Here is a 62,565-nt window from a genome sequence, read left to right as displayed (position 1 = left end):
TGAAGCAGACATCAGCCCACAGCCTGGACTCATGGCAGGAGGAGCTCCTTGTTTCTCATGGGATCCTAAAGGCTCAGTATGTGTTCAGCATGGTGCTGGGACTGTACATTCAGATGCAGGAATGGAACATCAGCGAAGTTAAAGAACTCTCCTGAGTGCATAGAAACGAGAAAGTGATGGAGCAGAGACAGGAACCCCTATCTCTCTGACTCACAGCCCATGCTTTTGAACCACATACCAAAGTTTAACAGATATGATGGTGCTTTGTTTGTACCCTTTGAGCATTTACTGTTCTAGCACATGCTTGGGAGCTTTGTCTCAGCCCTTCCAGGGGCAGGTTGGAAGGGCCAGGGTGTTCATTTTCCTGGGAGCAGCCCTTAGCCAATGAGGGATTAGAGCTGGAGAATAAATACCCTGGCTCCCTCGCCCCACAGTGGTATAACTCTGAGATACATCTTCTACACAGTTTCCTGGAGGCCCACAGTGGGACTGAGCCCTAGTTGTCCAGAATGGTAACCTGCTTAATAACATATCCTTCCCTTTCCATGCTGACTTCCCCACTCTGCCTGGTGCTTTCTGGGTTCCTTTTATAAACTAGCTGTACTCAGATCCTTGTCACAGAGTCTGCCTCTGGAAAACCCAACCTAAGACACAAAGGATGGTTTGCATACCCCAGAGACATGTAAATTGATTTTGGGTGGTACTAGCGAACACTTTTAAAATTTATTTTTGGCTGCGTTGGGTCTTTGTTGCTGCACATGGGCTTTCTCTAGTTGTGGCAAGCGGGGGCTACTCTTTGTTGCGGTGCGTGGGCTTCTCATTGCAGTGGCTTCTCTTGTTGCGGAGCACGGGCTCTAGGCACGCGGGCTTCAGTAGTTGTGGCTCGCCAGCTCAGTAGTTGTGGCACACGGGCTTAGTTGCTCCACGGCATGTGGGATCTTCCTGGACCAGGGCTCGAACCTGTGTCCCCTGCATTGACAGGCAGATTCTTAACCACTGTGCCACCAGGGAAGTCCCTGGCGAACTTTTAAAAACACACTGCTTAAATGTGAATTTAAAGAAGTGTTTAGAGGGACTCCAGGGGGTAAAGACTCTCTGCTCCCAGTGCAGGGGATGTGGGTTTGATCCCTGGTCAGGGAACTAGATCCCGCATGTATGCCACAACTAAGAGTTTGCATGCCCCAACTAAGAAGTCCGCATGCCACAACTAAGGATCCTGCATGCCACCAACTAAGACCTGGTGCAGCCAAAATAAATTTTAAAAAAGAAAAAGAGAAGTGTTTAGGAAATGATAGTACAGAGATATGACAAAAATTATGAAGATGGTATGAGAATAACAAATGAAAATGCTGTAATGTACAGTTGAAGATGAGGTCTCTGTCCTGGCGAGAATGTAGGCAGTAGTTTAATTTGTTATCCCAGCATCAGCTCAGCTGTGCTTCCCTTTTTGCCAGGACTGCTACAAAACTCAAAGAGAAATCTGCTCAGCTGCATTTTCATTCTTGAAGGATGTCTGCTTCTGACATACAATTTCTCATCTTTCCAAGTTCATATTGAACTGGCCCCTGTTATGAGTCATTAGTACTGGCTGCCTCAGAGCCTGGTTGGCAGGAGGTTGGAAATGCATTATAAATAAATAAAGGGTGTCATTAAGTATGGGAACTTTGTAATCAAATTCCAGCTCCACAACCTGAGGGACCTTGGGCACTCACATCACCTCCTGCACCCTTGGCTTCATCATCTAGAAATGTGGATGATGGAGGCCTACTTCCTAGTGAGGATTAAATGAACTGAATGCATACAAGCATCAAGCACAGAGATTGGCAGATGGTAAATGATCAATATTCATTGTTAGGATTAGTATCATTATTGGGACTTTGATTCTAATTGAGGAAAGAGGAGCAAACTTGGGGAACTCTGTATACTCCCAATATCAGGTGTAATCTTGAGTCTGGTACCCAGGCTTGACAATTAGGAATGGAAAAATCACAATCATCTAGGCTGAAGCTCTGTGAGGGCAACCACTAAATTCTTAGGACCTAGTACAGTGCCTGGCTCAGACTCAATGCTTATTGAGTGAATGAATGGAGGAACAGCTACAATGGGCCAGGGTGGGCAGTTGTTTGTGGGTGCCATGCAGCAAGGGTGTCCCGGTGCCCTTGAAGGCCTTCCTGCCGTGGGTTTCAGGGCACAGAGGCAGTCTTCTTTAATCCTCATGGCAACCCCAGAGTGGACTGTCTCCCATTTTACAGATAAGAAAATGGAGAGGCAGAGACACAAAGGACTTTGTCCAAAGTCATCCAGGTAATGAGCGGTGAAGTCCCCAGGTCAGCAGGAGACCCCTTTCTCCCCGTCCAACCCCACCTGTGCTCCTGGGCCCTGAGTCCAGTTCTTCCCAGAGAAATGATCTTATTTCAGTCTCTTCCTCACTGACCCCAAAGACTCAGTCCTGTCCTCAGAAATATTTGGAAAGTTTTATTTAAATGTTTTGTGTTCCCTTTTAACCAACATCAAAAAGAGAAAAATTTTGGGCTGTTCCAAACAGGAGAGTCACTTCAGAGAGGAGCTGGCACGTGTGTTCAGAGCTGGGAAGTGTCTGCTTTGCCAGGCTGCCCTTCCCAGCCTGGGCCACCCTGGGCTGGACGGCCAGTCCCAGGAGCTGACTTCCTGGGAGCCCCAGGCGGCCTTGGAATGAGTGAGTGAGCAAACCCCCATCCTGAGGAGGAGGACTTGGTCTCCCCTGCAGTTAGGACTGGGCTTGGGGACACGGACATGAGTCTGGTGGGCCTGGTGGGTTCCAGAGGGAAGGAGAGGGGAGTGGGAGGGATGTTCCGGAATGTTCTGTAGAAGCTCCAAGGCCTCTGGGTCTGGAGAAATATGTCTGCTAGAAAAATAAGATGCTTTGAGAAGTTCTGCAGTCTATGCTCTCTGCCTGCCCAAGAGAAACCTACCCTGTTGGCCAAAGGGGCAGCGGGTGGGGGCAGAGGCTGGAGGCCAGCAACTGGTGGAGGTTTCCAGAGGGGAGCGAGGTGGGCAGCAGGCAGACTTTGGTTTCCTGGGTCCCCTTTCTGGCAGCTGCAGAGGCTGTGGAGGCCTCTGCCTCCCGCCCCTTGAGGTGTGGGCTGCCGGGGAATGGGCAGCACTGGGAGAGGGAGGCCAGCCATCTGTCGTGGGCTGGTAGATGCCCAGGCCCTGGGCTCTCAGAACAGGATGGCCAGGGGGAGCAGGGCCAGCAGGAACAGCAGAGGACCTGGGGAGGGGCTGCCTGACAAGCTGGCAGAGGCACAGTGGTCGCGGTTGGCACCGATGCAGGCTGCATAAGCCATCACGTGGGGGATGTAGTTCTGCTCGTGGACGCCGTGCAGCAGGTGTGCCATGGGGCCCTTGGCGAAGACGGCTACGTCCTCCCCGCCATGGGTCTCGTGGCGCAGGGGCACGGCGGACTGTGCCTGGTAGTTGTTGTGAGCTGCGGGCCAGAAGAAACACTTGCTGAGAGCCTACCAGGGGCCTGGCACTATGCAGTAGCTTCCCTGTGCCCCTTCCAGGTTGGCTTGAATGCCCCTATTTTATAGAAGAGGAAACTGAGGCTCACTGGAGGGAAGTCATTTCGCACCAGGCCACAGGATTTGGGCCCGAGTCTGTTCTGACACAGAAGCCTGCACTCTCAACCCTCAGACCTCATCCGATTAGAATGAGGATTAGAAGGGAAGAGTCAACCCAGGAGAGCCTCTTACCATTGGCTGTGCCATTAGGCCCCCAGGGACCCCTGGGGACATCATGAACAAACATCCAACAATATGGAATTGGATAAGCAGACTGGGAAGACTCACACACTGGAATATTATACAGCCAGTAAAAATGACAGTGTAACATAGCAAGCACCTGCACGTGCCAGGCACCATGCTAAGCTCATCAGATCTATCTAGTCCTTTAGACAAACTTAGGAGGTAGATATGGAGGAAACGGAAGCTGAGGAAGGTGAAGTTATTTGCCCAAGGTCACAGAGCTGCTAGATTTTAGGAGGGATTTAAATTAATGTTGTTCTGACTCAAGTCCTGGCTATTCTGAGACAAACCACTCCCCCAGCCTTAACCACAGGACTACACGGTTTCCAAGCTCATCCCTAAAGGGGTGCCCTGTCCCCTCCCAGCTCTGGGCCTTGCAGTCTTACCGTAGTCCACCATGGAGACATTCTCTCGCTCACCACCCACCACCTTGTAGCCAGGCCCGTTGCCGTACAGGATGGAAGTGAAAGGCTTCTTGTCTGTGTCACTCACCATGGGAGCCAGACCTGCACAGGGAGGCACTGGTCCAGGGGTCATGTTGGAGTACAGTCCCCAGCCCCCAGCTTGGCAACCCCTGGGTCCCGTTTCAAGGAAGCCGCCTTCCAAACCCAATTTATTTCCAACCAGCCATCCTTCAGTTTTCACTGTGCCCACATCCTCCCATCTGTTGGTCTGTCTTTCCATCCTTCCATCCATCCATCCATCCTCTCCTCTCCCCTGTCCATTAATCCATTCTCCTCATTTTTCTACCCATCCATCATCCAGGTGGCCACCCATACACCCACCCAGGCATCACTTCACTCCATCCCCCATCATGTGTTCCCCCACCTGTCAGTGACTTCTCCTCCCTACCCAATTCTGAGTCTCACACGTGCCAGGCCCTGGGCTTGCCAGATCTCCCACCCCACTCCTGCTCCCAGAGGGAAGACCTTGGGAGTGCCCAGTGCCCACCCCAATGGAGGCCCACCTACCAAAAATAGAGTTGCCACGGGGGGTGTACCCGCCAAAGGTAAAGACGTGGGAGTGGTCAGCGGTGACAACGGTCAGCGTGTCTTCCACGGAGGTCATGGTGCCTGCCTGCCCGATTGCCCGGTCCATCTCCACCGCCTCGTGCAGTGCCTGCTTGGCTTTGCCCTCGTGGTGCCCGTGGTCAATCCTTCCCCCTTGGGACACCAAGGCAAAGGCCTCCAGTGAGGGGGCGGGGAAGGAGATCTGACCCCCAATTCCTAGCCCATGATGGCCAGGGGATTCCCCTGGGCCAGGCACCACACCAGGCATTTGACACAGCCATTCGACCTTCACAGTACCTCAGAAGGCGAGTTGTTGGACCCCAGGCCCACGCATGAGAGTGCAAAGCCAGGGTTTAAAGCAGATCCACCACCCCACTCTGCTCCCAGCACTGCTTCTTCAGCTGCTTGGTGGCCCTGAAGACCTCGGAGAGGTAGGGAAGGGACCCAACACGCCTGAATGGCTACCAGGTGCCAGGCATCATAAGCTGATGTCTTGTTTCCCTTTCACAACAACCGTGGGCAGAGATGGGTATGATTAGCCCCGTTTACAGATGGGAGCACCTGAGGCCGGGAGTGGGAAGTGATGTGTCCAAGGTGGGATCTGCTAGGATTTGAATTCAGGTGTGACTCACTGTAAAGCCCTGTTTTTCCATCTCCGCTTTGAATACATCCCCTCCGAGGGTAAAGCACGCTCCTAAAGGGGAAAAACCCTCCATGCCTGGGCAGAGCCCACAGCAGCCTTCCACAAAGGCCTGGGGAAGCCTGCACCTCATGCCACCTCCCCCAGATGAGCACAGGAGGCCTGGCGCTCAGCCTGGATTAAAGGTCACGGCTAAGGCTGTGTGACTTCAGAGAACACCTTCCATCTCAAACAGGAAGACGATGCCTGGTGGACACTCCCAACTCTGAGGGTCCTGAGCCTGGGCGCCTGGCCGCCATCCTTCCTGCGAGCCTGGGCCTCACCACTCTGGCCCGGCAGGCTGGCAGGGTGGGTCCCTCCTTTGTTGTGGCTCTGGGAGCAGCTGGTCTGGCAGGCCTAGTCTTGGCCCCGCTCACAAAGAGTACCGCTCCCGGGGGAGCCCGTGCTCACCACCACTGGTTCCTGGCTGGTTCTTCGGCATCAGAGGCCCGTTCAGGGCCAGGCCGAGACCGCCGTGCTTGAGTGGGAACCCCGGGGCTTGGCAAGAAAGCCGCCGAGTTGGGCTGGCGGCCGCTGGCCTCTGGAGGGTGGAGGGGCCTGAGCGTGTGCGTGTGTGCGGTGAGAGGATGTGTGCAAATACGTCCGTGTGTGTGTGTCCATTTAGAACATGGAAGACAATAGTTGTTAGAACCTTGGAAGATTCCAGAAACTATCATTTCCTTTCACTTCCTATTGTGATTGACGTCGCTACTGTGTAGTCATAATAATGATAATAACAGAAACGTCAAGGATTTATTCTCTTTTGGGCCCTGTTCCAAGTACATTATGTCTCTGAACTCAATGGATGCTAATAGCCCTTCTTGGAGAGGGGGACTATTTTTGGCCTCATTTTACAGAAAGGTACAGGTAGAGGTCACAGAGGCAGTGGGGGGCAGCATCAGGACAATGACTCCAGGCCCCCACAACAGTGCGGGGACACCCCCGGAATGTCGGCATACAGCACCACTGCCTCCTGAAGGGTCTGGCTCTCCCAACCCAGGGGACCCCAGGATATACCAGGGCCCACCCTGGGCCTTCTCCTCGCTGACCTTGTTCCCACACGGGCCCAGTAACATCAGAGGTCTGCTGTCCAGCTGCGAGGGTTCCTACAGACCGAGGACCCTGGGCCGGCGTCCTACAGAGGAGGACCCTGGGCCAGCGTCCTTGGGCCCAGCCAGGCAGCTGCTAAGAGCACGTTTGTCTACCGGGGCCTGCTGATTTGTCTTTTGGGAGGAATGAAGCTGAGGGGCCTGTGCACCCCTCCAGAGCCAGGCCTTAGGGAGGTATTTCCAAAAGGAAGAAACTTGCCTCCTCTCTCAGGAAGCCTTCCTGGACTAGTAAGCCAGATGCGCCATCTCCATGCCCAGAGGAGAGCCGCTTGTTGGGCTGGGAACTTCAGCACCGCCCCCTTTCCCCCCACTCCCTCCACAACCCATCTCCCTAAAGGAATCTCCCTGCTCATCCCCAAACTGGACAGTTCTCTCTGAGAGCTGGACCGCTCTACCCCTGAACCCATCTGGAAGCTCCCAGGGAAGTGGCCCTGCAGTCAGGCCCTGGACCCCTACCTTCCACCAGCAAGAAGAAGCCTTTGGGGTTCTTGCTCAGGATCTTGATGGCCATCTCCACCATCTCGGAGAGTGAAGGGTCAGTCACGTTGTTCCTGTTGAGCTCATACTGCATGTCCCCTGGCTCAAAGAGACCTGAGGAAGACCCGGGAGGATGTGGGTGTCTCAGGGAGCACAGGCTCCCCACACACAGCTTGGGGGTAAAGTGGGGGGATGGAAGCTCATCTGGGTGGCTCTTGCGGGCCTGACTTGTGCCAGGTGCTTTGGGCGTGCTTCCTCCTTTCATCTTAGCCACGCCATGGTGAGAGGGACTACCGCGTCCATTTCACAGAGGAGGAGACTGAGCCTCAGGTGTTTAGTACCTTGCTATTTTCAGCTGCTAAGTGGGAGACCTGGGATTGCGATCCATCAGCCCACCCTGAGCCCATAGAGCCCTGGACATGGCAGAGGACTGTGTCCTGGCCTCAACAAGGCAGCCTGGGTGTGTATTTACATGTCATTTACAGGTCAGGCTTGAAGGGCTCAGTGCCCTGTGCAGTGAAACAGAAGAAGGGTTGGGGTCACTGTCCCTTCTGTTCACCGAGCTCCGTTTTTTCCCTTGTGAAGTAAGGAGAGTGATCCATTTCTTACCCATGTCACACGATTCCACAGGTACTGGGTTGGTGTTTCCAGTTCTGGATGTCCTTCCAGAACACCTTGCCCTTCCATGAGTGCATGCAGCCAAGCAAGAGCTCCAATTAACAGAGTGCTTACTCTGTGCCACACGCTGTCCTATGTGCTTTGGAAGCACTTAGGGGCCAGTCTCTGAGATGGTGCCCAATAATCCTCCCTCCTGGAATTCATGCCCGTGTGTGCCCCTCCCTCACTGACTAGGGCTAGCCGGTGTATCCAACAGAACACTGTAGAAATGATGGTGTGTGACTTCCAGGCCAGGGCATAACACATTGTGGCCTCGGCCTTGCATACTCTTACATTTCTGGGGGAAGCCAGCTGCCACGTTGTAAGGACACTCAAGCAACTCAGTGGAGAGATTCATGTGGCAAGGAGCTGAGGCCTCCTGCCAACAGCCTGCACCAAGTTATGAGCCATATGAGTGGGCCACCTCGGAAGCCCCAGCCCCAGACAAGTCTTCAGATGACTGCAAGCTCACGAGAGACCCAGCTAAATCACTCGCAAGCTCCTGACCCAGAGGAACTGTGAAGGAATAAACTGTTCAACAATCATTATAAATAAAACAACTTTACAGTTGTTTTAAACTGTAAAGTTTTGGGATAATTTGTTATGCAGCAACAGGTAACATATATTAGCTCACTTAATCCTCATGACAACCCTGAGGTAGGCCCTACTGTTATCCCCATTTTATGGAGGATTCATTATCCTTATTTTATAGAAAACTGTGGCACAGAGAGGAGAAATCACTTGCCCAAGGTTGCACAGCTCATGGGTGGTAGGAGCTGGATTTGAACCCAGCACTCTGGCTCTAAGATCCATGAACAGAACTTTCTTGCTCCATGGGTACATGCATAACTACACAGCCAGTGTGGGGTATGGGGTGTGCGCTGTGTGACCCAGGCAAGTAGAGAGCTGTGTGTGTATCTGAGGGATCCTCCAGGTGCCCAGCTCTAAGCCCATAATTTCCAGTGACACACCCAGGACCCAGGGGCTGTGCTCCTTGAGGAAGATTTGCAGGAGGTTTTGCCACCACTTGCTTGGCCCAATAGCCAGAAGGGAAAGAGGACCCAGATGTCTGCATGGTGGCACTCAGGGTCTCATTCCACCTGGCCTGGAGCCACCCCCAGGCCCCACACCTGTTTCCCACTCCCTGGGGAAATGGGGGCACCCCCCCACCCAGTCAAGACCACTGGCGACAATCTAGCTGGCTTCTGCCTTGGCAATACAGCAGGGCTGGCTCTGGGTCCCCTTGCTCCTCAGTCTAGGATCTGTTTAAGTCCCAGCTCCAGCCAGGGTTCAAACTCACCTGGGCCCTAATTCTAACTGGCTGTGTGGCATGCCAGAAGTCGTTTCCTTTCTCTGAGCTTTGTTTCCGTTTGTGCTCAATGGAGCTATTCACCCTGCACAACCAGCAGATTTCAGGTCTAATTCTATGAACCAGAAGCCCTCCCTCACCCCTCCCAGACCCTGGAGCCTGAGGGCAAAGGTCCCTAAGTAGCGGGGGCAGCCTGGGACCACGTCCCCGGGGCACCCAGCTGGATGCCCACTCCACCCCCCTCCACTTACCCAAGAGGTAGTCCACGGTGTAGGGGTCGAGGGCCAGGAGTTCGGTGCGGTTCCAGATATAGTGAGAGTGCTGGGAAGGAGGGCGGTGTCAGCCATGCGGGGCTGGGGAAGTCGGAAGGACTGACCCCAGCTGGTCTCAGAGTCTGCGGCATGTACTGCTTCTCTTCAGTCATTTAAAATCCCTCCCCAAAGACCTACCATCCCTGCCTTCAAGAAATGGCAAATAGGGCTTCCCTGGTGGTGCAGTGGTTGAGGATCCGCCTGCCGATGCAGGGGACACGGGTTCGTGCCCCGGTCCGGGAAGATCCCACATGCTGCGGAGCGGCTGGGCCCGTGAGCCATGGCCACTGACCCTGCGCGTCCAGAGCCTGTGCTCCGCAACGGGAGAGGCCGCAACAGTGAGAGGCCCGCGTACCGCAAAAAAAAAAAAAAAAAAAAAAAAAAAGAAATGGCAAATAAATGGGAAATTTTAATGCAGGGAGATGAGAATTTGGAGACCAGAGACCACTGTGAGCCTTGAGGCAGGATCAGAGAGCTTCCTGATGCCCTAATGGGGCCTTGAAGGACAAGCAGGAATTGATCAGCCTGGGGTCAGGAAGTAGGGTTCCAAGCACGGGGAGGGATCAGGGAGCAAAGAGGGAGGCACAGACCACAGGCGGCCTGAGTGCCCGCTGAGAGGTATGGGCTCTGTGTCTTCGGAGAGCTGTGGAGAGCCAGGGAGGAAGCAAAGCCCTAGCTCTGCGCTGGGGACCCCATCCAAGGGGGAGATAAAGGAAGTGCTGTTTCCCCAGGGCAGAGAGGCCATGGGAAGGGGCTGGCCAGCCTGCCTGGTGATGGCACCATTCAGGCCTAGACTGGGGGGTCCCGAACCACCAGGAATCAGCTGTGTGTCCGTTAGAGAGCCCCTTGCCTTCTCTGGCCAATGGCATTGGGATCAGAGGTTTCTGAACCTCAGGGGCTGCTCTGGGAAGCAGGGTGGGAAGGCTAAGAAAGTGGAGCTCCCCTCCTTCACTGAGATGATTCTCCTATGTCATGTCATTTGTCCCTCACATCACCCATACAAGGTAGGTCCTGTATTCTCATTTTACGGATGAGGACACTGAGACACACAGATTAACCCACACTAAGGCATGATTTGCGAAGAATGTGTGGCTTATCTGAAACCTCAGTGATACCCTGTTCGGTCCAGTGATGTGGGCGTCTCTCTCCCTCTTGGTGTCTAGACTGAGCTCCAGGGTAAGCCCCCTGCCTGGGCAAGAAGAATTATAAGCTCTGGTCCCATGTTCCAGGTAGAGAAACTGAGGCTGGGAGTGGCAGTGTCTCTCTGACTCGGGCTGGGATGGGGCTCTGGTCCAGCCTGAGCTGACTCAGGAGTGGGAAAGGTTCAAAGCAGCTCAGTCCCACCCCTACCAGCCCCGGGGGGCTGTTCCCCAGCCCCTACCCCCCACCTCGCTCTTGGCCCAGCCCTATCCCACAAGGCCTCCCCGGGGGCCAGTGCTGGAACCCTCAGAAACCCAACCCCAGAGTGACATCAAAGTGGCTGCTAGGCTGCTTCCCACTGTCTTCAGCCCTGACCGCAGTCATTTCCAGACCCCAGCTGTCCCAGGCCCAGCGGCCGGCAGACGGATTTTAAGGGCCAGAGCTGCTCCAGGGAGCCAGCGCCCAGGTCTTCCCACGCTCCAGCAGGCCAGCACGTGCCCAGCCCGGCCCCTCCCTGCCACCTCTGCCTGCAAGACCCTCCCAATATTGCCTCCTCCCCCTCCTCCCCCTTGTCAGGGCTTCTCAGCCCCACCCTTGTGGTCTGTCCCCTCTGGGTTCCCGTAGCTCCTGGGCGTCTCCCATCCAAGCACACAGCATTCCACGTTTCCTTAACTATCTGACTAATCCTTTGGGCCTCATGCCTAGCCAGGGGCCCTGCACACAGTAGGGTACAGGTGGACTGAATGTCTTTGCCCTGCACACAGTAGGGGTACAGGTGGACTGAATGTCTTTGCCCTGCACACAGTAGGGGTGCAGGTGGACTGAATGTCTCTGCAGGTTATTCCTTGGCCCACCTTCCTCCTTACTGCCCGAAGGTATTTCACTGTGGTCTTGAAGGAAGGAATTGATGGGCACCTACTATGTGCCATTCATATATCTGTAAGGCCCTTGGAGCCCGTTGAGGTAAGAATTATGACCCCATTCTACAGAAATGAACACGGATTCAGAGAGGGCTCCCGCAGCCCTGCCCACTGCAGGCGTACCCTGCAGCCATCAGGCCCCCTGACAGGCTACCTTGTGTTTCGGTTTGAAGCTCTTCCAGATGTCGATGAGGTTCAGGCCGTCCAGCCTCGTGCCCCTGGCCTTCTCGTCCATCTCATACTCCACATCGGTTCTATTCTTGGGGAACATGTACTTCCGGCCGCCCCCCATGATCACCTAAAGGGGACACAGCCATGAGGAGCCCAGGGCGCCATGACATCCAGAGGCTCCAGAGGCCCCGCCTGGAGACCTGGGCTCCTGGAGGCCCGGCCGGTGGAGTGGAAGCTTCTCCAGCATGGCGAGTCCTGGCTCCAGTCCACCCTGCCCTCCCTGAGCCTCCACTTCTCCAGCTCGGGGGCAGGGATGAAATCACGAGGCTATTGGGACTGTGATTTGGGCTTCTGGGTGAAATATTGGAGCTAACCTCCCTTATTCCGCTTTCCAGAAGCCCGATGCATAACTTGGGCTTCTGTGAGAATAATACCATTTACAGAGTGTGTGTCAGGTACTAAGGACTTGAGATACATGATCTTATTCAACGTCATACCGAGGCTGTAAGGGAACCCGTGTCACCTGTTTTCCAAATAAAGAAATGGGTGTAGAAATGTGATTTCTTTTCCATAAGGCCACACGGCCAGTGAGGGGCAGAGCCAGGATTCAAACCCGAGGCTCCTCCAGCCCCGGCACCAGGGCCCTGCGGCGTCCATGGAGCTGAGGATGGGGACTCTGAGAGCCTCCTCCCCCCACAGCCAGGGAGGTCTTGGGGCAGCCCAGCTGGCAGCCTGGCAAACAGCGGGCCAGTACCCACGTCTGTGTAGTCACCGCCAGGCTAATTTTACCCACTGTGCTGACCCGCTTGGGCAGACGGACACGGGACTGTTTGTTTTCCTGGGGAGTCCATGTTTGAAGTCCTGGCTATTTTTAAAATGGGGGCCAAGAGCATAATAGCCGCCGCCTGCAGTGACCACCACACCGGTGTCCTCCTGTCACCGTGGGCGTCAGCCCAGGCCACTGCCCCTGGCTGACACCTTGGGAGAGCAGACCCAGTGACGGCTGGCCTCAGATCCACTGTCCTGGGACTGGCATTTCATGGGCATCTTTCTCAACCTTCCATTCCAGCTCCCTCCTCAGAACCCAGGCTCCACAGGGTGGAGGGGGAGCCAGGAGTCCAGGCCGGTGGTACAGGTGGTACAGGTGAGGGGTACACGCTGGCCCCAGGACCAGCCTGGATCCTGGGGAACCAGAAAGAGCTCTGAAGTCAGACCTGGGTTTGAATCTTGACTTTACTGCATCTTGACCAAGGGCTTGTCACTTAAGCTCTCTGCACCTCAGTTTCCTCAACTATAAAATGGAAGTAACGCCCACGCACAGGACTGTCCCAGCCACTGGACTGTCCCAGGAGGAAATGCAGTGACGCAGTGCAGTCCCGGCACCTGGGGCTGGCCTCCCGTGGAAGGTATTCTCAACGGCCAGAAGTAGTAGAGATCCAAGTAGTTCCAAGTTCCTCACTGCCAGCTCCAGCCAGGAGCTCTGGGGGCAGGGCAGGCTGTTAAAAAAGGAGAAGGGGACCCAGGGTCACGGGCCCCCCGCCCCCACAAATGGTTCCCACAGAACCTGACCCCTTGGCATTTTCAGAATGGAAAATGAAGCCCCCAATCTTCTTGCCTAGAGCCTCATCATTTCCAGCCCCAGCAGGCACTTCACACACTCATTAAACTCCCAAATAACAGACTTGCTGTTTGGCTTTGGGGTTTGGGTTTGTGTCTTTCATTTTGCTTTTTCTCTTTCTTTTTTTCTTTTTTTTTTTAGCAAAAGATATTTATTTTCAGGGCGGACACCAGGATTTTTGTTTCATGTACGGCCTGGGGGCTGGGGGGCTTTGGAGTGGTGCTGATGCAGGGGCAGAGGGGAGAGAGGAGGACGAGGACCCTGAGAGAGGAAAGGGAGGAGGGGCGGTCCTCACAGCTGCTCCACCTCCCCACTCACACCCTAGCTCATCCCCCAGTGGCCTCTGCGGCTTACCACCCCCCTAAACCCAGTTCACACCCCTCCCCCCCAGCCCCCACCCCAGAAACCTTCCTTTAAGCTCCTGTCCCCTTCTCAGACTGTTGCTGCCAAATCTCTCTCAAGAGCAGCCCCGTAATTACACCCTGTGCTTGTACAACAAATGTTCTCACGTCCATGACCTCATCTCAGCCTCCAGCGGCCCTGCGAGGGGGCAGGTGGGGCTCTCTGCCCCTGTTGCACAGGTGGGGACACTGAGGCTTGGGGAGGGGAAGCGACTTGTCCCAGGAGGTGAGTCGGGTTCAGGCAAAGTCAGAACGGTGGCTTTGCCTGAGACGGTCAATTGCTAGGAGCGATCAACGGGACTCCGTGTCCTGAGAGGGGCAACTCAGTCCACAGCTCAGAAAAATGAGGGGCTGGAAGAGGGGCCAGGTGGCACTTAGAAATTGGGGGGATGAGGGGCTTCCCTGGTGGCGCAGTGGTTGAGAGTCCGCCTGCCGATGCAGGGGACACGGGTTCGTGCCCCGGTCCAGGAAGATCCCACATGCCGCGGAGCAGCTGGGCCCGTGAGCCATGGCCGCTGAGCCTGCGCGTCCGGAGCCTGTGCTCCGCAACGGGAGAGGCCACAGCAGTGAGAGGCCCACATACTGCAAAAAAAAAAAAAAGAAAAAAAAAAAGAAATTGGGGGGATGGCATGGGGGGCAGAGGGTGGGTCTTGGAGCCAGGAAGTTTGTCTGGTGGGGTTAGAAACAGAAGTAAGGGGTAGGAGGGACCTGGGGGCTCTCTGAGCCTCACTGAACCCCCATTCTAGGCTTGGGGGCCAAAGTCCCCTCACTCCCTCACCAGCCCCTGGCAGTAGGTAACAAGAGTCTGAAAAGGGAACAAGCCAGAGGTTCTCATTTAAGAACAGAGAGTAGGGACCCATCTGAACATCAGGTGGACAATGCTGGAGTGCACATGTGCTAAGCCTGCTCTGTATGTCAAAGCTGGTGTTTCAGGGCAGGGACATGTGGCTGCTCGTGCATAAATGCTACCACTTTCTGAGCACTCACTCGGCATTGGGCCCAGGGCTAAACTCTACAGGGGTTATTTTATTTAGATCTTGCAATGGGCTTATAAGGTAGGTACATTTCACAAAAGGGTTGTAGAAGGGAAGGCTCAGAGAGGTTAAGTAACTGACCCAAGGTCACACAGCTAGCAAACAGCAGGGCAAGGATTGGAACCCAAGTTTTAAAAGTAAGAGCTCGGGCTAACCACGGCCCATACCACCTTTTCTCTGGGCATGCTGCCTGAGTGCACGGACGCGTGCCTGTCTGTGCATGTGGGAATGTACAGGGAAGGTACTCCCCTGAGATGGCACTGTGTCACCCCCACGCTCCAGTGCAGCGCCAGTTTCCAATTTACAGAATAATCCCTGGGCGCCTCGTTCTTGAGGTGTGATGGCGGCCACATCAGGATTCATCCCTCAGCACCCCCGCGGAGAAATCCTACAGTGCCTCCCTGCCCCAACCGCAAATCCCCTAATGGGCTGGGAGCCCTCCCAGGTGTGTAGGGAGCCAGGCCAAACTGCTTTTCCCGGGCCAGTCTAGGCCTGAGGCCTCGGACCCACGAGCCCCTACTCTGGCTGCACTCCCGCACTCGCCTCGATGTCCCTGACGTTGTGCATGAGCTGGTAGGCGATGTCCTTGCAGCCCTGGCTCAGGGCCTCCGGGGGCATCTCGTTGTCCGAGTACCAGTCCCGGTCAGCAGAGTGGGCGTAGGCGGCGCTGGGGGTGGCGTGGTTCACTCGCGTAGTGGTCACGATGCCCACGGATTTCCCTGGGGTGTGGGAGAGGAGGTGTTGGCTTCGTCTGGAAATGGGCGTGTCCAAGCTGTCTTCCCCCTCCCTCTCCTAGCTAAAGCCAGGTCAGTTCTGCTGCCTGCCTGGGCCCCAGTCTCCCCATCCGTACTAAAGGTGGGGTTGGTGGCTTCCAAATATCCGGGCAGCTCAGATACTCTGCCTCTGTGACCCTCCCCCATCCTGAGGGCCCTTGAGCTGTGAACACCTGGGCTGGAGCCCTCTCCTCCACCAAGGACCCTGCAGAGCCCTACCCTGCAGGAAGCCCCCCGCGCGGCTGCCCTGCAGGAACACAAGGGCCCCTCCGAAGGGCTCTCAGGTGGAGTGTGGTTCTGTCACCTATGTCAGCCGGCCTCATAGCCTGACTCCAAAGTCCCTGGGGGCACGTGCCAGGGCCTCCCAATTCCCAGGAGGAAGGGAGAAGGGGGAGACATTTACTGGACTCCCACAGGAACAGTGCTGGGCTCGTCCCTGACCTTCCTCACACTAAACCTGGGAGGGGGCTATGTTTTCATGCCCATTTCATAGTCAAAGGAATAGACTCAGGGAAATGAGCCGGGAGCAAACGCACACCTGAGTGACGCCCTAAACCACTAGCTTTCGCTGTCATGGAAAGGAATCCATGACTATTTCACAGAGGCCCAGAACCTCAGAGCGGGAAGGGCCCTGGAGAGCATCTTCTTCTACCCTCTCCCCATTGTACGGTTGGAAAGAGGCTCAGACAGGCCACAGAGCCAGGCCCATTCCCCACCAGTCGCCCCACTCACCTGCTTCCTTGGCCCAACGCAGGATGGAGGTGACCTCGTTGCCCTGAGTGGTGTTGCACTCAGTGCGCTGGGTCGCTGCGCTCACTCCCACGGTGCCCTCATTGGCCTTCACCCCGCACAAATAGGCGGTGGCGGTGCCCGCGCTGTCAGGGACCTGAGCGTTGGTGTTGTATGTCTGCAGGCGGGAAAGGAGGGTCAGGAGGTGGCCCGGCCTTGGCCCACTCTGCTGCCCTCCGACCCCCACTCACACCATGGGGCCTGGGCATGAGGGAGACAGAGGCCTCCCGCGGCCTTGGCTGAGCCCTGCTACCCACCGAGGTCCCCCCAGAGCCACAGGATCACCTAGCTGCCTGCTTCCTGCCCACGCCCTGTGCCCTGGCAGCCAGGGTAGCAGGAAGGGGCGGGAATGCAATGTTCCAATATGTGGAGACTCGTTTGGCAGAGAAATGGGGGCTGGGTCAGCTCTCTCTGGGTCTGGGGCTGCAGAAGCCAGGGAGGGGGAGGGGGAGGCAGGTGAGCCGTGGAGAAGGGAGACGGAGGGGGTTCCTGAGGGAGTGAGGGAGGCTGGGGAAGGGGAGGGAAAGTTAGGGGGAGGCAGGATCTAGGATGGGGAAATGGGGACCCCCCCCCACTATTCAGACCTCTGGTCTGAAACTATCTGCCCGTCTCCCTGCCCCACCAGCCTGAGAGCTCCTTGAAGGCCAGAAAACATTACAGTCCCTGCTATTCCCCCAGAAGGGAGCCCAGGGCCTGGCCCAGAGTGTCTAAAGGACTTTATTATGTGACACCACCGCCACCAGCAACTACAACACCGGAAACAAAGCTACCACTTTCCATCTGAGCCGCCTTGGGAGAGAACGAACGTAACAGAACCCCATGCAAAGAGTACACACTGCGTGATCCCATGTACGTCAAATACAAAAGCAGGAACAGCTAATCTATGGTGTTAGAAGTCAAGGAGCAAGGACTGGAGGTGGGCGCGGGGGGACCCCTGGCTGCTGTCATGTTCAGTTTCTCAACCTGGATGCTGGTCATACAGACACGTGCAAAGTTTGTGAAAATTCACTCTGTACACCGGTTCACTTCTCTCTATGTATGTCATGCATCAATAGATTTTTTTTTTTTTTTTTTTTTTGCTGTACGCGGGCCTCTCACTGCCGTGGCCTCTCCCGTTGCGGAGCACAGGCTCCGGACACACAGGCCCCGCGGCCATGGCTCGCGGGCCCAGCCGCTCTGCGGCATGTGGGATCCTCCGGGACCGGGGCACGAACCCGCGTCCCCTGCACCGGCAGGCGGACTCTCAACCACTGCGCCACCAGGGAGGCCCCATCAATAGATTTTGAAATCAATGAGCTGAAATCCCCAGAGTCTTGGGAAGCAGCCGCTACTGTCCTCACTTCACAGAGGGGCCACAGAGCCCCCGGGAGGGCTGACCGCATTGCCAGCAGGTTTGAGGGTTCCAGCGAATGCCATTCCCCTGCTCTTTCCTCCTGAGAGGTGGGAGGCTTGGGGCTGGAGCTCACCTTGGAGAGGGCCACGTAGGGAAACTTGTCCATCTCCAGCCTGGTCTCCTCCCCCGGGCTGTGGTGGAGCTGACCCTTGAGGATGCGGGCCGCCGTCACCGTGGAGACGCCCATCCCTGTGGCGGGGGGCGGGGGGCTGGGGTCAGGGGGGCTCAGTCTCTCGGGCTCCCAGCCTCTCCAATCAGCCCTCTTGGGCACCCAGAGCTCCCTAGAGTTAGGTGCCAAGGCAGGCTGAGCAGTGGGCACCAGAGCATGACTGGGTGGCCCCTTTCCTCCTTCCCTCCCGAGACCCTCGGGGTCCCATCCTCTTCAACATGCCCCCAGGGCCCCAGCCTCTACAACACAGCCACCTTCACCTCTGCCTGGCTCCCTGGGCCCCCATCCAGCCCCTCCCTTGGGCCCCCAGGCTTCACCGTCTCCAAGGAACATGATGACATTCTTAGCCACGTTGGTGTTGAGAGTCTGAAGCTTCAGGGCATTTTTCAGGGTCTGCTGAGCTTGGTCTCTCCAGTACTTGGGGTCTTTCTCTTTCTCTGTACCGACAGAGAGGCAGTTATTTGGGAGGGGGTGGGGCAGCTTCCCATCCCCAGCCACTACAGACGCCGACTTCTCACTGCAGAAGGCTGCCTGGACTCGGCAGAGGAAGCAGTCGTTGCCCATCTCAGACAGCCGTCGTGAGATCTGCAAAACCTATGCCAGTCCCATCCTCCAAACGAGCCTGTGGGCCCTGGGTCTTCTACCCACATCTGAGACTGGAAAAACCAAGGCTCAGAGACACCAAGCGACTTGCCCAAGAAGGCTACACGGCCCTGACAGACACTGGCAGAGCTGGGCTTCACTCCAAAGCCCAGGCTCTTTCCTTCCACCCAGCAGAGAGACACTGTGCTAAGGCAGCAAATGAATTGCGCTAGCACAATTAGGAGGGTGATGTTTAACTTATTCAAGAAAACAAACGACTTCCAACTGCAGGAGCCCCCAGATGTATCCAGCCATCAATTATAAACTCTGCTTGGCTTATTCATTAAAGTAGGCTCCGCAGGAACCTGACTTAGCAACAGCTATTTAGCTGTGCTGGAAAGCAAGACTTGCCTGTTGTTTAAGGTATCAAACTTAAAGTAGCCAAGAACAGCCTCACTCCTGTAAGGATAAATTAGCAAAGAAGACGTTCAGTGTCCCTAATCTTGAGAAAAATGGGGAACCAGGAATGCCCCCTCTCTCTCTCTCTCTCATGTCCATGAGTCTAGTCGTCAATTCTCCAGTGGAAAAAACACTCTAGTGCTCGACAGTCCTCAGTTAGAACCGCATCTGTGCCAAGCAGCAGCTGTGTGGACAAGTAAGTTCCCTGGACCTCAGTCTCCTCCCTGTCAGATTCAACTGTTTGTACCTTCCTCTCGGGGTCTTCACGAGGACGGGATTTAGATAAGGCAAGCGACACACCTGACCCACAGGACAGGATCGATGCCCCCCCACCCCAGTAAGTCCTGGAATCCCTTTTTCTTCCAAGCAGAGGCCCAGGATCCCTGTCCACGGGGGTCGGGGTCCCTGCCACCATCTGCTGGTTTGTCTTCTGTACTCGGGCCCCATCAAACCTGCCCATCGAAGTACAGAAGCCTAGAGAGGGGAGCTCCTTGGGGATTCTCTCTTTCAGTGGCCTCCACTGCATGGATGGAAGGCTGAGGCCAGCAGAGGTGGGAGGGTCCTATCCAAGGCCATGTTACACATTCATGGGCTGAAGACAAAGGCCTCATCCCTTGGCCTAGCTCAGGCCCATACTGTGCGGGTGAAGAGCACAGCTCTCCTTTCTTACACATTCACGGTACCCAGGCTCGTGCCAGGTGCCCCATACACGGCAACAGTGCCTTCCCCTCCCCACAGCCTTACAGGGCGGCTACCATTACTTCCTCCACATTGCGGAATGAGGAAACAGGATTCTGAGACTGAGCCGCAGGGGAACAGAAAACCCACACATCTCCATGGCTGTGCTCTGCCTGGGGCAGGTAGCACAGGCAAGGAGACGGAAGGAAGCAGTTCTCCACCTCAAGCCTGGGACCCATCCATGCCCCACTTCTCCCCCTAGAGGTCCCATCCCTACCCTGATCCCTTAGTCCCCCACCTTCACGCTGGCAGCCCCCAGTGCCACATCTCTCTCTGAAGCTCCCCAATTTCAGACCTCACGGGTGGAGGCCCCTGGCTGGAGCCCGGAGAGCCTTGGACCTTCCATCCAGCTGTGCGCCTTTAGGCAAGTTCTGCCACTCAAGTTTCTGCCCCAGAAAAATAGGAGGACATAGCTACTCACAGGCAGTTCTAGGATCAAGTGAGGTAAAGCCTGGGCAAGTGCCCTGAGCCACTGTATTTTTTTAAAAACTTGGGTTTGTTTTATTTCCAAATATAAGCTTTTCTTATAAATTTATTTATTTATTTTTAATTATTTATTTATTTTATTTATTTACTTTTGGGCTGCACTGGGTCTTCGTTGTTGCATGTGGGCTTTCTCTAGTTGTGGCGAGCGGGGGCTACTCTTCGTTGCAGTGTGCAGGCTTCTCATTGCAGTGGCTTCTCTTGTTGCAGAGCATGGGCTCTAGGTGCGCGGGCTTCAGTAGTTGTGGCACATGGGCTCGGTAGTTGTGGCTCACAGGCTCTAGAGCGCAGGCTCAGTAGTTGTGGTGCACGCGCTTAGTTGCTCCACGGCACGTGGGATCTTCCCGGACCAGGGCGGGAACCCATGTCCCCTGCATTGGCAGGAGGATTCTTAACCACTGTGCCACCAAGGAAGTCCTATAAATTTATTTTTTAATTGAAGTATAGTTGACTTACAGTGTTGTGTTAATTTCTGCTGTACAGCAAAGTGACTCAGTTATACACATAGATACGTTCTTTTTCATATTCTTTTCCATTATGGTTTATCCCAGGATATTGAATATAGTTCCCTGTGCTATACAGTAGGACCTTGTTGTTTCTCCATTTTACATGTAACAGTTTGCATCTGCTAACCCCAAACTCCATGGGCTAGTGGTTTTCATCAGGGATCCCACTAGCTCTGGGCAGGTTTCAATCTCCCTCCCGCCTTCCTCCCACATACCACGGTGCCAGGGCTTTGGTCAAGGACCTTCTTTGGCCATTTGGGTGCCATCTGGGTGGTGATGAACTTCTACCCACCTTGCCCTCCCCCTAGCACCTGGCACAGCACCCCCGGGGCTGGGCTGCCATCAGCCTCCCTGGTCCCGTTGCTACTTCGCCAGGTGAGCCCTGTTACCCATTTGCCAGTTCCCTGCTGTGCCTGCTCCCTGAAGGACTGGGACTCTGGCAGAGCCCTTGTTTTTTTCACCAGTGCCATCCCAGGGTCCGAGAAGGGTTCAGTGGGTGTCAAACTGACTTTATTGTCAGAGGACTGGTTTAAGCAATGGTGGCTTTGGACAACTGAGTATCAGGAGGCCATTGTTTTTGGAGACCATTAAATGACACTCAGAAATGCTCGTGCTGTAATGAATGCTACGTGAAGAGTGCTTGTCAGTACGTACTGTATGACTCCATTTATACGAAGCTCAAAACAGGCAAAACTCAGGAGTTAGCCTAGTCACTTCCTCTGGCTTGGGGCAGAGTGGGGTGGGGGCAGTGGTTGGGAGGGGCACAGGAAGGCCCTTGGTGTCCCATGATCAATATTCTTTCTTGATCCGGGTGATGGTTACATGGGTACAAAAATATGTCAAAACTCATCAAGCTATACATTTAAGATTTGTGCACTTTGCTGTAAGTTACACCTAAGTTTTTTTAAAAAGTTAAAGACCATGATGTAACACCATTACACACCCATCAGAATGACTAAAATGAAACATACAAAAAACTGAAGCACTGAATATTTGAAGATTTTTCATTTTGTCACTTTTTCGTCTTCTCACATTTCATCCATCTGCTCACCTTTCACTCAGGCGGGTTGTAAGTGCTGAGAAAGCAGGGACTCGGTCCCAGAGTGACCTTGGGCCCCCAAGGACACAAGCCGAAAGGCATCATGGGATCGCAGAGGGAGCGGTGGCCTGGGAATCTAGCGGCTCAGGTTCAGTCCCCAGGGCTGCTACTGACTTACTGTGTGACCTGGGAGGGCCAGTCCCTTCTCTAAATCCCAATTCCCTCATTTGTTGAAATATATTCTTCCTGCGAGCACCCACTCCCTGCCGGCACTGTGACTGTCCCTTATAATTCCCATAACAGCCCTAAGGAGGAGAGATTATTCTCTCCATTGAACAGATGGAGAAATTAAGGTTCGGGGAGGGCAAGTGGGGACTTCCAGCCACATGATGGACTGAGCCAAGGAGGGCTCCCCTCCTACAACAGACACTAAAATGCTGAAAAAAAAAAACCCGTCAAGAACAGTATATTACTTGAAAAAGGAAGAAAAGGGGGAAGGGAAACCCCCAGGAGGCAGAAATTCAGAGGGTATTCAAAACCAGAAAGGTAAAACAGGAGCTGAGGCTGAAGGACCCTTGCAGTGTCAGACCAAATACAAGTCTAGGCTGAAACTTTTCAGGTACATGTTTTGCCTGGGAGCTATGGAAGGGATAGGGACGGAAAGCCAGTCATAACAATGTGAACTCAACTCTAAATCTGAGCCTGAATTTATAGTGTAAGAACCAAAAACTGAGAAATTGACATAAGTACTCTCATAGAATTCGTTGAAGAATCAAACACAATACTGCACTGTAGAAACACTTTTGTACGAGTTTACAACAGGAAACAAAAACAAAACAACAACAACAAAAAAACTGTTGAAGGTGAGTTTACAAGCAAGAATTACAAAATATAAGGAAATGTACTATCATGAGGGAGAGTTAAGCAGACGAAACCAACAGGAGACTTAACATACCGTGACTTGGAAGAGTTTATAGAATAAGTTCTATTTCAGATTCTTTGAGGTAAGAGAGAATAGAAACCCCAATTAAAGAATAATATAAAGGGAAAAAGAGTGACCTTTCCAACACTAGCACAGGTAGAGGCTGGGATTTCCTGCTCTGAACATTTGTTTCCGGCTCTTAAATACTTTGGATGGTTCTATGACCCTGAACACAGACACTGCCCTCATCCTATCCTACCTGCACCATGTCTCCCCCTCCCTCCACCCTTGCCCCCAAACCTACCTGGCACTAAGGAGTTGGTAAGGCAGGTGCCAATGGCCAGGACTAAGAATGGTGAAATCATGGTGCGCTCCAAGACCTGCTTTATCTCTGGAGCCCAGAGGTATGATGGATATGGGTGGGAAGGGTGGGCTGCCAGTGGTCAGTAGTTAATAGATGTTCCAATCCTAGAAAAAAAAAAAAAAAAAAGACATGAAGGTCACAGCTCCAGAGTTCATTTGTTCATCACTTATTTATTCGTTGATTCATTCATTATTCACCTATTACAAGAGACTAGGCATTTAGATGCAAAACCTAGGTGGTCCCTCCCTCAAGAAGCTTCATCACATAAACAGTTGTATAGGCATAAATGAGTTCTATGTTTCAAAGTGGTTCCTTCTCCTTTCCCAAGTGAATTCCCACTTTCAATCCACCTGAAGCCCAGAACCCACCAGAGTTCACTTTCTGTGTAGTGCTTCTCAAACTGCAGCATGCATCAGAATCTTTTAGAGGGATTGCTGAAACAGATTCCAGTACCCTCCGCCCCTCACCCAGAGACTCCAACTGCATTTCTAACAAGCTCCCAGGTGCTGCAGCTACTGCTGCTGCTGGTTCGTGGACCCCCCTTTGAGAAGCACTGTTCTAGAACATCAGCCTTTAGCCTTGAATTACCCATGCCCCAAGCACATCAGAGACAAAACAAAGAGTCCACCTTTTCTTACAGGGACACCTACATTTGCTCTTACGGGACAACTATATGTGCTACGTTCTACAGCTTGTCACTGATGGCGAGAGATATAAAAACTATAGGAGGGACATACAGGAAAAGATTGTCTTATAAGTGTGGCCATTTCTGGGCAGTGACCTTTTAGATGACTTGTTATTTTTTCATTGTCTTTTTTGCATTTTCTAAATTTTCCTTCTGTGTTGAGATGTTACCCTTTATAATTTTTAAAAAAAATGTTATTAAAAAAAAAACTGGAAGGAAATACACCAAAATGTTAACTGGTTTTCTCTGGGTAGTAGGACTGTGAATGATTATTTCTTCTTTAATTTTTTTTTTTTGAATTTTCCAAATTGCCTAAAATGAGCATGTATTAATGGCCTAAGAATGTTTTTAAACGGTGGTCATCCTGTTAGGATCACATGGGATAATCCCATTGGCAGCTGCGAAATGTAAATACTAACCATGTTGTGTATAAATGTTACTGGAAGATGAGGAATTTTAAATGGCAAGAGTTTCACTGGGAAATAATGTTATTATTTCCACCAAAATCAAGATATAAATGATCATTTCATTTGTTGTGGGAAATGGCAGTGATACACAACATTCTACCGTTAGACAGAGTGGGCTGTTAGGTAAGAAACCACTCTAACTGGAAAAAGGGATGTTGATTCAACCTTAAAAATGTGCATGGAGGGAATTCCCTGGTGGTCCAGTGGTTAAGACTCTGCACTTCTACTGTAGGGGGGCACGGGTTCGATCCCTGGTCGGGGAACTAAGATCCCGCATGCCACGAGGTACGGCCAAAAAAAAAATTTTCTTAAGTGCACTCCGGTGCTTTTCTACCTCCTTCCTTGTCCACCTGGCTCCTTAAGAACCTGGCTTGGGGCAGGGACAGGTGGCGGGAGGGAAAGCACAGGAATTGAAAGGAAATACTTTTCATCTAACATCTAACAGCACTTAACTCTGAGTGGTGGGATTTCAGATGACTTCTAATTCTTTAAGTCTACTTTAGTTTCCAAACATTACTAGAGTAAATTCTAACATCAGAAAAAAAGTTATTAAATTGATATACAATATCAATACAATCACTGCATGTACTTCTCTGTTTTGAAAGTAATTCCTTCCTGGTCCATCTCACTTACCACACTGGGAGCTTCTAAGAGCAGAGGCTTTGCCTTGTTTGTTTCCACTCCAGTGCTTGCCACAGTAAGTATTTACATCATCAGTTGAAAGTCAGTGCTCTAAGAAGTGGAGGTAAGGAGGAATCACCCCCAAATCCTCCCTTTGTGTGTGAAGAAAAGTCCAAGTGTTGGCAAGGAATTGGGACTACCAGAGTATCTGTTCACTGCTGGTAGGGTGTAGATTGGTACAACCACTTTGGAAAACTGACAGTACTACCAAGGTGACACCATACACACGCCCTCTGACCCATTTAACTTCAACAGAAATGTACATGTGTTCACCAAAAGAATATATAAGAATGTTCATATCAGCCCTGTTCATAATGGCTTCAAAACTCTCTCCAACTTCAGCAGGATGGATAAATACATGGTGGGGGTTCACAAGAAGGCAATCCACACACAACAATGAGAATGAATAATTGAGAACTCCATACACCAACATGGATGAATCTTGCAAACGTGAGGCTGAGTGAAGGAAGCTGACCCGAGAGTATATATAGTGTCATTCTAATGATATAAAGCAGGGGTCCCCAACCCCGGGCCTCGGACCAGTACTGGTCCTCAGCCTGTTAGGAACCAGGCCGCACAGCAGGAGGTGAGCGGCGTGTGAGTGAGTGAAGCTTCATCTACTGCTCCCCATCGCTCGCATTACTGCCTGAACCATTCCCCCCCTCCCCGTGAAAAAACCGTCTTCCACAAAACTGGTCCCTGGTGCCAAAAAGGTTGGGGATCGCTGATATAAAGTATAAAACCCAAGGAGGGGGAGGGGCAATATAGGGGTAGGGGATCAAGATGTACAAACTACTATGTATAAAATAAGCTACAGGGCTTCACTGGTGGCGCAGTGGTTGAGAGTTCGCCTGCCGATGCAGGGGACACGGGTTCGTGCCCCGGTCCGGGAAGATCCCACATGCCGCGGAGCGGCTGGGCCAGTGAGCCATGGCCGCTGGGCCTGCGCGTCCGGAGCCTGTGCTCCACAGCGGGAGAGGCCACAGCAGTGAGAGGCTTGTGTACCACAAAAAAAAAAAAAAAAAAAAAAGTGAAGTGTGGCTCCAGGAGCTCTAAAGGGCTCATCCAGCCCTGCACGGTTATTCTTATTTGTCTCTCTTCTCTGCTAGCCTGACACTCTGTGCGAGTCAAGACCATCTCTTCTCCATCTCTGACTCCCAACCCCGTGCACATAGAATCAGCTCTGTAAATGCTAACAAAAAACTCTCTCGTGCTGTTGCTTTGTAGTCAGAAGCTGCCCATGCCTGTACCTGGCAGCCACAGGTCTGTTCTCCATCACTGTAGCTTTTTAAAAAAATTTATTTATTTATTTTATTTATTTATTTTTGGCTGCGTTGGGTTCGTTGCTATGCGTGGGCTTTCTCTAGTTGCAGTGAGTGGGGGCTATTCTTTGTTGCGGTGCGCGGGCTTCTCGTTGCGGTGGCTTCTTGTTACGGAGCACAGGCTCTAGGTGCACGGGCTTCAGTAGTTGTGGCATGCAGGATCAGTCGTTGTGGCGCACGGGCTTAGTTGTTCCGCTGCATGTGGGATCTTCCTGGCCCAGGGCTCGAACCCGTGTCCCCTGCATTGGCAGGAGGATTCTTAACCACTGTGCCACCAGGGAAGCCCCATCAGTATAGTTTTGATTGATATTGTATTAAATCTGTGGATCAATATGGGGAAGATTTGCATCTTGACAATGTTCAGTCTTCCAATCATGAACACAGTATGTTTCTCTGTGCGTTTAAATCTTATAGTCTTCATCATACAGATCCTGTTAGATTTATACTGTTGTATTGCACTTTGGGGGGAGCTATTAAAATAGCATTGCTTTTTTTTTTCTTTTGGCCACGCCATGCAGCAGGTGGGATCTTAGTTCCCCGACCAGGGATCGAACCCCTGCCCCCTACAGTGGAAGTGCAGAGTCTCAACCACTGGACCCCCAGGGAAGTCCCTTTTCTGTTTTGTTTTCTTTTTGGCTGTGCTGCGTAGCTTCCAGGATCTTAGTTCCTTGACTAGGAACTGAACCTGGGTCCTTGCCATCTTCTGTGTAGTCAATCATGTCATTGACAAATAGGGACAGTTTTAGTTCTTCCTATACAATCTTTATGCCTTTTATTTCTTTTTCTTGCCTCATTGTGCTGGCTAGGACTTCCAGCACCATGCTGAATAGGAGAGGGAAGAGTGGACATCCTCACCTTGTTCCTAATCTTAGAGGAAAAGCATTCAGCCTTTCAGCATTAGGGGCAGTGTTTTGAGGTGTGAGGTGGAGTAAATTTGGTGGGGAAAATCAGGAACGTGTTTTTGGACATGTTGAGTTTAAGATGAAGTGGAGATGTTAAGCAGACCGTTGCATATAGGCATCTGGCAACCGGGAAAGAGTTCTTGGCTAGAGGTATACACTTGGGAACCCTGGGCATAAAGGTGGCATTTAAAGCCTTAATCAAACTTACAAGATCATTTAAGAAGAGGGAATGGGGGTGTAGAGAACTATATGATAAAAGCCCTCAGAAAGCCAGGCATTGAAATAATTTCTTTAACTTGATAAAGACTTTATATATCCAAAAAAACCTACAGAACCATCATATTTATTGAAGAAACTTTTGGCATGTTCTCTTTAACACTGGCTTATGATTAGAAGATTTGGGAGCAACCTCTAGGTCCATAACTAGGGGAAGGAAGTTATAAAGAGTGGTGGGGCAACATCTATGTGGCAGTAGTATTAAAACTAGAAGCTAAAACAGTAGGATCGGTGGCGTTTAAGAACACAGGATTTCAGTAGTTTGTATATCAGTGTAAACCACACTCATATACGCAACACAGCGTTACTTGCAAGGACACTTATAAATTCAACAACATATTAAATAAAGCGGCCTTTGGAGGGTGGTGGGATTGGTACTGGGGAGCAAGGATGAAGGGGAAAATGAACAAATAAAAGAAAAACTGAGGTCATGATACTACCCCCACGCACTGAGGAATATGACTTATTCAACCCTCTGCACCGCAGGTCCAAAACAAACACATAAATAAGGTCCAAAGCAAACACATAAATAAGGAAAAATAAAAGTGAAGCGTAGGCGCTTCCCTGGTGGCGCAGTGGTTGAGAGTACGCCTGCCGATGCAGGGGACACAGGTTTGTGCCCCGGTCTGGGAAGATCCCACATGCCGCGGAGCGGCTGGGCCAGTGAGCCATGGCCGCTGGGCCTGCACGTCCGGAGCCTGTGCTCCACAGTGGGAGAGGCCACAGCAGTGAGAGGCTTGTGTACCACAAAAAAAAAAAAAAAAAAAAAAAAAGTGAAGCGTGGCTCCAGGAGCTCTAAAGGGCTCATCCAGCCCTGCACGGTTATTCTTATTTGTCTCTCTTCTCTGCTAGCCCGACACTCTGTGCGAGTCAAGACCATCTCTTCTCCATCTCTGACTCCCAACCCCGTACACATAGAATCAGCTCTGTAAATGCTAACTTAATGAAAAGCTCCATGATTCAGGCTGGAATGCTCTGAATTTTGGCCCCAGGAATGTGGCATTGAGAAGGGCCTGTTCTGGAGACAGACAGGTGCCTTCTCCCATTGCCTCTGCCTGGAAAGGAGAATCTAGGAAACCCTTCAGGAGCCAGATTCTCCCCTGCTGGCTCCTCCTCACGGCCCCCGCCCCTGCTCAGAGGCTCCAAGTCCACTCTCTGGCAGCCCTAGGTGATGGGCTCTGTGGGGCCCAGCCTGGGGCCGCGGGGCCCCAGCTGCCCACCACCCTCTGCCAATGCTGTACCAGTTCATAATGGAGCCTCCGGGTGTGTGCCAGCCCCATCGCTCCCCACCTCCCAGTCAAACCATCTCTGCCAGGCTCCCAGCTACGTGCCCTGACTATTCATGACAAGTGTGCAGAAGCCCTGGCTGGGCTCTGGCCTTGGAGGAGAAACAGCCACTTGGCAGGTCAGGGGAGGGAGCGGAGGCTGGGCCTTGGCCCTGGGGACTGACTCAGCATCCTGGGACAGAGGGCACTGGAGCCCTTTGGAGCTGGGCAGAAAGCCAGCCCTGGGCTGGATCTCAAAAGGTCCAGGGCAAATGACAGAATAATAGGACTGATAAGAATCACTACCACTTCTTGGGCATCTCACTTGATACTCACAAGTGTTATTAGCTCCTGTTTTACGGTTTAGGAAACTGAGCAAAGGATCTCAGCTAGTCCATGGCCAAGTGCAATTCGATCCCAAGCTGACTCAACCTCTCTGGGCCTCAGTTTCCCCACCACGGAGAGGGAGAGAGACCGGCGCCCACCTTTCCACTATCTCTCAAGAGCAAATAGAAGCCAAATGAATTTCGGGCGGGAGATCTGGCAGAGGAAGGAGTCGGGCCGGGGTGAGTTCTACCTGAGCGGCCTGGCCAGGCGGCAGGTGAAGAAGCAGACCAGGCTCAAGGTCAGCGCCAGGAGGAGGAGGCTGAGCACCGCTGTGAGGACCACGTCCATGGTGGGGGACAGGAGGGCCATCCTGGGTGAAGAGGGCCCCACGGAGTTGCCACCACAACCTGTAACACCTAGTCACACTAGCCTTGGATGTCTGCTCCAAAGCTCTGGGTCAGCGGCTGTGACCTGGCTTTGTTCCCTGGGGTTAATCTTTGGGGCTTAGCCCAGGAGGGGTGAAATGGGAGGGAGGACAATCCATGGGGCTCCCCTCCCCCAGCCCAGTCCTTCCCCACCTGAGGCTTGTTCATTCCTCTTTGTCCATTCATTCTTTATTCCTAAACATTTACTGAATACCTGCTATGTACCTGGCTCTGTTCTAGGTACTAAGGACTCAGTGGGGAGGAGGACAGACACGGTCTCTGATTTCTTGGAGGTTCCTGACCGGCCAGGGTAGGAAAAAGCACTACTATGTGCCAGTCGTTGTGCTGGGCACCTTGTGGGATAAAAGCACAGAAGGAGGGCCTCCCTGGTGGCGCAGTGGTTGAGAGTCCGCCTGCCGATGCAGGGGATACGGGTTCGTGCCCCGGTCTGGGAGGATCCCATATGCCGCGGAGCGGCTGGGCCCGTGAGCCATGGCCGCTGAGCCTGCGCGTCCGGAGCCTGTGCTCCGCAACGGGAGAGGCCACAACAGTGAGAGGCCCACATACCGCAAAAAGAAAAAAAAAAAAAAAAAGCACAGAAGGAAAGGAACCCCTATCTGGGGTCACAATAGTTTTTTTCCCCAGCAGCAGTGGCCGTTCCACCCCATTTACATGCCCAGGAACCTGAGTCTGCACTGAATCAGCCAGAGGGTCGAACTCATGTTCAGAATAAGAGCACCTGCCCTTACTGAGCACCAACTGTGTGCCAGGCCCCATATGAGCTAGATACTAGCATCCCCACTTCCAGATGAAGGAAACAGACGCTCAGAGGTGCAATGATGGAGTTGGAATTTGAACCCAGATCTGCTGGCCTCCACAGCTGTAACCCCAGCTCCTGCACTGCCTCAGATCTAGGATGGCACCAGCCCTGCAGGGCAGCAAGGAGGCTTCAGTCAAGTCTCGGCCAGGTGTTGGCCGTCACCAGAGAGTCAGCACATACAGGCTGGAGGTAGCTGAGCTGTCCCCTGCCTGGAGGGGTCTTTTCTGCTTCCAAAGTGTCCTCAACCCCTTTTTCATTTTCTCTTGGGTTCTGACAACATCTCATCAAGTCAGGATGGTGACTATGGTTCTCATCTTACAGATTCAGAAGCTGAGGCTCAGAGAGGTGAAGCCACTGGACACACACAGAGCCCGGAAGCAACCCCAGCTATGTGCCTAGGAGACCAGGCCTTTTCCCATTATACTTCCCGCCTCTTGGGACACCTCAGATCCCAAGGTACAAAGCACCCAAGGTTGGGGGGAGATGCTTTTACCCTCTCGGTGCCAAGGGAGGGGCCCTGTTCCTGGCCCCAGAAAGGCCACTGAGCTCACCATGGCAACAGGAAACCCATCGCATCACTCCATTAAACCTTTTTCTTTCTCACTTTGTATCAGATCTTCCTACCTCATCAGATCTTCACCACATCTTAGTGACACAGGCAGGGTGGAGTGATTAGCCCCACTGATAGATGGGGAAACTGAGGCTTATCAGGGAAGTTACTCGGTCAGCTGTCAAACAGCCAGCAAGTCTGGTCCAAGTCCCAGCTCCATCACCTCCCAGCTGTGTGATGCTGGGTCAGTCCGTGCACCTGTGAGCCCATTGCCTTATCCTCCTAACATCCATCTGCCATTCAGGAGAGCCCGGAGGCGGGCCAGGCACTGAATATACCTGATCTTACTTTAATCCTTATTAACAGCTGAGAGCTAGATGCAGTTGTCCCCTTTTCCAGGTGAGGGGATAAAGGCCCAGGGATACACTTGTCCCTTTTTCCAGGTGAGGGAATAAAGGCCCAGGGGGCCATGCTGAAGATGATCCAGGGTCACACAGATGGGAGGTGCTGAGCCTGGCCCTGCACAGGACCCCACACAGGACCCACCCAGGTCACCCCTACTCCAGACTCTTTCCACCACAGCTCACCCAGGGACCCTCCCCGCCCCATCCAGCTCCCAGGCCTGGGACACCCTCTAAGGCTCCCCTACTCACCAGCCAAATAAGTCAATATGAGACCCAAGAAGTTTCGCCTTGTGCTCACCAGCAGTACCTGGTGGGGCCAGAGGGACAGTTATTTGTCCTTAGGGAGCCCCCAGTCTAGAGGACACAGTCCAAAAATGTCTGAGCTGGGAAGGGTCCTTTGACCAGATTTTCCCAAATGTCCCAGACCACAAAAATCACTTGGGGTGATTGCGGGAAAAGTCCTATTCCCAAGTGGTACCCAGGGAGGTATATAGCCTAGGCAGTGTATGAGGTGGGTGACGGAAGTATTCTTTACAATGATCTGGGAGGTGTTGATAGTTTAAAGTGTATATATGTATGGGATTTCCCTGATGGTCCAGTGGTTAAGAATCTACCTTCCAATGCAGGGGACGCGGGTTCAATCCCTGGCTGAGGAACTAAGATCCCACATGCCACAGGGCAACTAAGCCCACGTGCCACAACTATTGAGTTCTTGTGCCTCAAGGAGAGAGCCCACGCACCACAACTAGAGAGCGAGAAAACCCGCACACCACAACTAGAGAGAAGCCTGCGTGCCACAACGAAGAGCCCATGTGCTGCAAATAAGACCCAACACAGCCTAAAGAAAGAAAGAAAATAAAGAAAACTTAAAAAAAAAAACTTAAAAAAATAAAGTGTATATATGTAAAAATTCATCCAGGGGCTAATAACCCCTACCTTGCCCATACTGTTAGGTGTGATAAAGGTCTGAGGAGATTTAAGGGAGTGTTGAGAAGGAGAAGGTGTCAGGATGTGGCTGTATTCAAACTTTAAAAGAGATTAAAGAGACAGAACAACCCCTCTTCCCTAACTAATTCCCAGCCCCACCTCCCCCCCAGAACTTCTCAGTCAGAATCTCCCAGGGCAGGGCCTGGAAAGTCATCCTATGAGCAGATTAGTTTGGGAAACATTGCCTTAGACATTATCCCATTGCCCAGAGAGGAAGACTAAGGCCTAAAGAAGAGGAAAGACTGAGCCCAGGCCTCCCAGCTCCTACTCCCCGTAGTCACACACAGGGAACAATCAGAACCAGCTCAGAGCCAGTGCCCTCTGGGCTGTCAGCTGTACCTTCTTGGCTCTTTCAAGGAGCTGTGGCTGAGGAGAAGGGCTGAATGTTCCTTGTGCTTCCGGGGGGGCGTGGGGAATGGGAGGGGAGTTGGAGGGGGTCCTGCCACATCAAACTGGGCTGCAGCAGCTGCTCGGGGAGGGAGTGCCCCTAAAGATAGGCCCAGGAGCATCTCACCTGCAGGGTCAGAGAGAGGGAACATAGAACCGCTCTCTCAGCCAAGCCCAGCGTCTCTGGCAAAACTTGCTGGCCAGGACTCTATCCATTCACGGATGGAAGTTATTTACGGCTGCCATAAAGCAGCCTCTGGGTGAAGGGCTCTGGAAGGAATGTGTGCTGGTCAGAGTAGGCTGCAGGTCAGACCCAAGGAGGGACTTCCCCAGAGGGCAGTACGCCAGGTGCTGGCATAGAGCAAGGCTCAGACCTCCAGCCGCTGCAGACAGCACCCCATCTCGACAAAAAAACAGAGGCGGGAGTGCCTGGGGAGGCTTGGCGTCAGCCCTGCCTGCTGCCAAGCCACTGCATCTTTAGGGCTGTGATGACAAGCCAGCTGTTCCCCTGAGCACCTCCAGCCTCAGCACCTCTGCACACTGCGTTCCCTGGTCTGGAATGTTCCCTGCCGTCCACCCGATAAAGTCCTCCCACCACCCTTCCCCCTCGACCTCAGCTCTGCTGGGCCGCCCTGCAGCCCAGCCCCAGCCCAGGCGGTGGTTACAGTTCCTCCCCAAGCTCCCAAAACCCAGCCGCTCAAGACCTTGGTCACGTTTATCAGAGTCAGAGAACGATGGGCGGTCGCCTCCTCACCATGGGGTGAACTCCTAGAGAGCAGGGATCTTGCTCTGTGGATGTTGGCAGCCCCACGGCTGGCAGAGCCGGGTGCACAGCCGGCTGGCCGGGCAGGAATGTGGGTCGGTGGGTGGAAGGGTGGCGCGTCAATGGTGAGTGACCAAAGAGGCAGCTCGGCAGCAGGAAGCAAGCTCTGGAGCCAGGGCTCCAGGTTCAGCTCCTGCCTCTGCCCCTCTTGAGCCGAGTAGCTCAGGGCCAGTGACCCCACCCCTGGGGCCTCATCTGCAAAGTGGGAGACGAATAAAATCCATAGGGTCCTTGTAAGGATTATATGAGTTCATGCACAGCAAGGCTTAAAACAGGGCCTGGGACACAGTAAGTGGACAATGAATGTCACCCAGCAGCCATGATCAGCGGGCAGGGGAGGATGGAGTGCGGGGTAAGTGGGCAGGTGAGGGGCTGGAGCTGAGAAGAGACAGACCCTTCTCTGCCCACTCAGCCAGCAGCCATTTACCCTTGTGCTCATCACAGACCTGCCCACCTGGAAGGCCTACGAGGTCCTTCTAGCTCTAAGGCTCTAGAAACCAAAAAGCTTACCTGGCTGCTGTGCACCTCCACTTCGGGGAGGGGTTAATTAGGGGCTGGAGGTTCCAGTTCCTATACTCAAGGGGCGCTATGTTTCCTGAGAGGACCAGATTTGTCTGTCTGCCTGTCTCTCTCTCACAGACAAACATCCTACCAGGAGGCCTGATGCCTTCTCTTCCTCTTGAAGGAGAAAGAGAAAGAGACCACCTAGGGTCAGCCGGGAAGCTTCCATGGAGTGGGTGGGAGGAGAGCCAGGCTGGAAGGATGGTAGGGTTGAGATGAACAGAGAGAGAAACAGCGCTCCCTACAGGAGAACCTGAATGTGCAAAGGCAAGGAGGTAGGAATGAAGTATGTAGAGGTCGGGGAGAAAGGCAGGAGCCGGCAGTTGGTGACAGGACAGAGAGGCAACCAGGACCGCCCACAAAGGGCTTCGCTCCCTGAGCTCAGCCTGGTCAAGAGCAGGCGCTTGGCATCCCCACCTGACTTACACGTCTCTTGCCAGCCCATTTCACAGGTGAAGACTTTGCAGCTCAGATGGTCTGCCCCTCGCCCAAGGCCACACAGCACAGCTGGAATCAGAAGCCTCAGGGGTCTGGGTTCCAGAGCTAAAGAGTCTTCTGTGGCTTCCTGGGGTGCCTGGCCGGTCTGGATGCCACAGACGGGCTCTGTGGGCAGAGGACTGAAGCCAGTCAAGGTTCATCTGGTGGGAGGAGAGCTGGCAGAAGGGAGGCGGGGGAGGGAGATGGCAGGGCCCAGAGGCACCGTGCCTGGGGTGGCTGGAGTGCCTGGGCAGAGGGGTGTCAGGGATGGCTGTTCCACGGGCACACAGGCTCCCACCATCCCACGCAGAGGACATGTTCTGTCCCAGGCCACCTTGCTCTGAGCCAAGCCTGGGAGCTGAGTGGTGGGGTGGGGGAAAGGAGCATGTGCTGTGTGTCCCTGTTGTGTCTGTCGTCCCCTGCACTCTGGCACCTCACTCAGCACTCCTGCAGTGGGAGCCCCTCTGGTACCAGGAGACGTAGCCATCCCATCCTTACTCTCACAGTGGACAACAAGAAAAGGAAGGCACAGAGAGGGTATACAACCTGCCCAGGGTCACACAGCAATCATCAGCAGGGATAAGTCTCCCCATTAACCAGCTAAGATTTGGGAGGCTATTACCAGAAGCACAAGGCAGTCTGTAAGGCATAACAGAATTCCGGAAATCAGTGATTTCTGTCAACTGAAAAGCACATTTCAAACTGAGACTACTCTAGAAAAACCCTTACTTTATATACTTTGTCATTGTATTTGTAATAATAATAGCATACCTTTTCATAGCATTTACTATGTGCCAGACATCGTTCTAAACACTTTACCTATATTAACTCATTCAATCTCCACAACAACCTGCTAGGTAAGCACTATTATTATACCCATTGTACAGGTAACAAAACAGAAGCACAGAGAGATCGTGCTTGCTCAAGGTCACACAGCCAGTAAGTGACCAAGCCAGAATTCAGCGTCACCTGTAGATGTTTCTGTCTCCCAGGGCCAAGTATAAACTCTAAAGCAGTCAGTAAGACTGAAAACAAACCACATTTGTTCTATCTGCAATATGTTTGTAGATGAATGGAATACACACATCTACCATTTGACTTATACACTCTTCCCAAATGTCATTTTATTGTATGTGCATCACAGCCCCGAGGGAGGGCTTCTTATCCCTACTTTATGGAAGAGAGATGAGGTGACTTGCCCCAGGTCACATAGCATGAGAGTGGCCAAGGACTGACTGAGTCCAAGTCCTTGATCACAGGTGGCCTGCCCTGCAGAGGGGACGACCTGGGTTGTGCAGCAGAGACGGGGGGCGGGGTGGGGAGGACCTCGGCTGGAGACCTGGCTCCACCCCTGGACAGGCCAGTGACCCTGGACACACCCCTCCTCCCCCACAATCCCCTACTTCAGCTGGTCCTCATGCAGGACCCTGGACCACCGTGGCTCTTCCCCCCTCCCTGCCCCTGATGCCCCATGTGCTCTGGCAGCCTTCCCCTAGAATGGAGATGAAACCTCCATTCCATAGACAGCCCCACACAGGCCCTGTAAGAAGAGGCTGAGGCGGCTCTGGATTTCAGGGAAATAGGCCATGAACTTGTAACCTTCTGAGTGGCGGCCAACACAAGCAGCATCCCTGGGTGGCAACTGCCCGGTTTCTCGAATGCCCAGCTTGCGTCAGAACAGGGAGTACACGGATGTTCCCGGAGACAGGTCTCACTGCCCTGGGCCCAGGGTAATAGCACTCCTCATATTCCCAGAGAACCTTCCAGCTGGTGGAGGCTCCTGGCACTATTACATTTGATATCCATGGTGACCCTGGGAGGTACAGGGCAGGGATGCACCCCAACCTCCAGGCAGGAAATATGGACCCACAGAGGTGAGGGTCTCACGCAAGGGCGTACAGCTGAGTAGAGCCCCGAGATTGCTTACTGGCTTTGTGACCTTGGGCACATCACTTCCCCTTTCTGGGCCTCAGTTTTCTCACGGGTCCAATGGGGATAATCACAGAGAGTGCCTGTATCACTGTGTTGTTATAAGAAGGATAATTGCACAATAAACAATGAGATCAAGGCCCAGGGCTTGGCCCATATTAAACACTCAAAATAAATGTTAGTTAGTAGTAAAGGTGATAACGAGTGTGCCAGGCACTGTTGTAAGTGCTTTCCAGGCATTCCTTCATCTACTCCTCACAACACCATGTGGTAGGTGCTATCATTGTTCCCACTGCACGGAGAAGTTAAGTAACTTGGCCAGGGTCACACAGCTATTAACAGGACACTATGAAGGGGGAAAAGGAGAAACTCATAATGAATGAAGCACCTATTATGTACTGGGAGCTTTTTGTTCAGCCTTCTAAGAAACCAGTCACGTGGGAATTATCAGCCCAGATCAGAAGAGAAAACTGAGGCTCAAAAGCAGGGAGGGAAGTGCGGGGTCACACAGCAACCATGTGGGAGAGCTGGGACGCAGGCCAGGCCTGTCTGGCTCCATATTCAGTGTGCTGGCTCCCCCATCTCAGTCACATGCCAGGACAACTTCCATCATGGTCACCATTATGGGCGGCAGACCCCGATGCCTCGGTCACCCCCGGTACAGGGAGCCCTGCGTCAGTGTGTCATGTGACCTCCCTCTGCCTGTGTGGCAGTGTGCGTGTGTGAGTTTGTGTGCACGTGTATGCGCGCGCATGCCGGGGTCCTGGCAGTGAGCGTGGCAGGGCTCCCACTGTGTGTGTGCCCAGCCCCGTGACCAGTCCTCACGTCAGGCTGTTCCCTCTGCCCCCAGACCAGCTCCTCCTGGGCTTTCACGTGATTGCAGCTTCCTGGGGACCTCTCATATCTGGAACGGGCGCTGCCTCCGTAAAGGGAGGGGCTTCAGTCACACTGGCTCCCTCCCGCCCAGGTCAGCCCCTCTGGGTTTATAATTTTACATAAAGAGGCTGAGATGGGTGGGGGAAGCTCAGGGTTACAAGTCAGAGTCCTGTTACTCAAGGGCTGTTTTCTCATCTGCAAAGCAGTGATAATAAGTGCCATTCTGCTTCCAATATTGGCTTCTTAGGAGGGAAGGAACTTTGCAAACTGTAAAGTGCTATGCAGATGTTTCTATGGCTTTCTGTTGTTTCCCCTTCTTATGACTGTAGTAGATACGTGCTATAATTTTTGGCCACCCAGAATCCATTCCCCTTTCCTAACAATACCACAAAGTTTCCTTGGGAAGTGGCTCTCCCTTTTCCAGCCAACTGGTTTGGGTAGGACTGATCCTACCTCCAGCGGCTCCAGGTGGGTCCTGACTGGCTTAAGCTCAAGACTCTCTCCACCTGGATGGTGTGTTGTGAGGGAGTGGGGCGATGGGGAGGGGCACTGTGTGCAGCCTGAAGATAAGGCAAGCTCTCAGAAGGTGGAGTAGAGAGATGCAGGGAATCTGAGTCTTTGATGATGCTGCTTGAGCCCCTGGATGCAGCCACGCCTGAAGCCTGATTCTGAACATGCAAGTTACATGAGCTAATTAATTCCGCATATTGCTTACCTTGGATTTTCTGTTACTTGGAACACAGAGTCTGATCTCAGAACTCCAGTTCAGCCTGTTTTTCTCAGCCCCTTACGTTGTAAGCAACCACATCATGTCACTCATCTAGTTGTTTCTACCAAAGGAAAAATCTTGCAAACAAGCTAAAGTTGGGTCAATAAGTTTCGAGTGCATGGTAAAATGAGGCCAACCAATACAGGCTTGGTTTTCTTCTTGGAATCTATAAACTTGTAGGATTGTAGGAGGTCCTTGGGCAGGATTTGCCTAAAAGCTCTACTGTGTGCAGGACTCGGACCCTCCCCTTCCAAGGTTGTTGTCAGTTGAGTTTAACAACTCTTTGACCACCAGGTTCCAAGTGTCTACTGTGTGGCTGGCCCTGCACTAAGGGCTGCAGGCACAACTTCTGCCTTCTAGGCCCTTCAGTCTAGTGATGATTGGTCACAATACACATTTTTACTATATTTTACACAAAGCCCTAGGAGGCTGGCATACAGGGGGGAAACTGCTGCATCCATTTCACAGAGGAGGAAACAGAGACTCAGAGAGGTGCAGTGATTTGCCGAACATCCCTCTGGTAAAGAGGGGCAGGGCTAGGCCATAACCCCGGATCTGCCTGCCTCCAAACCCAGTGCTTTTTCTTCTAGCCTTTGGGGTGGCAGGGATGGCACCGGGACGGACATTTCTTTGAGGAAGTCTGTTCCAGTTAGGGGCAATCAAAATGGTTTAAAAAGCTAAAGAATGCAGGGAAGCCAAGTATCATGGGCTTCCTGTTTGCCCCAAGAGTCTTGGCTCCGTGAGAAGCCCCAGTACTCAGGCCCATCCAGCTTTACTCTCCTAAAGGACTCACCTCCTACAGGCTGTGGCCAGAGAGGGACCAGCCACAACCTTAAAATCCAGGCCCCAGATGCTTTCATGGGCAGCCCTTGGCACCCCAAGTGAGCTGTCCTGGCCTCTCTCGTGCCTCTGTCCTGCATCTCTAAGATCCAACTGACACGGCCTCAACATCCCCTCTCCCCTAGGCTCTTCCCTATACGTTATTCAACCAACATTCATTCGACCTCTGTTTATTGGGCACCTACTATATGCCAGGGGCTGTTCTAGGTGCTCAAATCCCTGCTGGTAGGGTGAGCAGACAATAAGAAAGTAAGTAAAATCAATAGGATGCCAGGTCGTGGTAAGTGAGATGGAGAAAAAGAACGGGGGGAGCCGAGGTGGTATTGGCAGTTTTAAATAGAGAGATCAGAGAAGGTCTCACCACGAAGTCATCTCACTGGAGGCTTGCAATAATCCCACGCAGGCAAGAATGTGATTCCCAAACTGCAAATAAGGAAACTGAGGCTTCAGGATTAAATCGAGTCTACACATGCCCTGTGTAGACTCAGCTGTGGAGCTGAGATCCTGGTGCAGGGCTACAGCTGCTCCCCCACGTACCCTCTCCCCTACCAAATGGTACTAGCAGCCCTTTTGCAGGCTCTGAGAGGTAAAGCCACATATCCGGACCAGCAAGAGTACAGGGCGGGGCTGGAGTCAGCCCTAGTGCCACCCTCTGGAACTGCCTCTTAGCAAGACCTACATCTGCTTCCACAGGCCTCGCTCTTCAGCTTCAGCTCTGGGCTTGCTGAATCTCAGTCCTCCTCTTTGCTGACTCCGTGTCCTCCAAGACCACTGCTCTCTTTCCCAGAGCCCCTTTGGCTCTCTATCCCAGGTCACATGAGACGCTAATCGTCCAACCCACCCTTGTTCTGCCTCCTCAATTAACTTCTGGCCCATCATTAAATCTGCATTTGCATGAAACCTACAAAATACATCTTGTGGACGGCCTAGGCGGGCAGACAGCTGGCGTACATGTGTAGCGGGGAGGGGGAGTTTCTCACCAAGCTTTTCCATCTGGATTTGTTCAGTAATCTCCCAAAACCCCAGACTAATCTTTCTGAACACTGTGGCATAGCGGAAAGACCTTGACTATGGAGGAGCTGGCTATTGGGTTAAGTCCTGGCTGTGTAGCTTTGAAAGTGACTTTATGTTTGGGGCCGCAGGATCCTTATCCATAAAACAGGGTTACAGATCCTCATTCTGCAAGGTTGTTTTAAAGATAAAATGCAGGGACTTCCCTGGTGGCGCAGTGGTTAAGAATTCGCCTGCCAATGCAGGGGACATGGGTTTGATCCCTGTTCCAGGAAGATCCCACATGCCGCGGAGCAACTAAGCCCGTGCGCCACAACTACTTAGCCTGCGCTCTAGAGCCCACAAGCCACAACTACTGAGCCTGAGTGCCACAACTACTGAAGCCCACATGCCTAGAGCCTGTGCTCCACAACAAAGAGAAGCCACCGCAATGAGAAGCCATCACTGCAACGAAGAGTAGCCCCAGCTCGCCACAACTAGACAAAGCCCACGCGCAGCAACAGAGACCCAACACAGCCAAAAACAAAAAAAAAAAAGATAAAAGGCAAAAAAGAGTATCTGTTAAGCAATAAAATTTGGTAGAATTTAAAAAAGCATTTAGATAGAGCCTGGCAGACAAACATCAAGATTTTGTTGAATGGAATGCAGAAGTCTGTATAATGGTGAACAACCACCAACAGCACAACAACAGCTGCATTCATTGTGCTCCTACACTCGGAGGTAGGCACCCTTAATATCAACATTATTTTACAGAAGAGGGGAAAAAAAAGCACAGGGAGGCTCAGTAACTTGCCTATGGTCACACAGCAGGCAAGTGACAGAGTTGGGATTATGAACCCAAATTGTCTAACCCCAAAGTATAAGCTCTTAACCATTATGCTAGGTTAGTAAATGAGGCTTGAAACACAGCGATTAAGTCCAGAACCTTCATTCTTAACCACTGTACCAGCTTGTCAGAGCTGAAAGGGGTTCTAGGACTAATCTAACCCAGCACTCTCATTTTTTTCCCAGCAGGAGCCTAAGGTCCAGAGAGGTAGTGTGACTTTCCCAAAGTCACACAGTCAGTTAGTTGAAGAATAGGACAAGCACCCTGGTTTCCTAACTCTTGAACCCCATGTCATCACTGAGTATCACAATGACCGTGAGAGGCCTTCAGGGAAGGAGTCTCGAGGATGTACCAGAATTTTTCCAGCAGAAGTGTAGGGAAGGCAGACTAATCAGAGGGAACAGCCCATGTGAAGGTCTGGCGGCCATGAAAGTCTTTTTTTGGAGAATCGTGAGCTGTGAGGTGCATGCAAAGGTTGGGGCTGGAACCAATGATAAGGCTGGTTTTCATATTAAACCATATTTCATATTTCCACATGGTTCTTTTATTGTTTAACACTTTCTTATTCTGTCTTATGTTGCTAATATATTTCCTTGTTTCTTTCGTATGTTTCTAATGTTAATTAAAAATTCTTGGTCTATCTGTTCTAATGTCGCTGACTCCAGTGCTATCTCGAGTTAGTTTGCTGTTTTTCTTTTGAAGCCTCTGTGCTCCAGCTGGTGATACAGTGGGGGTGAGGGTGCTGCATATACCATCCCTAGAAACAGTGAGGGAAGACATATGGCTCCCGGCCCCTCGTCCTCAAATCAACACCAGAGTAACAACAGAGCAAAAACGTCACTAAGCCTAGGAAATCTTGGAGAGAAACGGAATCTCCTGGGGAGACGGAAGGGGGTTTTAACTTGGCGTGTGCAGCGCTGGAGGGTGGAAACGCAGCAGCCAGGAGAAGGGGCAGGGCCTAGTCTTAGCAGGTGGAGAACATTGTAGAAAAGACAATCGGATCTGAGCTCTGCTCTTGCCTCTTTGCATCAAGCCTTCCCCAGCACACCTCCCCACACCCCCTGCCCCAAAACATGCCCACTTGCCCTGGAGCAACCGAGGCCTCACTTGCACACGCAGGGCCCAGGCAGACGGTCCAAGTATATGCCGGAGTAAAATCAGGGCCGTGCAGCAGGCACCGTGGAATTGCAGAAATCAAGAGGGAACTAATGGGGTGACAGGCCTCCACGGTCACTCCACCACCCCTTCTCTTCTGGACCTGGAAGCTGGTGGATTCTGACCTAGGCAGACAGCCCCCTCCCTTGGCTGCTTCTTCCTGGCATCCAGAAAGTGAGGCTCAATCCTGTAGAGTTAGTTACTTGGTGCGGGGGCTGGGGGTGAGGGTCGTGATGACAAACCCAGGGAGGAACTATGCAGTTCTGACACCTGGGGGCCTCCAATCTGGGACTGTCATCTCCTTGGGCTCATCAATGCTGACAGAGACCAGGGTCAGGCTTGGATTCTTACCCCAATAGGCAGCACCAGAGAGAATAGCTGAAACCCTCCCACTCCGAGGAATGAGCTCACGGGTTACAGAACAGGGAATCCAAGGAGTACACTGGCTTCAAAAGAAAAACAAACAGAGATACCACTGGAATTGGCCGTGTTCAACAGATGGACTGAGAATTTTAAAATAAGCATTAGATACACGTCAAAGAAATAAGGAAAGATATTAGTGAAACAAAACAGAATAAGAGAGTGTTATAGGACCCAAGTGGAAATATTCTATATGAAAAAACAGTTGAAATAACAAACATAATAGGTAGAATTAACTGCAGAATGGATACTGCAGCTGAGGAATGAAATAGGGAACTGGGATATCAGATGGAGGAATATTTCCAGGAAGAAGCCAGGAAGGATTAAGAAATCGGAAATATGAAAGAAATGGTAAAAGATCAGTTAAAAGTTAAAACAGCAGCCCTAATCCTAATCCATTAATTTGAAATGGATCATAAACCTAATTGTACAAATCTTCTTGTTTTTTTTTTTTGTTTTTTTTTGGCCGCACCACACGGCATGTGGGATCTTAGTTCCCAGCAGTGGAAGCGCCGCGTCTTAACCCCTGGACGACCGCGGAAGTCCCCATAATCCTAACTATAAAAGCCAGAACCATAAAGCCTCTAGAAGATAACATAAGCAGATATCTTTGTGACTTTGGGGTAAGGCAAGGAGTCCTAACTTCATTTAAAAAAATGATAATTTGGACTTCATCAAAATTTTACATTTCTGCTCATCAAAAGATAGCATTAAGAAACTGAATAGACAAGACACATAATGGGAAAGAATACGCACAATACACATAGCTCCCAAAGGACTTGTATCCAGTAAATAAAGAATTCCTAAAGTTGCCAATAAAATGATTAACAACCCTCACACACACAATGCGCAAGAGACTTAGCCACTTCAAACTGAAAACATACGGGGCCTCCCTGGTGGCGCAGTGGTTGAGAGTCCGCCTGCCGATGCAGGGGATACGGGTTTGTGCCCGGGTCTGGGAGGATCCCATATGCTGCGGAGCGGCTGGGCCCGTGAGCCATGGCTGCTGAGCCTGCGCATCCGGAGCCTGTGCTCCGCAACGGGAGAGGCCACAACAGTGAGAGGCCTGCGTACTGAAAAAAAAAAAGAAAAAAAAGAAAACATACGAATGACCAATAGTTCATGGTGCTCCACATCATTATCATCAGGTAAATGAAAATTAAACCCGTTTCACACCCACCAGAATGACTAAAACCAAATCAAAATGACTTGCAAAATCAAACGTTGGCAAGAATGTAGAAAAACTCATGGTTACGTAATAAAGTACACTGACTTTGGAAAAGAGTTTGGCAGTTAAACCAACATACACGTATCACATGATCCAGCAATTCCACTCCTAAGTAATTGCTCAAAAGAAATGAAAATACATCCAAAGGGCTTCCCTGGTGGCGCAGTGGTTGAGAATCCGCCTGCCAATGCAGGGGACACGGGTTCGAGCCCTCGTCCGGGAAGATCCCATATGCCGTGGAGCAACTAAGCCCATGCACCACAACTGCTGAGCCGGTGTGCCACAACTACTGAAGCTCGGGCACCTAGAGCCCGCGCTCTGCAAAAAGAGAAGCCACCACAATGAGAAGCCCTCACACCACAACAAAGAGTAGCCCCGCTCGCTGCAACTAGAGAAAGCCCTGGCGCAGCAATGAAGACTCAACGCAGCCAAAAATAAATAAATAACTTATTTAAAAAAGAAAGAAAATACACCCAAAAAGTCATACATTAAGTGTTCATAGGAACTTTATTTGTAATACCCCCAAACTGGAAACACTCTATTTATTTAATTTTTGGCGGCATGGCATGTGGGATCTTAGTTCCCCGACCAGGGATTGAAGCCACGCCCCCTGCATTGGAAGCATGCAGTCTTAACCACCCGACCGCCAGGGAAGTCCCTGGAAACAGTTTAAATATTCACTAACAGATCAATGAATAAACAATGGTGGTATATTAATTCAACGGAAAACCACTTGGCTAAAAAAGGAGAGAACCATTGAGGCAACAAACATAGATGAATCTCAAAAACATTATGCTAAGTGAAAGAAGCTAGACATAGAAGAGTATCTGCTGTATGATTCCATTTACATGAAACTCTAGAAAAGACCAATCTAATCTACGGTAAAAGAAATCAGAATAATGATTGCAATTTGGGAGGAAATAGACTGGAAAGGGTTGTGAGGGAACTTGCTAGAGAGATAGAAAATTTTTTTAAATCTTATTTTGGGGTTATGGTTACAAGGTAATGTAATTGGTCAAAATACCACATTGAATTGAACACTTAAGATCTGTGCATTTTATTGAATGAAATTATACATCAACCAAAAAAAAGAGAGAGATGGAAATATAAGCACCAACGTCTAGATATTAGGAGTCCTATGAGAGGAAAATAAATCAAAAGAAGAGATATTAGAAGAAATAATTAAGACAACCTTGGAACTGAAGGAAAATGATAGATCTCAGTTTGAAAGCATCCCAAATACATCAGACAGGATAGATAATGAAAAACCCACACTCAGAAATATTAGAGTGAATATCAGAAGACACATTCTCAAAGTCTAGAGAAAAACAGATCACTTACAAAGGAATAAATAACAAATTGAATTGACCAAAGTACCAAAGGAAAAGAATTTGAACTGAGAATTTTGTATCCAGCTAAACTGCCATTCAAATGTTAAAGGCTAAAAAAGAAAACATTCAATGGCTCAGGTTTATACAAAAAGACACCCCCCCAAAAAAAATTTTGAAGTAACTACTTCAGTAATAGAAACAAATTTCACATATGATACTAAAGATATGTGAAAGCTGAGCAAATAACTTAGTAAAGTTTAGTATTTTTAAAAAATCCCCAGATCAAAGAGAAGAACAAGACAAATATATAATATCTAAACAACTCAGAACTGTAAAACCTAGACAGTTTTAACGTGCTGTCATGGGGGCTCAAAGGCATGTCACTGAAGAGTATAAAGGTTGAAAGGGAAGAGAGAGACCAAAGGGTATAAGAAAGTGCTAATCTTGTCTTTGCAGGGAAGAGCTACAGCTAACAATTCTTTTAAAGTAATAAAATATTAAAATGAAACAGAAAAAGCAAGATAAATTGAAATTAAAAAGTAGGATACACACACATACTTTTCAGGAACACTCAAACATTTTAAAAATTAATCACATACCAGACCACAAAACAAGTCTCACATTTTAAATAACAGGTCTTCACATAGTCCACATTTTCTGACCATTAAGTTTGAAGTTAGTTTTTAAAAGAACAATTTTCCATACACTCAGAGATTAAAAAATCCCTAAATAACTCATAGATCAAAGAAATGTCATAGTAGAAATTAAACACCACTTAGAACTGAACGATAATAAAACACTATATATCAAAAACTGCAATGCAGCAAAGAAAGTCTAAAAATTAACGAGCTAAGTTTCCAATTTAGGAAATTAGAAAAAACAGAAACTCGAAGAAAATAAAAGGAGATTACAAAGAGCAGAAATCAACAAAACAGAAAACAAAGATTAAACTGAGAAGATCACAGCCACAAGTTGGTCCTTTAAAAAAGTCAATAAACTTGAGGCAAGATTAATTTTAAAAAATAAACAGAGGGAGGCCTTCCCTGGTGGCGCAGTGGTTGAGAGTCCGCCTGCCAGTGCAGGGGACACGGGTTCGTGACCCGGTCTGGGAAGATCCCACATGCTGTGGAGTGGCTGGGCCCGTGAGCCATGGCCACTGAGCCTGCGTGTCCGGAGCCTGTGCTTCGCAACGGGAGAGGGCACAACAGGGAGAGGCCCGTGTACCGCAAAAAAAAAAAAAAAAAAAAAACAGAGGGAGAAAGAGATAATACACAATTATTACGGAAAAGAGGAATACAATAAGAAAATGCTATAAGCAACCTTACACTGATAAATATGAAAATGCAGATTAAATGCATACATTTCTAAAAATACATACATAACATACTAAAACTGACTCAAGAAGAAAAAGGAAACTAAATTTAAAAATTGAAACAGTAGTTAAAATCTTTCCACAAAGAAAACAGGCCAAGGTGATTTTACAGGTGAGCTCTATCAGACTTCAAGAAGCAAACTATCTCAATTTTACCCAGACTTTTCCAGAAAACAGTAAAAGAGGAAATATTACCATCTACTTCTATGAGGCCATTATTATTGCAATACCAAAGCCAGAAAAGCACAACGTAAAAAATGAAAATCACAGACCCATTTTATTCATGAAAACTGATAAAATAATTCTAAACAAGATATAAGAGAATAAGCAATATACAAGTTAGACTTATCTTAGGACTGCAAGGATGGTTTAATATTAGAAGATCAAATATGTAATTTTAACTACATTAACAGATTAAAGGAGAAAAACCATATAATCATCTCAAGATACTTTCTGAAAGCATTTAATGCAAATTAATTCAACACAAATTATTATTTTTAAAAAGCTCTCGGTAAGTTATGAATAGAAGAAAGCTTCCTTAACCTAAAAAAAGCAATTTATAAAAAATCTGCAATACATATATATTAAATGGGGAAACATTAGAACATTATCTCTAAAATAAAGAACAAGACAAAGATATCTAATACCACCTTTTAAATGTTTAAGATTGTACTGGTAGTCCTAGACAGTGTAATAAGATGAGAAGAAAAGTTAAAAGCATAAAGATCTAAAAATACAAAAGGAAACTATCATTACTTGTAACTGTCTGCATAGAATCTACAGACAAATAATTGGAAATAGAGTTTAGCAAATTAGCTTGATAAGATCAAATGCAAAAAAGCCTATTGCATTTTCGTACATCAGCTACAAAGAGAACTGGAAAACATAAGAAAAAATGGGTACCCAGATGGGAAAAAAGTTGAATTGGATCCTTATCCTACACTATACACAAAATCAACTGAACATGGATCAAGGTCTTAAATGTGAAAAACAAAACTTTGAAACATTTAGTAGAAACTGTAGGTGACAGCTTTCTGATCTTGGAGTTAAGGCACACTTTCTTAAATAAGATCCAAAAAGCACTAAATATTAAATAAAACAGTGCTAGATTAGACTCTATTAAATTTTAGAATTTCAGTTTCCAAAACATCAGTAGACTCAGAAATATAAAGAACTATTACAAGGGAGTTCCCTGGTGGCCTAGTGGTTAGGATTCCAGGCTTTCACAGCCGTGGTCTGGGTCCAATCCTTGGTCAGGGAACTGAGATCCTGCAAACCACACAGTGGGGGAAGGAAGGAAGGAAGGGAAGGAAGGAGGAGAGAGAGGGAGGGAGGGAGGGAGGAAGGAAGGACTATTACAAACCAATAAGAAAAGAACAAAAAAAAAGACAAATAGAAAAATGGGCAAGGGACTTCCCTGGTGGTCCAGTGGTTGGGAATCCGCCTTCCAGTGCAGGGGACACGGGTTCGATCCCTGGTCAGGGAACTAAGATCCCACATGCCTCAGAGCAACTAAGCCTGCATGCCTCAACTAGAGAGGAGTCTGCACGCCTCAAGGAGGAGCTGGCGCACTGCAGCTGGGACCCAACACAGCCAAAAATAAATAAATAAATAAATATTTAAAAAATAAGAAAGAAAAATATGGGCAAAAGACATCTCACACACACACATTCATACACACTTCTTCAACCTCATTGGCAATCAGGGATATGTAAATCAAATCTACAATGAGAAATCATTATACTTGTTTGGTTGGAAAAAATAAGAAGTCTGACAACACTTATGGAAGATGTAGAACAGGATCTCTTTTTTTTTTTTTTTTTTTTTTTTGTGGTACGCGGGCCTCTCACTGTTGCGGCCTCTCCCGTTGGGGAGAACAGGCTCCGGACGCGCAGGCTCAGCGGCCATGGCTCACGGGCCCAGCCGCTCCGCGGCATGTGGGATCCTCCCGGACCAGGGCATGAACCCGTGTCCCCTGCATCGGCAGGCGGACTCTCAACCACTGCGCCACCAGGGAAGCCCCAGGGTCTCTTATATGTTACTGGTGGGAGTATAAACTGATACAATCATTTTGGAAAACAGTTTGCGCTTATCTTGTGATACTGAACAAATATTCATATACTCTATGACCCCACAATTCCACTCCTAGTTATATATCGAGAGAAAATTTCTATATATATGCATTAGCAAGCATATACATGAATACTCATAGTGCTTTTTCTACACTAGCAAAAACCTGAAAACAACCCAAATGCCATCAGCAAGAAACTGACTAAATAAAAACTGTGGTGGGAATTCCCTCGAGGTCCAGTGGTTAGGACTTGGCGCTTTCACTGCCAAGGCCCCAGGTTCAATCCCTAGTCGGGAAACTAAGATCCCACAAACAGGGCAGCATGGCCAAAAAAAAAAAATTATGGAATGGGAATGCTCAGTGGAATATTATACTGTAGTTTAAAAAAAGAATTACAGCTACATGCAACCATTGGATCAATCTCGGCAATGTAAGATTGAGTGAAAAAAAGCAAGTCCCAGGAGATTATGTAAAGCATGATACTTTCATAAAGTAAAAAAATATATTTTTTACATAATGTATAAAACACACACATATATATGATTTTAAATACTAATCAAAAAAAGGCAAAGGGAATGAGAAACTTCATATGTATAACACGTATATCTGTGTGTGATAATAATACTAATAAAGTATTAATCAAAATTTTAAAATAATAATTTTAAAAGGCAAGGGAGGGCTTCCTTGGTGGCGCAGTGGTTGAGAGTCCGCCTGCCGATGCAGGGGACACGGGTTCGTGCCCCGGTCCGGGAAGATCCCACATGCCGCGGAGCGGCTGGGCCCGTGAGCCATGGCCGCTGAGCCTGCGCGTCCGGAGCCTGTGCTCCGCAACAGGAGAGGCTGCAACAGTGAGAGGCCCGCGTACCACACACACACACACACAAAAAGGCAAGGGAATGAGAAAGCCCAGACTCAGGAGAGTGGTCACCCCACTTGAAGAAAGGTGGGTAGGAGACAGATGGAGGAACCCAGAGGAAGATGTAAGGTATTGGATGATGGCTCATAGGCATTTAAAATTTATTTTTAATAATAAAATAGGGACTTCCCTGGCAGTTCAGTGGTTAAGACTCCATGCTCCCACTGCAGGGGACATGGGTTCGATCCCTGGTAGAGGAACTAAGATCCCACATGTCACGCAGTGCGGCCAAAAAATAAATAAATAAAAATAATAAAATATACAAGAGGGCCATTATGAACCAGTGATAAATGTGCTTGAACAAGGATCATGATTAATCCACTGAAAGATCCCAGGGTCCATAAAACAACTTAAATGAAAACAAAAATGCTCAGTAAATATTCACATTTTGCCAAGCACTATAGAAACTGTTCAACATGCTTCTTCATATCTCATTGAATCCTCAACAGTTTTATGAGCTGGAAACCATTACTGTCCCCATTTTATGAGTAAACTGAGGTTCAGTCACTCGGCCAGGGTCAATCATCTGGAACCCAGGTCACCTCCTCCTGTCAAAGTAGGCAAGATATGTAACTTTCTTGGCAAACAGTAAGTGCTTAATAAGTGTTTGCCTTAATTCAGAGGGGCTGTGTGGGCATATTGGAGAGAAACTGGTTGGTGGCTAGGGGACCCAGATACAGTCCTACCACCTCCCTTCACGACCTGGGAGGCTCACTTTCCCTCTCTGTGCCTGGAGAGGGCTGGAGTGGCAAACCCCAAAGGCCATTCCTGCTTAAACAACCATTTAAGGGGCCAGCCAACAAACAGGTCACGCTTACCTTACTTCTCCTGGCAGGCCCTGCTGATTCTCCCAGAGTCGGTCTGAGGTCTGCAAGCTTTGGGTCCAGCCCACCTTCTGACATCACCTCCTGGCCCCCTCCGCTCACCACTCAGACCTTCTGTGCCCTGTTCTCTTCCCTCAGGGTTTTTGCACGGCCTGTTCCCCTGCCTGGAACACTCATCCCCAAGGTCTTTGCTTGGATCACTCCTCATTCTTCGGGTTAAAGGCCACCTCCTCTGAGCCCCTCCCGCACCCCAGTCCCTCACTATTTCACAACCCTGCTCATCACTGGCTGAAATTAACCCAATTTTATTTTATGGTCTGTCTTTTGCATTACAGAGGAGCTCCTGTATCCCCAGCACCCAGAGCCACACCTGCCTGCAGAAGATGCTCAGTATTTGTTGGAAAGAGAGAGGAAAAAAAAAAAGAATGACGCTGCCTCCCGCAGAAATTCTTTGTGGTTGTTCTGCCCGAGGCTTGGTTAGGTGGTTCCTCTGGTCCCACAGCTCTTAAACTTTCCTTCACCCTACACCACCTGGTGAGTGTGTCTGAATGTGTCTGTTTACATGACCGTCTCCTGCACACACTGGTTGATCTTTGAAGGAAAATCTAGACCAGATTGGTCTGCGAATTCCAGCAGCTAGCCTTGGGCTTAGCAGGCAGTTGGGCTAAGGAAATGTTTGTTGAATGAATGAATGAATGTTCTGTACCCATCTTTCCCTCTTCCTGACTCTGCTTCCTCCTTTTTCCAGCCTGACAGGCGCCAAGAGGTGATACCCAGGTGACCTGACAAGAAAGGCCACTCCAGCGTGAATTTTCTGAAGTGGGGACAGCCCCTCCTTCCCCCAACAGTAGTCACTTCAGACAGTGAGGGAACAAAGCCCTGCCTCTGCCACAGGAACCATCTGGGGCCTGCTCAGCAAAGCCAATGGGACGGGGTTTTCTGTGCATCTCAGCCTCGCTGATTAGAGCATGCCACAGGATGGGGAGGCTGGCAGGCCTTCCTCAGAGCCCCAGTGAGAGGCCTTGCCAAGTGAGCTCTGCCTGGCCAGGGGCCAGTGGGGAAATACTTGATTATTCCAATCAAGTAGCCACTCAAGAGGAAAGGATCTGCTTCCTCCAAAAGGACAAAGTGGGGCAGGCAGGCCAGTCCAGGGACTTGGGTGTCGAAGGGGGAAACTGCAGAGCAAAGTTCTCACACAAACCAGTGTTCTGAGATTTGCCACCCCAGGAAGACTCTGGAAGCCTGAGATGGAACTCCAGGAGGGTCAGGTCCAAGGCCAGAGCCCTGGACTGAAGCTGGGGCCAGTCCCCCACTGAGGATTCTCAGTTAGCAGTAGCTTCAGCCAGGCTAATTACTCTGGCCTCCTGACCCTGGTTCTGGAGACACCGGGACTGCCCCCCTGTGCTCCCCACCCCTGTCCATTCCTCCCTTCAACCAGGATCATACAAGGGGTAGATAAACTCTGCATCCTTGGCTCAGGGGGCCAGGGAGTGTCCCGCAGCCTATTCCTGCCATTTGCTCAACTCCTGCCTTGCACCCCCTCCCTGAGTCAGGCTCTGGAAGAACCATCAGGTGCAAGAAGAGTTTATACATATGGCCTGTAGAGATTTATCTAATATTTATTACGTGACTCCGGGCCCACACTCTGGAGCCAGGCTGCCCAGGTTCCAATTCTGGCTTAACCACTTATGAGCTACATGACCTTGGGCAAGTCCCTTCCCTTTCCCGTGCTTCTCCTTTTCACCTGTAAAAGCTGGGATTGGAGTACCTACTCCGTGGGAAGTTTAAGAGGACCAAATGAAAAAGGGTGTGTAAAACACTTACTCAGCAGGCCATACATGGGGATTCAGCAAATAACAACTCTTAATATTATTAAACAAATTAAGATTGTTTGGAGGCAAGCCTAAGTCTCTGGACCAGACATCCCCAAGACAGACAATTTTTCCCTCACCAGAGGCAAAACCAGTCAGCTCAGAGTAGACTGAAAGGCAGAGGGGAAAGCCCCCAGACTCTGGGTTCAAATCCCAGCTCCTCCACCCATCAACTCCGAAACCCTGGGCAAGTTACTTAACCACACTGAGTCTTGTTTCTGCCTCTGTGTATTATAGACCACAGTAGTACCTCCCTCAGAACTGTCACGAATCTTCCCCATCGGGAGGGCTGTTAGTCCCTGTTGCTGTCAGCTCTGAGCAGTGCCAGGGAATTAGGGAGCTGACAGGTGCAGGGGTTGCCCCAGGCAGCAGTAAGGTGATAGGCTGGTTTCCTTTCCTGAAAACCTCCGTCTGGGCCCAGCCTCAGGGTGTGATGTGGGGAAGGCTGCCCAGGAGGTGGGGAAACTCTCCTCCACTCCAAGGATCATGTAATATCAGCGTGTACACTCACACAGGCCTGCCTGCCAACAGCCAGCCCTGAGCAGAGGCGAGAGGAACTGCCCAGCAGGAAATTTCGATGAGCCTTTCCTTACAACAGGAGGCAGTATGGCCAGACTCCATAGCCTGATGGCTGGGATTTACATGCCGGCCTGCCAGCTACTAACCATTTCCCGGGCAAGTGAGTTCATTTCTCTGTTTCCTCGTCCTTGGGGTGGGGATGATTAATTATGGTGCTACTGCCCAGGGCTGATGAGTTCCTACATCTAACACACTTGGGGCAGTGTCTGCTCCTCAGGAGGTATGAGCTGATGCTGTTAATAGTCATTCAAGACTGCTTTAATTTCTTCCGTGAAGGATCTCCTGGCTTTCTCCAGCAGACTCAGGTCTCCCTCCTGTGGGCTTCTATACAGGGCAGGATCCACGCCTGTTACATGGATGATGATCACCAGACCTACTATGTGCTCGGCACTGTGTTAAGCATTTTACATCCATGGAGATGTTTCCTAGTCAGGGGGCAAAACTACCACTGGACTCACCTACTACTTATGACCACAGGCTCTGGGGCAGGGGCTTCTGTGCTATGGAAAGAGGTTGGGGGAAAGTGGTCACCACATTAGATTACTTGGAATACATGTGCCCTGGAAGGTATGAAAATATTTGCACTTGGTACCAATTGTGTGACCTAGGAGACATTACTTAGACTCTCTGGGGCTCAGTTGTGAGGATAAATGAATAAATATAAGTGAAGCACTTAAAACAGAGCCTGGTCCATGACTTTTTTTTTTTTTTTGGCGGTACGCAGGCCTCTCACCCTTGTGGCCTCTCCTGCTGCGGAGCACAGGCTCCGGACGCGCAGGCTCAGCGGCCATGGCTCACAGGCCCAGCTGCTCCGCGGCATGTGGGATCCTCCCGGACCGGGGCACGAACCCGTGTCCCCTGCATCGGCAGGCGGACTCAACCATTGCGCCACCAGGGAAGCCCCCATGGCATATTTAAAACAAACATCTATTGATATATATGTATCAATCACTTCTCCGAGTACCTCTCAGGGACAGAGGAGGAAACAGGCACGGAGGTCATACAAGGTCTTAGTTCCTAAGAGATGTTATTTCTTGCAAGTATTCACTCACCCATTCACCATATATGTATTAAGTGCGTACTATGCACCAGGATGCATGTTATATAGATTCAGCAAATGATGGCTGTTACTATTTTTAAAGAAATTAAGGTTATTTGGCACTGAGGGTCCATCTGTGAACAAGAAGGTTGGTCAGAGGTAGGACGCTGGGGAAACTCAGACCTGACTAAGGGTCTGAGCCATCAATAGGGAGACTGGATTGTCCTGCTGTCCATCATTAACCAATCATTCATGAGTTGATGTCACTGATGGAGAGAAGAAGACACCAATGCAGATGTGGGAAGGGCAGCCAGGCTTAGCCTGGAGTGGCTCAGGCATTAAACCCAGCGGGACAGCCTTTCCAGATTTCCCCATGGGAACCAAGCCCAGCTGGGCTGTGGAAACCCCTGCCAGGCGGGGCAGCCTTTCGTTACGTTAACGTCATTGGACACTTGCTGAATGCGGGTACCTTGTTAGACACTGGGATTCACGAATGACTCAGATGGGGTTCCTGACCCCCAGAAACTCACACAGAGCCAGACGCTACCTGGATGATCAGATGACAAAGGGCTGAAGATTTCCAAGCAAGATCTAGAAAAGCAGCCGTGATGCCAACTGGCAACATAGGCAGGGAGGACACTGCAGGGGAGGGGACAGCAGGTGCAAAGGCAAAGATGGGACAGGTTGGGGGACACATCTGGGCAAAGATCTTTAGCCTGGGATCCTGACCTGAGTTTGAGGGCTGGTTCTGCCATCGACTTGACCTGAGCCTGTTTCCATTTTGCAAAATGAAGATAATACTTTATTGGGCTGTTTCAAGGATTCAGTGAGTTCATGAGTAAGAAAGAGCTTTAAAAATGGAAAAGTATGGGCTTCCCTGGTGCCGCAGTGGTTCAGAGTCCACCTGCCGATGCAGGGGACACGGGTTCGTGCCCCGGTCCGGGAGGATCCCGCATGCCGCGGAGCGGCTGGGCCCGTGAGCCATGGCCACTGAGCCTGAGCGTCCGGAGCCTGTGCTCTGCAACGGGAGAGGCCACAACAGTGAGAGGCCCACATACCGCAAAAAAAAAAAAAAAAAAAACAAGGAAAAGTATAAGAGCCTGGATACTGAGGCTGGCAGTATCCAGTATTAAAGTGACTATTAAATGAGTATTAAAGTGACTCATCTACGGTCCCATGGCTGATTAAAACAGGAACTAGTTTTGGTTCATCCAGTATGGGGGGCCAGCAACTCAACCCCACCTCAGCTGCAACACTCCCATGTTCCCATCCCCCAACCCAGGCTCCCCTGGCCAATCCAGGGCCCAGGGATAACCATTTCCTCACCGTGTGATCCCAGGCCCAGTTTTCTAACCTGCAACATGGAGATGCCATTTGCTGTGCTACTCCCATGTGTACATGGAAGGCTCTGCATGCGGAAGAGTGCTTTCCACAGGTGAAGGAAGGTCAGGGTCACAAATGAGAGGTGATGATGGTGAGTGCGGAAGAGCCAGTGTGGAAACTGAGCCAGGGAGGGGAGCCAGCTTCAGGGCTGGACGGATGTGAAAATTCCAATCTCAGCAACTCCGCTGGTTCACCAGCTGAGGAAACTTGGGCAAATTATTTCACCTTCAAGTTATTTCCCTCACTTGAAAAATGGGCTGTTATAAGGATTAAAAGCATGAATGTATATAAAGCATTTAGTAGAGTGGCTTGGTGCATAACAAATATTCAGCAGATGTTAATAACTCTTATTACTACTACTATGGATATTATTATGGAGGGTGGGGGAAGGGGTAAGCGGAACTCTTTCCAGGACAATCTGAAACCAGCCTCTTCCTTCTCCTTTTTTTTTTTTTTTTTTTTTTTTTTTGTGGTATGCGGGCCTCTCACTGTTGTGGCCTCCCCCGTCGCGGAGCGCAGGCTCCGGACGCGCAGGCTCCGGACGCGCAGGCTCAGCGGCCATGGCCCACGGGCCCAGCCGCTCCGCGGCACACGGGACCCTCCCAGACCGGGGCACGAACCCGTATCCCCTGCATCGGCAGGCGGACTCTCAACCACTTGCGCCACCAGGGAGGCCCTTCCTTCTCCTTTTTACTTTAAGCCTGAGTTGTGACCAGCCCCAGAAACCATTCCCCACCCTTCCTTGAGGAGTGAACCAGGGACACAGCTCCATGGAAGGTCTGCACCCTACACCAGAGGTGAGTTCTGGCACAGTCTAGCTCAGGAGTCCTCCTGCTTTCCCAGACCAGGAAAAGAAGACAGAGGACCACAGTGACACCGACCTGGGCACCACCCTGGGCCTGTCCCTTCTCTGCCCCTGTTCACACAATGCCTAAGTCTAATTTGGTTCCGGAATGTCTTTCCATCTTGTGTGCCAATTCTAATGAGTGGATAATGGCTGCCTGGAGGACTGCATTTAGAAGGAACTTAAGGTTTAGAAGGAAAGAGAGCAGTGGTTGATTAGTCATGTCTGACATGTATAGGACAAGAGGGTGACAGCATGCATGCCAACTATTTGCCACACGTGAACTAGAAAAGTCCTAACCTTGCCTCCCTCAAACAAGCCATAGTTGTCAGGCAGGGTAACTGAAAGCCAAGAGGGAAAGGGACGTGTCCAAGGTCACACAGCTTGAAATGGCAGGGCTGGGATTCAAACTCAGGCTCCTCTGGCTTTCTGAGGATGCTTCCTGCTAGGACTGTCATTTCCTTCCTCTTGACTAGAAGAGGAGGTGTCCAGGCCAAAACCCATTGTCTGGGAGAACAGAAGCTGCTGTCCAACCAGGAGTGTGCCTGTGCTTGGTCCCCTCCCTCTGAGACCTCCCACATGACTTTGCAAACCCTAGAGACAGATGGTTCCACTGAAAACAAATATATACAGCAAGGTCCCCTGAGGGCTTGTATCCAGACAAAAAAATTGAATCCAGTTGCTAATCTGATTGGGCAGGAAGGCATGAGACCTGAATTTGGGTCTCATAGCCTCTTTCTAGCTGTGTGACCTTGAGAAAGTTACTCAACTTCTCTGAGCTTTAGTTTTCGTCTCTATAAAGTGGAGAGGATAACAAGTTAAATATAATAAGGTCATTAAAAGTGATTTGCTCAGTTCCTGACACAGAGTAAGACCTTAAATGTTAGTTGGAAGGATGAGGTCAAGGGGAAAATTGAAAACTCACAGCATTTTCACAATAATTACTCAAGTGATTAAGGCAAGGCTCAAATGAGCTTTTGAGAGGAACTTGTTTATCTCTGATATCCTGATAGGCTAACTGAAGCTGAAATATGAATTACGAGATATGATCATTTCAAAATAAGGAACCAGACTCTTCTAGGAAAATAGGGTGTGTCTTTCATGTCACAAAGAAGGAAGCATCCTTGAGTGGACGGATTGGCAATGGTAGGGGATGAGTGTGTATGAGTGTGAGTGTGTCTATTTCCCACTTTCCAGGCTGAGTGATTTTGTGATTTTGTGCCTCAGTTTCCTCATCTGTAATGGGACCCAAGGAGTCCATCCCTTGAGCCTCAACTGCAAAATGGCAGGGAGTGAGGGGTAGGTGAGGTTCAAGATGATGTGGAAAGTGCCTGGTGCCCAGCGGGTGCTCACAAAATGCTACTTCCCACACAAGGTCATTCCTAGAACTCCTCTGCAGCTGCAGGGACCAGGGGCCCTGTGGCTCTGTCAGGAATCAGGGCTCCCCCTTATTCATCTTGTACCCCGCAGAGCAGTTTGCTTGTGGAGACCTTCTAGGATCTCATGCTAGGCAGCTGCCTCCAGAGCCTTCACCGTGAGCTTTAACCATGAGGTTTCATGGCCTCCTACACTGCCCTTGAGCTCAGACACGGCGATTTGGAGATCTGTGCTACAGCTGGGCTATGGCCTGTCATCAATCACCAGGCCTTGGCCCCCAGAAAAGGGGGAAGAACAGAGAGCTGTGGGTTCAGAGTGCAAGACGGTGTTTCCTGTCTGCAAAGTGACACCAATGCACAGGGCTACTGGGAGCATTAGGTGAAGTGGCAGGTGTCAAGGGAGTCCCTCCCCTCCGGGGGCTGCATAATCTCTAGTCTGAAGCACCCCAGGTTGCCTGTCCCCAAGGGGGTGGGCCCCGGGCCCAGCTTCCTAAGCACTGACAGGCTGATGCTCTGTTAGCCCCCAAACTCTAGAGCCCTTAGCCTCTTCCTGGGACCAGAAAAGCAGAAAGAAAGCTCCCTCCTCCTGGCTGACATGTTTCAGAGATGCTGCCAGGCCCCGGAAGAGGGATTGGTGTCTATGTGTCCCACATTCCTAACCTGAGCCTCCTGAGGGCTGGCCCAATCCTCATGCACCTAGCCCAGAAACTGCAAACTCAGAAGGCAGGCAGGGAATAGCAATGAAGCAAATGGGCTGGGTGCGAGAGCAGAGCACAGTGGGCACTGCGGTCAAGTGGATGGAGCAGCTGCTAATCAGCTCCAGTCATGGTGGCCAGGCAGGGATGCAGCCCAGAGTGACCACATCTTTTGATCTTTTGAGAGAAGCCAGAAACCCTTATTTTTATGTAAAATGCAATCACCAGCAATGAAATCAAAGTTTTAAAATCACTGCAGGAGACTTATAGACATCGAAAACAAGCTTATGGTTACCAAAGGGGAAACGTGGCAGGGAGGGATAAACCAGGAGCTTGGGATTAACACATGCACACTACTATATATAAGATAGATGACCGACGGGGACCTACTGCATAGCATAGGGAACTCTACCCAATATTCTGTGATAACCTATATGAGAAAAGAATCTAAAAAAGAATGAATATACGTATATGTATAACTGAATCATTTTGCTGTACACCTGAAACGAACACAACATTGTAAATCAACTATATTTCAATAAAGTTTTTTTAAAAATCACTGCAGGAGTCAACAATGCTCCCACCCCCACCCTTTTCTGCCTCAGGAGGGCAGTTTGTGACTGACCTGCCATAACCTAAGTCACAAATGTTTGAGGACCAACTCAAATTAAATCAGACCCATTCCAAGTCTTCGGGATGTCCCAACCCCCCAACTCCTGCTCTTCAGGCAACTTGGCTTACAGATGAGGACACTGAGGCACAGAAGGGGAAAGGGACTTGCCCAAGGTCACACAGGTAGTATATCAACAGTTCAAGGGCTTAAACTCTGCTCTGAGTTGCAGATCTTTTTCTACCAACTCATACCATCTGTATTCTTCCTTCAACAATTCTTTCTTTTTAAAAAATGGATATATTAAGGATATGCTATGGAAATGATACACACCAAAATCAAGATAGTGGTTACTTTTAGGACAGTCATGGGTGACCCTGGGCAAGCCGATCCCCTCTCTGGACCTCAGTCTCCCTGGTCTGCAAAGCAGCTGGTTGACAGAGGCAGCCTTTAAATGCTTTCCAGCTCTGAGGAATCTATGAGGTCTCTTCTCTGGCCAGTACTTTGTGGCCTCAGATGAATATAAAATAGTAATAATAATAATAATGGGGGGCTTCCATGGTGGCGCAGTGGTTGAGGGTCCGCCTGCCGATGCAGGGGACACGGGTTCGTGCCCCTGTCCCGGAGGATCCCGCGTGCCGCGGAGCGGCTGGGCCCGCGAGCCATGGCCGCGGAGCCTGTGTGTCCGGAGCCTGTGCTCCGCGGCGGGAGAGGCCGCGGCGGTGAGAGGCCCGCGTACAGCAAAAAAAAAAAAATAATAATAATAATAATAATAATAATAATGGGGATGGCAAGTCCACGGTAGCCAGGAAGGAACACTACAATTTTAAGTGAAACTTGACTCCTGGTTACTGGAATTCAGAAAGAACGATGTTAATACCCAGGCAGTTTAACCACCATCAGACAGTTAAACAAAAACACATCTGGTTTAACTTCATTTTCCTCATCTCCTCCCCCACCACCCCCTACCCTCATCTCAAATTTTACCCCTAAATTTGAGAAGTCAAATTAAATGCAAACAATTGATTTCATGCCACTGTGAGGTTGAGAATTTCATCATGGAAAACTTTAAGCATGTCATTTTTCTGGGAGTAATTAGTAAATGTTGGGGGGTGGTATGAGGGGGGTGGAAAAATATGGAGACTACTCTTGAATGTTCTTTGGACACTGAGCATCAGAGAAGAGTTGCTGGGGGCCTACTATGAAGCCAGGACTCAGAGAGGCCAAGTGATTTGCCTCAGGTCACACAGCTAGGGATTGGAACCCAAGATGCTGATCCCAAAGCCAGCACTTTCTCTCCTGTCTAGGCCTTTGTAACCTACATAGGGCCTTCCCTCTGGCCCTTATGGATCACCTGGTAGTGGCAAAGAAACTGTCCCATAGGAAATATTAACTTCTCAACAACAATCTCCAACAGTGGGTCAGCCCCAGCTGAGCCATTCAATGGTGAAAAACCATTTATGATTTTGCTGGCCCCACACATCAACTCTGCAAAGTATATATTATTAACCCATATTACAGATGATTTCCTTACCTGAGGCTCAGAGAGGGAAATAAACTTGTCTAGGGTCACACAGCAGTGCTGGGAATGAACCTCCAATCTACTGCCCAACAGCTGCCCTCTAAAAGTGAGGACATCTCTAAAAACAAAACAAAAAAACACACCGCACAGCGTAGCTCCACCCTGCTGAGGATGAGGACGACGACGACGTAGCACTGGAAAGTTGAGTCTGCATTCCTGTGGCCATACAGAGATTTCTGAGTGCTGGTTCTCAGCTCAGCTTGCTCACTCTCCCCGTAATGTTCTCTTCAAGCTCTGAGTTTTGTATTAATAACTCAAGGTGAGAACTCCGAGCTATGTCACAGGATCCTACCCCTGGATTAAGAGGCCTCATCCCCAAAGATGGGTACACGTGAAGATTGCTAGAGTTGATCACCAGGGCTCCAGCCCCAGCTCCCCAGGTAGCATCTGTGTGTCCTTGAACAAGTCACTTCCCTTCTCCAGGACTGATTTCTAGTCTGCAGGGAATGTTGGGTATGTAAGCCATGGGACAGGCAGGGCTTGAGTATGGTTTCACCTCATTTCAAAGCTGGGACACACAGAGGCAGAAGGCACTGTGGAGATAACAGCCCCAGGCCTGTTCCCAGCAAGGACCTCCAAGCTCCTGGCCAAGGCTGAGTTTAGGATGACAGGAGGTGGCACCTGAGTGTGGGCAAGGAAGACGCCGTGCCACTCTACAGCACAACCCATCAGGGAAAGGACAGGGCCTAGGCGGTGGGTGACAGGTTTCTAGGGTTTAGGGGCAGCGACATAACCCTATGCCCAGTCTCAGGGTTGCATTTTCTGCTGAGATTAGAGCTGATTATAGACAATATTTTCTTAGGCACCGACACCAGCTAAACACCTTGCATACATTAATCATATTATTTATTGATCTCCTCAGCTTAAAGGAGGAGACTGGGACATGACAGAGAACAGAATTTGTCCCAGGTCACACAGCTTGGTTGCCTTTTCTATTAGTGAAAACCAAAGGTTGGCTGATCAGTTTTACCCATGTTATTGCATTTTAATCTCCTTCCTTGTGAATTGCTTAATTCCAATTCTAAAGTGTCAACTTCAGAGCCTGAAAACATTTTGTTACACAAGCGTCCAGAAGGCTGTTTAATTTACCGCTGCATTCTCAGCACCTAGAACAGGGCTTGGTGCATTCATAAGTATTTGTTAAATGACGATAGCATTTTCTTTCTGGCCTCAGTTCAGTTTTATTCCTCACAATAGTCTCATGAGAGAGGCATACTCCCTATTTTCCAGGTGGGGTCACAGATACAGACAGGGGCCATCACTCAAGTATGTCTTACTCCAGGGGCTGGGAAGTTAGGAAGCCATGTCCAGGAGCCTCTTCTGCTTAGGGAGTTCAGAGGCATAAAGTTCAGGAAGAAAAAAGGAGGCAAAGGGTCAAGAAGAGCAGGGGCAGGGAGTGGAGTAGGTGGTGGTGGTGGGGGGAACAACACAGTGGGGAGGACTAAAGATTTGAAGAAGGCAGGTCTAGAGCATGGGCGGAGGCAAGACTGAGCACCAGCAGGGCCAGAAGAGGAAAGGTCAGCCCCTCATCTCTTGGGTCATATAATGGGCTGCAGGGAGCTAAGGCTGTAGGGTTTAGAGTCTGGGTTCACATCCTGGTTTCATATTTACTTAACTTCTCCAGGCCTCAGTCTTCCTATTTGTAAACAAAACGATGCATGTGAAGTGTTGGAGCCTGGCACACAGTAGGCATTCGATACACAGTTGCTGTCATCTTTGCTGGTGCGGGAGCCAACCCCTTGCTTACCAGGGAAGCCCGGCCCACCGGGGGAGTCTTTCTTTCCCAGGGCCCAGAGGCCCTTTCTGGCCTGAGAATTGCCCCATTTTGATCTCCAGGGTTTTCCCCCTCCACCCTCAGGCCTTTATAAAGCCCCCCTCCCCCAATCCCATTACGCTTGGAAAAAGGGTCAGAAGGGACAATGTAGGGGAAGGATGGGGCTTTCCTTAGCTTCCCGCCCCACCATTGTTACCATGCATTTAACCCTTTCTTATCAAGACTAGGCATGGGAACCAACCCTGAGCTATCCGCTCACCTGCACATGCCCAGAGATGGATCGCAAACTCCCTCAGCTTCCGGGGCTCCGGAGCTTTGCCCTAAGGCTGCTGTGCCCACCCCGGACTCCCAAACAGACTCCAACACGCCGGATGTCCTTTCCCCCCACTCCCACCCCCCTGCGGCTCCCGGACCCAAGTGCCTCCCTCCCTCTACTGTTCCCAGCTCTGGCCCAAACTACTTTGGAGCCCACCCAGGCAGACCAGCCCCCTCCCCGACTACTGTGGCAAGACCTAGAGATTACTAGGTGGTTGGCAGTTCTGGGTGGGCAACCTGACTCGCTTGATCTCGGACCAAGGGGATTCCGTAGAAGCCGCTCAGTCACGGAGCACCGGGAGGAGGTGCCTAGACTGAAGGTGGGGGTCTCGGGCAGCGGCCCGGGAGGTAGGAGACCCCAGGGCTGCAGCAGCGGTCGCGAGCGCAGTCCCCTTGACTCGCCGGCTCCGCGAGCGCCAAGTCCGATTTCCAGCCCGGCCCAGCGCGCCCGCCGGAAGCCTCGGATGCACGCGAGTACAGGAGCGGGGCAGGTGGCTGGGGGTTCCGAATGGGCTGCCTTGGGAGGGGTCGGGGCGCGGAGGTCCCTGCCCCGCCACTGATAACCGACCTCGCCACTGTCCCCAGGCGAGGGGAGGATGGGGGAGGGGCCGGGAATCGACCACATCCCTGGGGCCGCGGGGAGCCTGGAGCCAGCGTCGTCTTTACCTGCGCAGAGTTCGTGGGCGAAGGCCTGTCCTGGCACAAGTGACGAGAGGTCGGTGCGCTGGGACG

The 62,565-nt window shown here is 50.7% G+C and overlaps 1 protein-coding gene across 1 annotated transcript; it reads right to left on the bottom strand.

Moving 5' to 3' along the window:
• Positions 1 to 3,200: 3,200 nt before the first annotated feature.
• On the bottom strand, positions 3,201 to 22,937 carry ALPL (alkaline phosphatase, biomineralization associated). Its single transcript, XM_060080601.1, has 11 exons — positions 22,779 to 22,937; positions 18,063 to 18,182; positions 17,650 to 17,765; positions 16,127 to 16,301; positions 15,165 to 15,340; positions 11,552 to 11,695; positions 9,278 to 9,347; positions 7,040 to 7,174; positions 4,757 to 4,948; positions 4,172 to 4,291; positions 3,201 to 3,466 (listed from the first exon to the last, which is right to left on the bottom strand). Exons 1-11 carry the CDS (start codon positions 22,837 to 22,839, stop codon positions 3,201 to 3,203), a joined length of 1,575 nt encoding a protein of 524 aa, XP_059936584.1. The 5' UTR covers positions 22,840 to 22,937.
• Between the last annotated feature and the right edge of the window lie 39,628 nt (positions 22,938 to 62,565).

Source organism: Mesoplodon densirostris, chromosome 2 (genome assembly GCF_025265405.1).
Source record: "Mesoplodon densirostris isolate mMesDen1 chromosome 2, mMesDen1 primary haplotype, whole genome shotgun sequence".
Classification (NCBI taxonomy): Eukaryota; Metazoa; Chordata; class Mammalia; order Artiodactyla; family Ziphiidae; genus Mesoplodon; species Mesoplodon densirostris.
This window is presented reverse-complemented; position numbering and strand designations above follow the sequence as displayed.

Coding starts and splice junctions, on each gene's coding strand:
- ALPL (XM_060080601.1), bottom strand. CDS start 22,839: ATGATTTCACCATTCTTAGTCCTGGCCATTGGCACCTGCCTTACCAAC. Junction 7,175..9,277: donor CACCGTGGACTACCTCTTGG/GTAAGTGGAGGG, acceptor GGTCTTCCTCAG/GTCTCTTTGAGCCAGGGGAC. Junction 3,467..4,171: donor TGTCTCCATGGTGGACTACG/GTAAGACTGCAA, acceptor TCTGGCCCGCAG/CTCACAACAACTACCAGGCA.